A 72,089-nucleotide genomic window follows, 5' to 3' on the forward strand; every position below is an offset into this window, starting at 1 on the left:
ACTAGTTCTCTGGGGTCAAGTTGTGGCTTTTTTATGAGAGGCTTAATAACAGCCAGTTTGAAGGTTTTGGGGACATGTCCTAATAACAATGAGGAATTAATAATAGTCAGAAGAGGACCTATGACTTCTGGAAGCACCTCTTTTAAGAGCTTAGATGGTATAGGGTCTAACATACATGTTGTAAGTTTAGATGATTTAACAAGTTTATACAATTCTTCCTCTCCTATAGTAGAGAATGAGTGGAACTGTTCCTCAGGGGGTCTATAGTGCACTGTCTGATGCGAAACTGTAGCTGACGGCTGAATGGTTGCAATTTTATCTCTAATAGTATCGATTTTAGAAGTAAAGTAGTTCATAAAGTCATTACTGCTGTGGTGTTGGGAAATGTCAACACTTGTTGAGGCTTTATTTTTCGTTAATTTAGCCACTGTATTGAATACAGTTTTTAATGCTTTTCTATAGGATATGCTACTTTCCCGCCAAGCAATACGAAATACCTCTAGTTTTGTTTTCCTCCAGCTGCGCTCCATTTTTCGGGCTGCTCTCTTTAGGGTGCGAGTATGCTCATTATACCATGGTGTCAAACTGTTTTCCTTAACCTTTCTTAAGCGTAAAGGAACAACTGTATTTAAAGTGCTAGAAAAGAGAGAGTCCATAGTTTCTGTTACATCATCAAGTTGTTCTGAGGTTTTGGATATGCTAAGGAATTTGGATACATCAGGAAGATAACTTAAAAAGCTGTCTTTTGTGGTAGAAGTGATGGTTCTTCGATACTTGTAACAAGAAGTAGAATTTACAATTTTGGCTATATGAAGTTTACACAGAACTAAATAATGATCTGAGATATCATCACTTGGCTGAATAATTTCAACACTATCAACATCAATTCCATGTGACAGTATTAAATCTAGAGTATGATTTCGACAATGAGTAGGTCCTGAAACGTGTTGTCTAACACCAATAGAGTTCAGAATGTCTATAAATGCTGATCCCAATACATCTTTTTCATTATCGACATGGATATTAAAATCACCAACTATTAAGACTTTATCTGCAGCCAGAACTAACTCGGATGTAAAATCACCAAACTCTTTAATAAAGTCTGTATGGTGCCCTGGTGGCCTGTATACAGTAGCCAATACAAACATAACAGGGGATTTATCATTAACATTGGTTTCTCTGGATAATGTTATATGAAGCACCATTACTTCAAACGAGTTATACTTGAAGCCTGCCCTCTGAGAAATCCTGAAAACGTTATTATAAATTGAAGCAACACCTCCCCCTTTGCCTTTTAGACGCGGCTCGTGTTTATAACAATAATCTTGGGGGGTGGACTCATTTAAAATAATGTAATCATCAGGTTTTAGCCAGGTTTCTGTCAAGCAGAGCACATCTATATTATGATCAGTTATCATATTATTTACAAAAAGTGTTTTCGTAGAAATGGATCTGATATTCAATAAGCCAATCTTTATCATTTGTTTATCCATATTGCATTTGTTTTTTATTTGTTGAACCTCAATTAAATTGTTAACCTTAACTTGGTTTGGACGTTTTTTGTATTTTCTAGTTCGTGGAACAGACACAGTCTCTATAGTGTGATATCTAGGTGAAAGAGTCTCTATGTGCTGAGAATTAACTGACCTCTGTGACGGTGTTGTGGGTCTAATTGCTCTTTTTTTATAAGCTGCTCTTTATTAAAAGTTGTTCGAGCAGTGTGATTTATATGGATGGGCGTTTTTCCGCAAATATCACATTCAAATAATTTTGAGCTCACAAAAAACGAATATTCGAATATTCGTTTATTTAAATTAAGTTTAATGAGACAGACGCTATTTTTCAGTAACATTTATTGTTTCTGTCATTTTGGAACAAGCTTACACAATAAGCTTGAACATTACACATCGTGTTTTGTAGCTGAAAAACTGTAACAATGCAAACAAACAAAAGTAGCCTACAGATTAAAAGCAATAAATAAATAAAAAATAAACAAAGAAAAACGTAAAGCAGCCTGCAGCAATTATGCCATTGTACAGAATGTAGCTTACACTTAACTTTGAAACTGTCTGCAAATCTTTTTTGCTTTTTTTTTTCTATTGTTTTACATGTTCTTGTTAAGAAACACAGGCATGTAAACATGATCGGGGGAAACTCGGCTCCTTAGTCTGTTAAAAATAAGGCCGGCTGCGGAGAAAATGCGCTCTGACGGCGCAGACGTTGGTGGGACTCACAAATAACGGTGTGCTAAGCGAATAAGTTTTGTGAAGCGCTTCGTGTTTTCGTTTCACCACTGAATGGGATCCTCATCTGGTGGAATACATGGCTCCAGCAAGAACTGTTCCCACTCGTCTCGGCTGGACTCTCTGTAATCATCGCTGAAGAACTGGGGAAGAAGAAGATCTTTTCCGATGAGTGGGCATTGCATCCTCTTCATCGTTGGTCACGCACCACTCGCATCAAGGAAAATGTTCTGATAATGTTCAAAAAAGTTTTTTTTTTCTTACTTCTCTCATGTTTTCATCGAGAAACCTGAGATCTTTGGGCCGAGGGTCTAGGGCAGATGCGAGAAGAGGAGTTTTCACTGCATTTTCCAAGTGAGCGGTGTTTATTCGTTGCTTGAGAGACGCCGGAACAATGTTCTTGAATGCGGTCACTTTCTGTGATTCTCCACGGCATATTTGAAGTACTATAGAAGACCGCAGTTCTTATTCATTCATTAATTATTTTTTGCTTGCATACATCTTCAAATATGCGGTGGAGAATCAAAAAAAGTGACCGAATTAGGTTTTATTGTCGACTTTTCACCCTTTTTTCTTTTCTTTATGGCAAGCAAAAATATGTCGAAATTCGAATATAATTTTTATTTATCGAATAATTAGAGCCGAACGAATATTATAATAATAATATCTGTGCACACCCCTAGTGATTTTATTGATTTGTGTGCGCATCTCTGCGCAAAAACTGTTCTGTATGTTTATGTTAATTTAATTATGTTTGACTATTGCTATTTGTTGCTAATAAAAGTTGTTAATATTGTTGCGCATGTCATTTTGTTATTGTTTCGGTATTAGTGTTTGGTATTCAGTTTCTGAATGGTTTAGGCACAAGCCAACAGTTTGGTGATGCTGTCTCAGCCTTACGTCATATTTTTTTAATTATTCACGGTAATACCGTATACCGAGGTAAAATAGGGAGGAGGTTTGACGGTATCAAAATTTGGATACCGCCCAAGCCTAATCCAAACTATAGTGAAACACTATCAATTAGCACAGTAACAAGATCGGCAGTTTAAGACATTAACTTGTAAGCACAAAACACAAGATACTTCTCTTTTCAATATGAATAAGGCTTTATTAGATAAATCTAAGACATATAAACTAATCTAACACATAAACGCACGCACTCACACATTCACACAAGTTGCAGGAAGATCGAAAGTTAGGAAAAGATGAGTTTAAGAGAATGGAAATATGGAATCCCAGGTTTACAGCAATACGTTAAATTGCATAGACATGAACAACCATCAATCACGTAATTAGCCCTCGCATTGAATTCCTCAATGAGGTTAAAATTATATTAGATACACCAGTAAAGGTCACAGTTTGGAGGTAAAGTTACTTGCATCTCCTGTGAAGAAGGAGCCTCAGTGAAAGGGCTATCCCGAGGTCGTTGATTGGCTGGAAGTTCAGTCGTTGAAGTGACGTCTTGGGAAGCCCGTGGTTGTTGGGCGTTGGCTGAAAGTGCAGAGTCGTGTGGGCTGGTCGAAGTTGAACGGGCACCCGAGGTCAGGCGTCGGAGACTCGACGTTACAAAACTTAACTCAGAACACGAAACTCTCAAATGGAAAAGAAAAGAAATAAAGTTTGACGAGACTAGGTTGTGTTCCTTCTCATCGTGGCTAAGTAGCAGGCGTGCAGGCTGAAGCATGCAGAACCGCGCTCAAAGAACAATGATGATTAAACTGCATGGCTAGAAGCTAAAAGCTGAAGCTTTGTAGCAAAGCTACAAGCTAAAAGCTAAGAGCAGGCATGACTGATAACACGAGCAAGGCTGGAACTAAAAGCAAGGCATGACTGATAGCACAAGCAATGCTAGAACTAAAAGCCGACATGGCTAATAGCAGCAGCTAGGGACTAAAAGCAAAGATTTTACAGTGTCCTAGGTATTTAAACTGGCTTGTTGGCCACACCTCAAATGTTGTCTTGACCAATCAGATATTGTCTTGGCTCGGGGGGTAGCATAAATCATATGTTTATCTTACCAAGCATGTGGTCCGAATGTTCCTGCTCTGGCAGGGTCTAATTTTGGACATGATTCCTATAACACGATTATGATATATTTTACAAATAAATGATTGTCAGGACAATATCATGCAAGAAAATTCGATTATATCAATACTAGACATGACTATGTATCCTATAGTTATCAAAAGACATACACAATAAGTGATTATACATGATAGTCAAATGTGTGGGTTACACATAAATGAATATGGAGTTAAGCAATGGAATGATTCATTTATAAGTCTTTTTGAGTTCATTCTGGTCCATATATATGTACAAAAGAAGTTTCTTTGCCATTCTCTGGCCAAGGACTTTTCTGTGAAGACAGAGGTTTAAAGCCCTTCCCCCCCTTAGGAATTTCAGTCTGGTTCTGCTAGGTGGGGGGGGGGGGGGTCAATGGGACTTGTGCAGTACTCTCATGGTTTTTCATGTGTTTTCCAGCTTTGCATTTCGATTATGAACAACAAATTTGACAATCTCTTCTTCGAATTGAAATTGTAAATAATTGCTCTAGTGGTGTTCCTGTTGAAAGCTGTTGTGTGAACAAGTTGATTGGTCATCTTGCTTGGTTCTTGTGGCACTAGAACTGATTTATGACTTCCTGAGGAATTCGGCTCTCGTGTTTCAATGCATACAGCTTTGATAGACTCTTTAATTTGTCTGGTTCGACTCATTTCTGTTACATCATGCATATGTATATAAATGTTTCTAGTTTGCACTTTGCATATCTTCCCAAACATGGGTATTAACTTTAGGGAGTAAGTGGCAACATTATTCTTATAATCTTGTAAACTTAGTTTTAGATCACCAGCAACAAATAAAAGCTGGAAAACATTACATGTCTTTATTTTATCAGATTTTAAAATACTATAGGTATCATATTTCATAAAACTTGCTGAATTTTAAATAGTTATAGAGAAAAAAAAAATGGGGCATATTGCACACTAAACACTTCCAAGTAATTCCAAACACAACAAACTCATGCAAAAAATCACATGCCTTGTTTCCAGTAGATGCGAGACAAAAGAAAACAATATTTTCTGAAATCAGCCAAAATATAAAATTTGTTTAATATCCTCAGCTTTCGATACAATCTTAGTTTGAATAGAAGAAAATCTGTGGACTGCACACTTTTCTGTAAAATATGTAAACTTAAATCTGCAGACTGGCTCTAACTTACGGCAACTACAGTAGCTGGCTACAGACTGTAGGCTAAATTAGACCAAACGTTGAGTAGTGTATTCCAGCATTATGCTGAGTTGCTGCAACAACAACATCACGTAGGCAATAAAGACCCGGTGGTTAGATTTTTTATTATTATTATTAGTGCAATTAATGTAAATGAAACATTGATTTACAAAGGTAATGTTAATCTTTCTATTGTTATTTCCCCCTTGTTTTGCCTGTTCCCAACATTCAAACCTTCTATCTTAAAATGTAAAAAATGTATATGAATTTAAATTTTTACCATATGCATTTGGCAGACTTGACTTACATTGTGTACATTTTATCAGTTCATGTGCAATAACTGAGCATTGAACCAGGGGTGGTCTACTACTTGATCTACAGGATACAGGTGTGCCTACAGAGGAAAAAAAAAAAAAAATCCTGCAAAGCATGTGTATACATTGAATAAATGGAAAAAAAATAAAAATAAAATAAAAACAAAAACACTGACAGAATTTCATACTTTTCATGGTTATTTATATTATGCTTTGTCTGCTATAGTGAATGAAATAATTGATAGAATTTCTAAATTGAGATCCGTTATAAATATCCAGTGACCAATTTATATAGTCATTAACCACTTTGATCCTCCTCAGCTGAGATCTTCAGAGATTTAATGTCTTTGATTTGCAGTTGATTTTACCATATGCTCAATCATCAGTTATTTCATTATTTTATTAAGATTTTTTTTTCTTCTTGACTTTAGGACAAACGCAGTGTCTGCAAATTACATGGAAATAACATGACTCTAAATCTTTGCAATGTCAGCAAAGACATAAAAAAGACGTCCACTGGACATGCTTAATTTAGGCATATCCACAACTTTAGAAAGATATGTCAGCTTCTGTTGTTTATTAGTTCTTGAGCTTCCGTGAGACGTTCCAGACGCTTCTTTAGATCAGCTCTCCTGCGCCCTTGCTCTGAGTCTTCTTTCAGCAGCTTGGCCACATCTGCTCTGTTCCTCATTTCCAGCATTTGATGTTGCAATGTCTTAGCTGCATTCTTAAGCATGAAGAGGATTAGCAACATGGGCACATAGTCTGTCAGGCGTTGATAGATGATCTATAAGGAGACAGGACATTAATTAAAAAAAAAAAAACATTCACTTGAAAAATAAAGTTATTTGAGACACCCTTTGGCAGTGTTGGGGGTAACCAATTCCAAAGTAACGGATTACAGTAACGCGATAGAACATTTTTGGGTAACGAAGTAAAGTAACGCAGTACACTAATAATATTGGTAACTACACTACTTTACTAGACTATAGGAACGCGCTTTCCTGCGTTACACATTCCGTGTTTGCCTGTGTGTAAAGTTCTGGGCCAGGTTTCCTGATAACAAATGATTTTAGCGCTAAGAGGCGCCACACAGCTAAATCCCCAGTGTTAATATACTCTGAGTGTGGACACATAAAACACTGAAGCGGTGTTAAAAATAACACTGAAGCAGAGTTGAATTTAATGAGATAATTAAGAAATTATTTGAGTTATGATTGACCACTATTTAAGACACCTGATGTTAACAAGCATATTCACCAACTGAGAAAATCACAATTTGTGTGTAACCATCATAGTGGTCAGTGTTTGCTTTAGTTAGGATCTTGACCCTTGAATTATTAACTTCAGATTTCATGTGGTTGTGATAATTGAGTTATAACAGACAGACCACAGCAAAGGCGATCTTATGATATTGATTGTGGTTTGGACTAATTGTCATGGAGTCTCCAAAAAGCACCTCTAAGCGCCAAAGTGTTCGAGAAAATAGCAGAGCAAGTGAGCTCTCATGTCATTGATGCAGAAGCAATTCATTTCATATCATGAGTGTAAATGGTGAGATTTATTGAGAGAAAATTGCCAGATGGCTAATTCAAAGTTATACCGCGAGGATGTGTTGCAAATGTTGTTCACCGATTCTGACTCCGAAGGGGAATATTTGCCTTTTGGAAATGACGATCGGCTGTCTAATGATCGCGCATCTCGCGGGACATCTTTGCAGCGCAGTGGTGCCGCCGTGTAAGGTGAGTGTTCACGAAGATGAACACTCCATAGGAGAACTGTTGCTGATTGCCCACGCTCTAATGCGCGGCCGGCAGACAGTACAGGTGCAGTCTGCGTGGATAAGGTGCGCTCTGCGCTGTGTCATGCAATGAATGAGAGGAATCATACTCTCAAGAACTACGAACTGTCACATAGGTACCTGATTGGGCAGATAGCTGGTCAACTGATCAAAAAATAGGCACATGTATTTTACTATGGCACAGTAATATAGTAATAATGTATTAGTGTTCTAAAAAAAATTCTGATCATTTGGAATGAGAATAAAAAGACAAAAAAAAAAGCACAACAAATCAAATACAAAATAAAACCTTGTAAATAAGTTCAAACATCCATTCAATATCTATTATTTCCTCAATATTACTGTTGAACTGATCAAAAGTAGGCTACTGTTTACATGTGTTTTACTACTAGTGTTTTACTACTTTTGCTACTATATAGTGTATTAATATAGTAATAATTTAGTACTATCCCCTGTTTTATTGTTGGCTTCCTCTTTTCTGATAATTTGGAATGAGGATAAAACACACACACACAAAAACATGCAAATATGTTCAAACATCAATTCAATATCTAATATTTCCTGAATATTATGAAATTCGATATAGCCGCCCCTGGTGACGTCATAATATGCAAATTAGATTAGTATATTTACACCCCACATAAACTTTCGATCATGCCAAACATTTTTTTTTAATTGACAATAGATCTCTATCTTTAAGCCCTTTCAAGCCACAAGCTTTTGAAATCTTGATGTCAAAATACAACATTTTTTCCAAAAAACCTGGCGCCTTAAGGGTTAATCCACAAATGACTTAAGCTGTTAACTCTTTTAACGTGACTGACACCCCCTCTGAGTCAGAATAAACCAATATTTCGGAGTAATTCATTTACTCAAAGAGTACACTGACCGAACTGAAGAGCCAGATGACGAACATGCCCACTGCCGGAGCAGTTCTCGTTCTCGAGTCAAGAACCGGTTGCATTGGTTTTCGGATCACCAGTACACTGAACCGAGAATCGTTTCTGTTAGACATGTCCGATTTGAGAACCGATGAGCTGATTCTCGTTCTCGAGTCAAGAACTGGTTGCATCGGTTTTCGGATCACCAGTACACTGAACTGAAAACCGTTTCTTTCGGACGCGTCCGATTTGAGAACCGATGAACTGATGATACTGCACATGCGTGTAATTTTTTAAGTATTTAGTTAAACATCGGAAAGTGTGATAAAATAACTATATTTTATTTTGCTTTTGTATTTTTTTTTGTTTTGTTTTTTTAAGATTAATGTTTCTAATCTGTATATTGTAGATAATGTATAGGCCAAAGGGGTTTTACAGGAAGTTGGACCATAATTAAGACTCTAAAGACTTTATTTTTAATAGGAATAAGGGATGATTTATGAAATATCTGTACTATATTTATAGTTAATGATGACACATTTACAAATTGAGTTTGTAGTAAACAGAACATGAACACAAATAGAGCAGCAGATGATACTGAACTGCAGCACGTGCCGGTTAGAGCGATTCTCGTTCTCGAGTCAAGAACCGGTTGCATCTGTTTTTGGATCATCAGCACACTGATTCGAAAACCGTTTCTTTCGGACACTGTCCGATTTGAAAACCGAGGAGCTGATGATACTGTGCATGTGTGTTTCAGAGTGAAGCCAACTGACTCACAGCACGTCTGAACCGAACTGATTCTTTTGGTGATTGATTCTGATCTGATTCTGTGCTAATGTTATGAGCGCGGGTAGACCGAGGGTTTGGATAAAGGGCAATCTGGCAAAACGTAAGTTAATTTAATAACAAATACATCGCAATTGATTATGTATAGTAAGTGGATCATGGTTTCTGCGCTGATGACGCCTAATTTATTTACTTTATGTCTTCAAGACTTAAATCCTCGTATGCACATTATTGCTGTTACTGTATTCGGGTGTGTTGTTGCAAAACTCAAATGTAAACTTTTCATGATTATGAGGTTTTTAACTGACTAAATTTATGATTACTGGCTTTATATTTCTGAATGTTTGATAGACATGACGTCATTACATCAAGCGTAAAAGAACTGCTGAACCGTTTTTTTTCAACCGGTTTATTGAATCGAACCGTCCGAAAGAACTGGTTCGTGGAAAAGAATCAAACTTCCCATCACTAATAAAAACTCATCCATGGCTCCCATCATGCATTGCGGCATGAATAAATTATGATAAATTAAGTCTTTTTAACGTTTTAATCTAACTGTTACGTCCTGTGACGTAGGTTGTAATGTTCTGGGGTCAGTCAAGAGCTTTTGTTTGTTCTCAGTCATCTTTTCTCTCCTGTGCTGTGCTGATATAGGAGCTGATTACTGACACCTGCTACTCGTGATGACCAATAAACTCATTCACTGGCTCCTCCAGAGAGAGGAACCAGCTATAAAAGCACAGAGAAAGCACAGTTGGAGGAGAGAGGAAAGGATAAAGATTGAGCCATCTCCCTCTCCCTGCATGGACCCTCTCTGCAGCCCCAGACTACTGTTGTGGTTTTGGTACTGTTGTTAGTTGATGCCTAATGCCAATTTTGTGCTAGAATTTCAGTTTGTGTACTGTTGCTTTGCTGCTCCCACCTAGACTGTTGAACTCCACTCAATATTGCTAATACTTCTGTAGTCCTGTCTTCAATATTTAAGTTGTCTACTTTATAACTTGTAGGGAGGAGGGTGCCCATTTCTTTTAACTCATTTTCTCCTGTTTTTTTTTTTTTTGGAAAAGTTAGGTAGTTAAGGAAGTATATTGTCTTTTTGTTATTTATTTTTCCCTGTGCTAGGTAAGTTAGTTTCAAAATGGAGTAAGCTGCTGTTTTGTTTGTTATTTTGGCTATGCCCCCTCCTGAAGCCTGTTTGCTTTGTTCTTGCTACTCCTGCATGTATTAAAGAAGTATAATAAATCAAATTATAGTGGATCCTTTGGTGGTTGGCAGTGTTCTTCAGAGCTGGGACTGGGACGAGAGGCTCCATGTGGATTTTCCTTTTCTTTGTTACGTATTCCTCCATTCCGCTAGACTAGTTAAAGAGTGGGAACGATCTTTTTTTGTATCTGATTTTTGCTCTTGCTTGATACACTAATTAGAAAATTCAAAAGTCACAAGCCAAGATCCCAACTAAAGCAAACAATGACCACTATAATGGTGACATACAAATTGTGATTTTCTTGGTTGGTGATTCTGCTTGTTAACATCAGGTGTCTTCAATAATGTTCAATCATAACTTAATTATCTCATTAACTTCAACTCTGCTTCAGTGTTTATTAGTGCGGGTAATTATGATTCTTTCAAGAGATTCGTTCATTTTCAGTTCGTTCACCAAAAAATCACAAACAAGATAATCTCGTTCACGAACGACATGTGTACAAGTAGTTCAGTCATTTCATTCACGAACGAGAAGATCTCTCGAACTCGTTCAGTGAAGGGTGTATTAGTTCACTACATTCAACAAATCACATGCTCTGTCACATCTCATACTTGAAGGCTATTGGCTCGAGGTTGAGTAACTCTTTGACAGGATGAAACACTTCACAGAGCTACCCGGTAGGGGTGGGCGGATCGATATAAATATCGATAGTATCGATGCCAACACTGGTATTGGTATCGGATCGATACAATTGTAATTGAATCGATATTTTAATTTAAATATCTCTCATCAACGTTCATTATACTTTCCCTGTGTCTTCTACATCTACAATCCTGAACAAACGCTGCTTTCACATCCTGGCCCACTTTGCTACTCCTCCCCCTCCTGCTGCTCTGCTATGATTCGTTGTTGTGTCGTCACGTGACTCACTGACACAACTCGCTGAGGAGCAGCGAACAGAGTGAGAGCAAAGCTGATAGCACATTCAGAAGGGGGGCTCAGGGAATGTAATTGCACAGGTATATTTGTTCTTTGTTTGTTCTTCAGTAACAATTGTGTGCACTTTATATCATTTGCTTTTAAAACCAGAAAAAAAGGGAGAGATTTGTTTTATTCTTTATTTTTTAATTTTTAAAGGCTGTAAAGAATTAATTCTACAGTGCCTAATAACTAATAATTTTGTGGACTTCAATACATTAATAAAAAAATATTGCCTAAATAATTGATCATTCATCCACCTCAGAAATAATGACATAGACCTACTGCACTCCCCTACACAAAAGTTTTTTTGTATGTTTTTTTTTTTAAAGGGGGGGTGAAATGCTATTTCATTCATACTGAGTTTTTTACACTGTTAAAGAGTTGGATTCCCATGCTAAACATGGACAAAGTTTAAAAAATTAAATTGTATGTTTGAAGGAGTATTTCTGTTCCAAAAATACTACTTCCGGTTTGTCACAAGTTTCGGAAAGTTTTTTTTCGAGTATGGCTCTGTGTGACGTTAGATGGAGCGGAATTTCCTTATATGGGTCCTAAGGCACTTCTGCCGGAAGAGCGCACGCTCCCGTATAGCAGAGCACTGAGAGAACAACAGACTTCACTGATCAGAGCGAGAGTGTCGCGAAATGTCACAAAAGGAGTGTGTTTTTGGTTGCCAGGGAAAGACAACCCTGCACAGATTACCAAAAGAGAAACAGCATTAAGGGACCAGTGGATGGAGTTTATTTTTACAGAGGATCAACGGAGTTGTGCAAGTGTTTGTGTTTGTTCCCCTGCATTTCGAAGATGTTTGTTTTACAAACAAGGTCCAGTTTGACGCCGGATTTGCACATCGTATATTTCTTAAGGATAATGCAGTCCCAACGAAAAAGGGTCACGATCGTGTGTTGGAACCGCAGGCGGTGAGTAAAACTGCTTCAAATATCTCTGTGGTATTAACTTAGCTATCGCCGTGTAAGCACATCAAGTAAACAACATGCGATGTTGTCATCAAACTGCACTTTCCACATGTACAGCTTAAAAAAAAAAAAAAGACGACAAAGTGGAACTTAGTCATTTTCCAAAACCACTACGCAAATATATACAGTTTCAGTACATACCACATAGAGACTGATTGCTGATGCTGCTCTTGTTCAATTTCAGCCTCTGGATCTGATTCTGGATCATATATATACGCTGAATCTGACTGTTAGCCGTGGTTTGTTTTGGTTGGTTTTGTCCTCACGGTAATGTCACAGCTTCCAGACGCGCTCAACTCAAAAGCCTACTGGCGCTCGTGATTCTTTAGCTCTGCCCACACATCACGCCTGCAGCCGGTCATGTTTTTCCGGGAAAAATCGGTACAGACTATCTTTCTCTTATGAATATAATAAAACTAAAGACTTTTTGGAGTTATGAAGGATGCAGTACTACTCTATAGGTACTCAAGATTAACAGGATATTGAGTGAAAACGAGCATTTCACCCCCCTTTTAAGGAAAAAGTATCGTATTGGTATCGGTATCGGCCACCACTACTACCCGGTTCACCGAGCTGCGCATGCGCTGCTAATAGCGCTGCGCTGCTATGGAGGGAGGAACTTCAGTGAACGAGAAATATGAGTCAGTGGATTGCTTGAACGAGAATGATTCGTTCACCTAAAAGATCCGTTCAAAAAGAACGATTCGTTCACAAACTACACATCACTAGTGTTTATATGTGTCCACACTCAGAGTGTTAAATTAACACTGGGGATTTTGCTGTCACTGTAAAACCCGTCAAGTAACTTAACTCAAACTGTTTGAGTAAACAGATATCCTTAGAAAACCTTACAAATTAGGTTTACTCAAACCGTTTGAGAAAACTGATTGCCTTAAACCATTTAAGTACTTCGAACTTAATTCAGTTGAGTTCACTGAAAGAAGATTTACATTGCAATTAAATAATGAAGTGATTAATTGAGTGATAATTGAGCATTAGTGATGAACACCTGTTGTTAACAAAACAGAATTAATGAAGAAAAGAGAGAAAGGAACTACAACTGACTTCAGACACAGCCTCACTAAAACCTGACAAGTTATGTTAACTCAAACCATTTGAGGAAACTGATTGCCTTAAACCATTTAAGTTTTAAAACTAACAGTTATGAGTACTCTGAACTTAATTCAGTTGAGTTAAGAAAAAAAAGGTATACATTGCAATTAAGTAATTAAGTGATTAATTGAGTGATTATTGTGAATTAATGATGAACAGATGCTGTTAACAAACAGAATCACAGAAGAAAAGAGAAACACAAGAACTACAACTGACTTCAGACACAGCCTTAGATGAAATCAACTAAAATAAAATACATGAAATCTCTCAAGATCTGATTAAACAACCCCACAAACAGCATCACCAGCTCCACTTATGAATAACCAGACTTACTTTATTTCTGTCAGACATCTACAGAAGATCTTATTGAGAACAAACTTAGGTTTAGATGTTGATTTATTGTTTCATTTGAAGTCATGTTAGAGAACAGTGTTTGCTTTATTTGGGCTCTTGACCCTTGACTTCAGTCATTGTGTTTACTCTGGCTTTTATAACCACATGTTTTGAAATGTTTGTTGTAATTACTTAATTGCAAAGTTTTAAAACTTACATGGTTTAAATCAAGGCAATCTGTTTACTCAGATAGTTTGAGTTAAGTATACTTGTCGGGTTTTACAGTGACGTGATTACGTCATCGCGTATTGACAACATTGATTCGTCAGAAGAAACCAATGCTTTCATTCCTCTGAGCCAAACTGATTTGTGACGCTTAGTCCCACCCCCGTGCCCACATTGGTTCAAACTCTCCCATATTAAACCAATAAGTAAGTCTTTGAACTACTACTTAACATAGCCTACTGCTTTGGAAAATTAACGAAAACAAAGTGAAAGTAAAGTCTGTCGTGAGTGCATGAGTACAAACACACAATAACACATTTGGATGGGAAAACTCTCAGAAAAAGCACAAAAAACACTCGACAAAGCACTGGAATTTATGTCTTGGGTCGATGTCCCGGTAAAATAGATTCCGACAGATTACAGCCAACGGATCGATCATTTATATTATGTATACTATGTAAATGATTCTATAATTATACAGTTCATAAAGATAGTTGCACTATTTTTTTTCGGTTGCACTCTGAATATTTCTCACTCATTTTGTATTTAGTTTGTGAATCATTTGCACTGTTTTTGCACTGTATTGTTGAATACAATTTGTGCAATCCTTTTTACTAAATGCTGCATAGTTTGTGTTTGTTGTTCATACTGAGATTGAAAATATATTTCTCAGAAGAAAAAAGAAATGCAATTTATATTCACTGTAAAAAAAAAGTTGTGGAAACTTAAAAAAAAATAAGGCAACTTATTGGAAGCACTTTTTTTGAGTAAACTTAACAAACAAGACTAAAGTCCACCCAACTTATATAACTTTAATAACTTAATATCACAAGGTGTAACAACATAAATAGTCTCTGAACTAAAGGCCTAATATTTATAAGCATACACAATTTTAAAGTGAAAAAAAGTAACTTGACATTCAGCAAGTATGGTAATTTATATTCAGAATTCATGCTCTACATTTAGCCCATACAAAGTGCACACACACCACAAACACACACCCAGAGCAGTGTTCATCATTTATGCTGCGGTGCCCAGGGAGCAGTTGGGGGGTTCAGTGCCTTGCTCAAGGGCACCTCAGACATGGTATTGCCAGCCCGAGTTTCGAATCCACAACCCTAGGATTAGGAGTCAAACTCTCTAACTACTAGGCCACGACTTTACACTATTCAAGTCATCTAAATAAATAAAATAGCATAACACAAAATAGCATAACACAAAAAAAGTTGTGTCAACTTAAAAAAGCACTTGCAATAAGTTGCCTTATTTTTTTTTGAGTAAACTTAACAAACGGGGACTAAAGTCCACCCAATTTAAAATAATAACTTAATATCACAAGTTGGCACAACATAAATAGTCATGTTAACCTAAACAATATCAGATCAAAATATTTTTTGTTTACTGAACACAAAGCCTATTATCTATAAGCATACACAATTTTCAAGTGAAAAGTGATGTGACATTCAGCCAAGTATGGTGACCCATACTCAGAATTCATGCTCTACATTTAACCCATCCAAAGTGCACGCACACACACCCACATCCAGAGCAGTGTTCATCTCCTCAGTGGACGTCTTTTCAACGTCTGCAAAGTGGACGTAACTTTGCCCAGTGGATTAGGTTGATTGTAAAACATGCAATATAGTAATTTTCACTTAATAGTTCCTTTAAAAACAAACAAAAATGTAAAATACATGTGACCTCATGCCACCAGACTGCTAACATATTAAGGTATAATTAACACTGGATTTATTTAACATGCATTGTGTACCATGTGTTGAGTTCAGTCTAAAATCCATTGATTAAAGAAGTTGATATACAAGACTTGGTATGTCCTTGTGCTTTGGACAAAAAACTTTCAATAATAAAAAAAGTTATTTGACAGTGTTATGGTCTTTTATTTATTTAGCCTATTTGAATTATATAAAGTTGTGGCCTAGTGGTTAGAGAGTTTGACTTGGTGTTACAGTGTATACATAACATTGTTGTAAGATTAATATATTTTATGCACATTTAAATTTTTATGGTATGTAAGTTAATGATTATGACTGTCATTGTCAACAAATTAATAAATTTCATAGCATGAGCTGTCACCCACCTCATAATAAAGAGCCAGTTTTTCTGGTACTAGATTCCTCGTATCCAACAACCCACAGCCTTTGGAATTTAAAACCATTTCTTCTTCATGGAGGTTCTCATAACGTTCTAGCCCAGTCTTCTGATGGATCTCAGATTCATCAAGTTTCTTTTGCAATACCTTGTCCTGGGTGAAAACCAGATGCTCCATAGCAATAAACTCCTCGATTCTTTTCTCGACTTTAGCCTCTTGTTTTAACTGAATCTCATCAATCTTTTTCTGAGGAGTACAACATAATACATCAAAGATAATAATAATAATAAGAACAATAATAATAATAATGTAAAAGTTTTACTTACAAAGACATTGTGCTGCAGTAACGGGTACTGAACAAAACATAAATTGCATACTTCCCTGAATTTATTTTTAACAATCTCTGAAAATGGGAAGAGAGAAAAAGGACAAGATATATTTATCTGATCATTTACACTTAGAAGATGACAAATGGTTGTTTTTAGAATTAGGTAAAAAATGTCTGTTTTATGTGGGCTGTAGATTGTTTTGAAATGTAAAACAATATGCACCATACAAAAGAGTGGGCCTAGAGTACTTTTGAGTTACTCTGAAAAATACTCTGATAAAAATCTTTATCGCCAAAAAAGTTTAATTGTACATTAAGAAAAATACAGACTTTACCTCGTACATCTTTCAGTGTTTCCATAGCTGGCTTTTGAAGGGCTGCCACATGGTCTTTGATGACATGTTCAAAGTTTATGTACTCACTAAATGTAAGCAATTCTCTCCCACGATGCATCTCATTATACTTTTCTATAATTTCTGTAATTTTTGCATTGACTAAATTTGTGATAAAGATAACAGAAAATCAGGTTTAGGGATTTGGGTCCAGTCCTAAAAAGTAACCTGTGGTTCCCTTTCAAGGGAACTTCGAACTGCGTCCTCTAGGGGGCGCTATGGGGGAAACCTCGTCATGACCCGTGTCTGAAGCATACATTGAAAAAATACCAAATTGTTGGCTGGCTACAGCCTCTGACATCATTACCAGCACGACTATAAACAGGCACAGGGAGATCACGTTATTCACTTCTTTGTCCGTGATGACAATGCCGCCCAACAAGTTGCTGTTTTTTCAAGGTATGCTTCAGACAAGGTGTTCCCCATAGCGCACCCTAGAGAACGCAGAGTCTCGTTCCCCACTCAGGGAACCATGGTTACATTCCTAACCTGAAACATTTTAACATATCTTGACTTACATAATTTTTCAGTTTCTCTCAAGTGGATGTCCCATTTCTTGAACACAGGATGTAGAAGTGCATAAATATTTCTGTCTTTTAAATGTCCTGTTCTACTCAGTTCATCGATTTGATCGTTGAACTTTATTATTATCTATATAAGAAAACAATCTCAATGAATCAGTCAACCAATTAACCAATAAATAAAAAATTATAAATAAAATGCCATAACAGTAAGGATAGATAGTTGTAATTTGCTTTATTCTTAGGGCTCTTACCTCACTGAAAAAAGGTCCCATCTTTTCTTCTTCCGGAGGTGGACCCTGATCATACTTTTTAAGCTCTTCTCGCACACCAAGTATTCTAGTATTTATCTGCTCAGTTAAGTGTGGTAGTGATTTCTGTGTCAATAAGAAAATATATTTGGCTAAATCAGCTGTCTAATTGCACCATATTATATATCTATATCTATATTATTTTTTGTAGTATTTATAACTTTGTTAATTTACTTAAAAAAAATCTACATAAGGTTTAAAAGAATGCCTTGCGTCAGATCGAGGCTGCATCTCATTTCTAGTCATAATTTAGGGCTTGCCTTGATATGATCAACCAGTTCTTTGGTCAATTTATTTGTCAAGCACAGAGTAGATGCTTTATTATCATCCAGTAGAGAACTGTCAAGAAAGAAAAACTCTAAAAATATATTTTTTTTACTTATTTGAAACAAACCATTCATCAATATGAAAAGTAATTTAAGTCAATAATTGTTTACCTGAAATATCGGTGGTTTCTAAAGAATTCCATTTCTATGTCTATGGCTTCATCAAGAGGAATTTTGTTATTGATGTCACTCTGACCACGACATCGCACAATAATGTAACCCTTACTGAGAGGAACAACTCTGCCCTGGACAATGTTCAAAACATCAATCTCAGCTCCTTTGTCAATGAGATCTGGTTTCGTGAGAATTGCTAACCCACACATAAAGAAAATAATAAAAATAATAATAATTGGTTAGAATAGTGAGATTCATAAAGATAAAGTGAGAAAAAATGTTATAGAAATACAATAGGTTATCAAACCAAGTGTTCTGTATCCCTCAGGGTCTGCATGTTGTGCCATTCTTAGTGCTTCTGTTGTTGCTATGTCAACATTGCAGGGCACCACAACTAAAATGATGGTTTCACTTTTGGAAATGTATTTCTGTATCAGGATTTTGATCTAAAAAGAAAAAACAAAAAAAACATGGCATATTCACTGATTAGGGAGGAGAGAATCTTCAGGTCAGTATAAAATAACACTGAACCCATTATACTTCCATAATATCCATGATAAAATTGATAATCAGGAAAAATATTAGGGAAAAGTGGGTATTACATCAGTATGAGGCCAGATAACCCAGAATTAAGACACTGAATAAATATACCCAAGTCTGAGTTCATGTTGACTTTAAATTACACCAGTCAGCTATAAATAGATTACATAAAACATTAAAATCAAATGTTAATCTCAGATCTCCATTGATTTGAAAATTGAGTGTGATGTGTCAAAAAGGAAATAAGTCAAAAATATATGTTTTTTTGTTTGTTTTAAAGTTTAAGTTTAAAGGCACAATATGTATGTTTTCACCACAAGAGGGCGCGTATTCAAAACAAAAGCTTAGTTAGATGACACCATGTGTCTAGTGTGGAATCATGGGAGCTGTTGTTTTTATCCCCACAGCCGACGCAATCCGAAAGGACTAATGCAGAAATCATGTTCATGTATGAGCTAATGATTTATTGACATTGTAGAATGAAGCAGGGTGAGGCTGAAAGCTGCCAAAGCGAAATGAGGCCGCTGAACGATTGCGACACATGGTTTGAAAGCAGCAGACTTTTTACTATGCCACAGTCGACTGCTTCTGCTCCTTCCAGTCATGCGTATGTGAGAAAAACTTTGTTTGATCATACTAGATACATTTGAAAGTTCTGTTGCAATGCAACCATGTACAGTTGTCACCTCTCTAATAAAGTGCATTACATATTAAAGTGCCTTTGGTTTTTCCATGTTTTCTACAAAACAAAACGATTTTGACTGGTAGTGATCGAAATTGAGGGGTCATGACATCATTTGCAGGTCACACAATAAAACTATGAAACTGTTTTTATGCCTAGATGTTCTTGTGGACAGATATCTAAAGCATCTGCCTGAGGGCAGAAGTGCAAAGAGCTTCTGGCTGGGGAGAGAAGGGTCTGTGATATTACCTGCCTGTTTCTTCACTCTGGAGTTGTACAAATCCTGAGGTACACACCAATTATCCCTTCAGCTCTCCCTGACAGTCTGTCTCAGTCTTCTTATCTCTGATTTGCTGGCTGACCCAAACCAGAGACTTATAGAAGAGCACAGAATCGACTCAATAACAAATGAGTAAATCTGTATCATTTTGGCTTGTGGAAGATTCAACTTTTTCAGTTGGTGAAGGCAGTACAACCTCTGCTGGGCCTTTTTACAATGGAGTCAATGTGAGTGTCCCACTTCAAGTCCTGAGATATGGTCTTGCCCAGGAACCTAAATGACTCTACTGCAGCCACAGTGCTATTCGTGGTGGTGAGTTGAGGGATGCAGTGGGGTTTCTCCTGCAGCCCACTATCACCCCCACATTTTTGAGCATGTTCAGCTCCAGGTTCACTGTAAAGCCCGACAAGTTAACTTACACAAACCATTTGAGTAAACCGATTGCCTTGACTGTAAAACCCAACAAGTAAACTTAATTCAAACCATTTGAGTAAACAGATATCCTTAAAAACCTGACAAGTTATGTTAACTCAAATCATTTGAGGAAACTGATTGCCTTAAACTGTTTAAGTTGAAAAAAACTAACAGTTATGAGTACTCTGAACTTAATTCAGTTGAGTTAACTGAAAGAAGATGTACATTTCAATTAAGTAATTAAGTGATTAATTGAGTGATAATTGAGCTTTGGTGATGAACACCTGCTGTTAACAAACAGAATTACTGATGAAAAGAGAGAAAGGAACTACAACTGACTTCAGACACAGCCTCACTCAAACCTGATAAGTTATGTTAAATCAAACCGTTTGAGGAAACCAATTGCCTTAAACCATTTACGTTGAAAAAACTAATAGTTATGAGTACTCTGAACTTAATTCAGTTGAGTTCACTGAAAGAAGATATACATTGCATTAAGTAATTAGTTTTAGAAACACTTGGTTATGACAGCCAGAGAAAAAACTAAAACAGAAGTCAAGGGTCAAGAGCCCAACTAAAGCAAACACTGATCTCTAACATGGTTACTTCAAATGAAACTAAATCAACATCTAAACCTTAGTTCATTCTCAATAAGATCTTCTGTAGATGTCTGACAGAAATAAAGTCAGTCTGGTTATTAATAAGTGGAGCTGGTGATGCTGTGTGGGGTTGTTTAATCAGATCTTGAGAGATTTAATGCATTTTGTTTCAGTTGATTTCATCTAAGGCTGTGTCTAAAGTCAGTTGTAGTAGTTCTTGTGCTTCTCTTTTCTTCTGTGATTCTGTTTGTTAACAGCAGCTGTTCATCACTAATTCACAATTATCACTTAGTTAATAACTTAATTACTTGAATGCAAAGTTTTAAAACTTACATCACTGTAAAACCCGACAAGTTAACTCAACTCAAATCGTTTGAGTAAACTGATTGCCTTGACTGTAATACCCGACAAGTAAACTTTACTCAAACGGTTTGAGTAAACAGATATCCTTAAGTTATGTTAACTCAAACCGTTTGAGGAAACCAATTGCCTTAAACCGTTTAAGTTGAAAAAACTAACAGTTATGAGTACTCTGAACTTAATTCAGTTGAGTTCACTGAAAGAAGATATACATTGCAATTAAGTGATTAAGTGATTAATTGAGTGATAATTGAGCTTTAGTGATGAACACCTGCTGTTAACAAACAGAATCACTGAAGAAAAGAGAGAAAGGAACTACAGCTGACGTCAGACACAGCCTCACTCAAACCTGACAAGTTATGTTAACTCAAACCGTTTGAGGAAACTGATTGCCTTAAACCGTTTAAGTTGAAAAAACTAACAGTTATGAGTACTCTTTACTTAATTCAGTTGAGTTCACTGAAAGATGTACATTGCAATTAAGTAATTAAGTGATTAACTGAGTGCTGATTGAGAATTAGTGATGAACAGCTGCTGTTAACAAACAGAATCACTGAAGAAAAGAGAAACACAAGAACTACTACAACTGACTTCAGACACAGACTTCAACTGAAATCAACTGAAATAAAATACATGAAATCTCTCAAGATCTGATTAAACAACCCACAAACAGCATCAGCAGCTCCACTTATTAATAACCAGACTGACTTTATTTCTGTCAGACGTCTACAGAAGATCTTATTGAGAATGAACTAAGGTTTAGATGTTGATTTATTGTTTCATTTGAAGTAACCATGTTAGAGATCAGTGTCTGCTTTAGTTGGGCTCTTGACCCTTGACTTCTGTCTTAGTCTTTTCTCTGGCTGTTATAACCGTGTGTTTCTAAAACACATTTGTTGTAACTTGAAAGCCCAGAAGAAATGCCATCAGGTGTTAATCTGTACCTAGGTGTAGGTTGTTATACTTTATAAAGGTGATGGTAATTATTCATTATTATTCACAGTTATTGATCCATGCGGAGTCTAATCTCTCATGTGTAATTAGTAGAAGTGGACCTAGTAAAAATGACACTAAGAGCCAGTGATTCTGTAATATTCAATTTATATTAAAATGACTTCATAAACATTTTGTACACAGACTTTTGTCTTCTATGCCAGTAACTGGTCACAGACATCAATAATCAGAATATGAACCTCTACAATGGTGACAAAAAAAACATGCTGCAATGCATGCTGGGTACTATTGTAGAACAAAACTCATCCATGGCGCCCAGCATGCTCTGCAGCATTTTTTTTTTTTTTTATGGTCACCATTGCTGAGGTTCATATGCTGATTATTGATGTCTGTGTGTGACTAATTGACACCATAGAAGTCCACACTGTTTGGAAAGTCTTTGTATTAACGGATTATCACAGAACCCCTGGGTCTTAGGATCACTTTTACTGTAATCAATCAAATTACATAACACTTATTTCATCAGAGATTAGACTTCTTATGAATCAATAATTGATGATTATCACCAATATAAAGTATAACATCCTACACCTAGGTACAGGTTAACACCTGATGGCTTTTCTTCTGGGCTTTTGAGTTACAACAAATGCGTTTCAGAAACACACAGTTATAACAGCCAGAGAAAAGACTAAGACAGAAATTAAGGGTCAAGAGCCCAACTAAAGCAAACACTGATCTCTAACATGGTTACTTCAAATGAAACAATAAATCAACATCTAAACCTTAGTTCATTCTCAATAAGATCTTCTGTAGACGTCTGACAGAAATAAAGTCAGTCTGGTTATTAATAAGTGGAGCTGGTGATGCTGTTTGTGGGGTTGTTTAATCAGATCTTGAGAGATTTCATGTATTTTATTTCAGTTGATTTCATCTAAGTCTGTGTCTGAAGTCAGTTGTAGTAGTTCTTGTGTTTCTCTTTTCTTCAGTGATTCTGTTTGTTAGCAGCAGCTGTTCATCACTAATTCTCAATCAGCACTTAGTTAATCACTTAATTACTTGAATGCAAAGTTTTAAAACTTACATGGTTTAAATCAAGGCAATCTGTTTACTCAAATGGTTTGAGTTAAGTTTACTTGTCGGGTTTTACAGTGTTGTCATGACTGCACCAGACAGCCAGATGTTCAACTTCTTGTCTGTAAGCAGACTCGTCATCATCCTGAATAAGGCAGATTACTTTAGTGTTGTCCCCAAACTTCAGGGGCTTGACAACAGGGTCTTTAGAGGTGCAGTCATTTGTGTAGAGGGAGAAGAGTAGTGGGGAGAGCACACATCCCTGAGGAGCTCCAATGCTGAATGTGAGTTTTCCCAGCCTCACTAGCTGCCTGTCTGTCAGGAAGCTAATGATCTACTGACAGATGGAGGTGAGTACAGAGATGCTGTGTCAGTTTATTCAGAATTGTTTCCGGAATGATGTTGAACACAGAGCTGAAGTCCACAAACAGGATCCTTGCACAAGTCCCTGGTTTGTCCAGATGTTGCAGGATAGAATGCAGTACTCTGTTGACTGCATCGTCCACAGACCTTTTTTCTCAGTTAACAAAATGCAGGGGGTCCAGCAAGGGTCCAGTGATGTTCTTCAAGTAGTACAACACAAGTCTCTCAAAAATGACTTAGTGACCACAGGTGTTAAAGCAACATCTCTGTAGCCATTTAGCCCTATTATTTTTGCATTCTTGGATACATGGATGATGGTGGCATATTTGAAGCAATCTCCTGTATATAGCCTATGCATCTGCATCAATTTCTGAAACCAGACAACCCCATTATTTGTATGGCTATCACTTGAAAAAACTTCTAAATCCTTAGTCTGGGGCCGTGGAAAACAAGTGAAGGTTTGTTCTTGCACTCCACCTTCACTTTCATTTTCCCTAATACCCTAGATTTAATGAACCTATATTTCACACGAATATACACTATACAGAAAAAAATCCAGAGTGAAATTAACTCCGCTGGGAGTACATGTGAGACCACACTCAAGAGTGTGAAAGTGTTAAAATAGGAGTGTTAAATTAACACTGAAGCTGAGTTAAAGTTAATGAGATAATTACGTGATTAATTGAGGGATGATTGACCATTATTGACGAGACCTGATGTTAACATGCAGAATCAACTAAGATGAAAATCACTATTTGTATGTCACCATTATAGTGGTAAGTGTTTGGTTCAATTGGGCTTTTGAGCCTTAGATTTGAAGTCAGATTTGGTTTGGCTGTTACAACTGAATTGTAACAAACAGACAAGAAAAAAAGTCAAAACATGGTCATTTGACCTGAAGCACCAAACTCAATTACAGCCTAAACAGATTTGATTGACCTCATTGATTAGAAACTAGAGTTGTGACGTTCGCGAACGAACCGATTCTTTTGAACGGCTCATAAACATGAACGATGGGAGCCGAGTCGCGACTGGAGAGGAGCCGTTCTTTCTATCGTTCTTTTTTCCTATGCGTGTTCATACAAATGAGCTCCGCCAGGAGACAGAACAGTTATAGGGGGAGGGGCGCACCCAGCGCAGGCCAACCCTTTATAGCGTGATGATATTAGTTATTAGTTGTGCATGCATTTACATTGCATTTTGTGTTCATTTAAAACTTATTTTAAAATCATTAAAAATGTTCTTTTGTGATACTGTACTTGTATAGAAATGTTTCACTAAAAGCTGTTTTCCACAGACATTCATTGCAGCCCACTTTGTTATTGTTCATTGACTTGAAGGGGCTGATGTCCTATTTGTAAAGTTTACAGTAGTAATAGTATGTAGTATGTAGACATTTCCATTTTATTTATTCTAATTTTATCTACTTAAAAAAAAATTAGTTTTCTATCAAAATGTTCTTGTGTGATAACAATGTTCTTGTGTGGAAGTGTTTGTAGTAAAAAATGTTTTGCACAGAAATTCATTGCAGCCGGCTTTGTTTTTTATGTTTATTTGTGAGTAGGTATTGTATGAATAACATAAGTCAACATAGTTTTACACACACACACACACACACACACACACACACACACTTTGTACTAAAGGTAAATCAAAATAATGATGTCACTGTCTAAGCAGAGGGATTTGTGCAACCCTATGGAATATAGTCGACACATGAGAAATGAGGTAATAATCAATATTTCAGAATAATTCAAACTCAGATATTGGTGTGTGATATCTGAGCTTTAATTATTTGATTACAAATCTCACCTCATAATACCTCCCAGTGATTATTTCCAGGATAAACTGAGATGCTCCCAAGCTGGCTTCTTAAAACTGACTAAATATTTAAAAAGAGCCAAAAGAGCCATTCTTTTGAACGGCTCTTTGAAAGGAACGGATCGCGAAGATCCGGATCCCCTCAAAGAGCCATAAATCCCATCACTATTAGAAACAACCCTGTGATTGTGCAGTACCTGCTAATTAAAATTATTTCTTGAAAGTTGTTCTGATAATAAGAAAATGCTTGCTTTAGGCACACACATACATCAAAAATTTGTGTAGGAATCTCAACAATGGTGACTTATTCAGAAAAACAGAACAACTCTAAACATTAGAAAACAAACTACTAAAAGAAACATAAAAAACAAAAACAGAATAGTAAGAATAAAGGAAATTACTGAAACAATTCACCTAATAATTTATTCATGCCGCAATGCATCATGGGAGCCATGGATGAATTTTGATAGGTGGCACCCAGAATGCACTGCAACATGCTTTTTTTATTTTCACCATTGTTGAGATTCACAGGTTGATTATTGATGTAACTTTAACTCAGTATTTCAGGAATAACAATAAAAAAAAGCAAACACTGACCACTATAATGGTTGGATTTTCATCTTCGTTGATTCTGCATGTTAACATCAGGTCTCGTCAATAATGGTCAATCATCCCTCAATTAATCACGTAATTATCTCATTAACTTTAACTCTGCTTCAGTGTTAATTTAACACTCCTATTTTAACACTTTCACACTCTTGCGTGTGGTCTCACATGTACTCCCAGCAGAGTTAATTTCACTCAGTTTTTTTAAGAGTAAAATTAACTCTGCTGGGAGTACATGTGAGACCACACTCAAGAGTGTGAAAGTGTTAAAATACAAGTGTTAAATTAACACTGAAGCTGAGTTAAAGTTAATGAGATAATTACGTGATTCATTGAGGGATGATTGACCATTATTGACTAGAGCTGATGTTAACATTATAGTGGTCAGTGTTTGGTTTAGTTGGGCTCTTGAGCCTTCGATTTTTAAAGTCAGATTTGGTTTGGCTGTTACAACTGAATTGTAACAAACAGACAAGAAAAAAAATCAAAACACTGGCATTTGACCTGAATCAACAAACTCAATTAAAGCCTAAACAGATTTGATTGTCCACATTGATTATAACAACCCTGTGATTGTGCAGTACCTGCTAATTAAAAGGATTTCTTACTACTAAAAAAAACATAAAAAACAAAAACAGAATAGTAAGAATAAAGGAAATTACTGAAACAATTCACCTAATAATTTATTCATGCCACAATGCATCATGGGAGCCATGGATGAATTTTGATAGGTGGCACCCAGAATGCACTGCAACATGCTTTTTTTATTTTCACCATTGTTGAGATTCACAGGTTGATTATTGATGTTTGCATGTCTAACTGAAAGATTTTTGAACAAACATCTTTTAAGAAATTCCTAAGATAATATTTAAAATGCTGGAAATACTTTGTTGAAGAATCATAAGGCTGCAATAATCAACAATGTAACTTTAACTCAGTATTTCAGGAATAACAATAAAAAAAAGCAAACACTGACCACTATAATGGTTGGATTTTCATCTTCGTTGATTCTGCATGTTAACATCAGGTCTCGTCAATAATGGTCAATCATCCCTCAATTAATCAGTTAATTATCTCATTAACTTTAACTCTGCTTCAGTGTTAATTAAACACTCCTATTTTAACACTTTCACACTCTTGAGTGTGGTCTCACGTGTACTCCCAGCAGAGTTAATTTCACTCAGATTTTTTTTGCTGTGTATTTACGAAACTGACCTGCACTTGAAGCCCTGTACAGGTCAGTGATGTTGCTACATTTCCCTGCTTCTTTTCGCACTGGTTCTGTTTGGAATCATTTAACGGAAGTGTGGAACACACATGAGCTGATTCGTATAGTGCAGCACTGCCAGTCAAGATTTATGATTTATAATCGATTTATTGTTGAATTAACAACAACAACAAAAAAGATTACTTTGGTACATTAAAAAAGCATGAATATAAAATATTAATAATAATAATAACAAAATAAAAAGCAATAAATAACAGGGCAGTGTTATCATGGTGCTCCCGATGGCCGGTACGGGACTAATGCAGCCTCAAAAACATTCCAATCACTGGAGTCAAAGCAGGCTTGTAAATTAATTATTCCATCTTTTTAAAGATCTCACTGCAAGGACGGACCAAAAAGATGGACCAAACAGTGATCAGAGTTCCAGAGCTGCTCAGGAGACATAGTGGTATGCATCCTTTATACATTAATAGAAATGGCCCAGTATATTGCTGTCCCTGGTGGAGCATGTGATGTGCTGTCTGTATTTAGGCAGTTAACAGGAGAAATTAGCTTTACTAAAATGACTAAGAATGATTCCGGCTAATGCTGCTCTGTGTGTGTGATCTGATCAGCCAGCTGTTTTAGAGCCGCGCTCACACACGCGTCAGGAGGAATGTACGCACTCAGCAGAATAAATGGGGGAAAAAAACATTTTTTTTCAAATACTGTACATTAATGTAGGTCCTCTATGCCCCGGCTCTCTCAAATGGCCATTTTCTACAAAATCCCTCCTTCCAACAAGCAGAGTCTGCTCTGACTGGCCAACTGACCCATTGCATTGTGATTGGCTGAACATCACAAGAACTCATTGGAAATGTAACGTCTTTCCATAATAGGGAACTTCTCTGTCCTTGAGGTCAATATGACTTTTCATTAGTTAAAAAAAGGGTTCCCTTCATCTCAGAGGAATACAATTTTGTGACTTTTCCTACATCATCTATCTATACATACACAAAAAAACTGAGCTTTATTCGGTTGTTCTGAAGGTGTGTAAAAAAAAAAAAAAACATCAATCTTGTCCTTACAAACCTTGGCAAAAAAAACCTGAAACACAATAATCGTTCAATAATCGTAATCGAGGTAAAATGTTCAATTAATCGAGGTTTTGATTTTTGGCCATAATCGTCCAGCCCTACACTGTAAAAAATTGTGCCGTTAAATAACAGTAATTTACTGGCAGAAGGGGCGCCAGTAAAGTACTGTTCATTTACAGCTTTCAACCATTAATTTACCACTCTTATTTTTTTTTTTACAATATTTTACCGTAAATTATACCATGAAAATTAACTCCACTCCCACTGCTTCAAACAGTTCGAGTTTAAAAGCAAGCATTCCTATGATGTTAGTACTATGAACTTATTCCATTTGAGTCCACTGAGAAGGAATATTTCCTAATATAAAAATGCAAACACTTAATGTGTAGTAGTAAAGAAACTAAATGCATGACTTTAACTTAAATCACTGCAGTTAATTGTCAGCTATAGCACACATGTATGTGCTGAAGTACTTAACACAGAGATCACCACTGTATCAGCATTTTAATAATAATAATAATAATAATAATAATTCTTTACATTTATATAGCGCTTTTCTAGACACTCAAAGCGCTTTACATAGACAGGGGGTATCTCCTCATCCACCACCAGTGTGCAGCATCCACCTGGATGATGCGACGGCAGCCATATTGCGCCAGAACGCCCACCACACACCAGCTTACTGGTGGAGAGGAGACAGAGTGATGAAGCCAATCAGTAGATATGGGGATTGTTAGGAGGCCATGATGGTCAGAGACCAATGGGCGAATTTAGCCAGGATGCCGAGGTCACACCTCTACTCTTTCCGAAAGACATCCTGGGATTTTTAATGACCACAGAGAGTCAGGACCTCGGTTTAACGTCTCATCCGAAGGACGGTGCTTGTTGACAGTATAGTGTCCCCATCACTACACTGGGGCGCTAGGACCCACACAGACCACAGGGTGAGCACCCCCTGCTGGCCTCACTAGCACCTCTTCCAGCAGCAACCTACACTGTAAAAAGATTTGCCGTTAAATAACAGTAATTTTCTGGCAGCAGGGGTGCCAGCAAAGTACTGTTAATTTACAGCTCTTAACCATTAATTTACCGCTCTTATTTTTTAACAGTATTTTACCGTAAATTCTACCATGGAAATTAACTCCACTCCCACTGCTTCAAACAGTTCGAGTTTTTAAAACTAGCATTCCTACGATGTTAGTACTATGAACTTATTTCATTTGAGTCCACCGAGAAGGAATATTTCTTAATATAACGATGCAAACACTTAATGTGCAGTAATAAAGTAACTAAATACATGACTTTTACTCAAATCACTGCAGCTCATTGTCAGCTATAGCACACATGTATGTGTTGAAGTACTTAACACAGAGATCATCACTGTATCAGCGACTCCACATTTACTGTGTTCATATAAAGCAGCAGAAGATCAGAATTTGTGGCTCATCATTGACTGAAGCACAGGCTCTACTCTCCAGCACAATGGTGAACAACCAAACTACATTAAACTAAACGATCTCTCTTGTGCAAACACACATTAATACAGTCAAGTTCAGTATTTACTCTCATTATCAGTGTATGACTTTGCCTAATTTTTTTTCTATGGATGTTCACAAATATTTTAGTTAAATTAACTTTTTTTTTCATTTGGTAAATCTGACGTTTACATTTTACAGTATATTACTGTTTTTCCTTGACTTAACGGCAAAAAACTGTAGAAAAACACTTTTTTTGCTGGCAAACATTTATTTACGGCAAGAAACAGTAGAAAAACAGTCATTTACTGGCAGCAGGGGTGCCAGTAAATAACTGTTTTTCTACAGTTTGTTTCCTGTAAATTAATTACAGTTTATTACTGTTAAATTATGTTCAATGCTGTTTTTTCTTCATCTTAAATCTTTAACCCTTTAAACCCCACAAGAAAATCCTCAGTTTTAAATGAACACTTATAATGTGTGCACACTACAGAGTGTTAGAGTAACACCGAATCAGTGAAGTTAATGAGATAATTTGGTGATTAATTGATGATTGAGCATTAGTGATAAACACCTGCAGAATCACTGAAGCAAAGAGAAACACAAGAACTACAAATTACTTCAACCACAGCCTTAGATGAAATCAACTAAATAAAAGAATACATCAAATCTCTCAAGATCTGATTAAACAACTACTAAAACAGCTTCACCAGATTCACATTACTTACCAGACTGACTTTATTTCTGTCAGATGTCTACAGAAGAACTTATGGAGAGTTAAATAGGTTTAGGTGTTTTTTTTTTTCACTACCATGATGGAGATCAGTGTTTACTTTAGTTGGGCTCTTGAACGTGACTTTTCAACAATTAAGGTTTTTTTTTTTTTTTTACATGCTGTAACAATGCGCCTTTGGAACCTGTTATAGCAAAACAAAAGTACACAGAAGAAAAAAGATCTGATGTTGTTTATAGATTGACAAGAACAAATACTATTATTTCTGATCTAATCCCATGTCTCTTCTCTTATTGATACTACAGCGTAAGAAGGAACAGTGCTGGGCCATAAGTTATAAAAGACTGTTAAGAAAATTTCACTCATAATAAAAAAAAAAAAAACCTTTGCTGAAATTTAGACAGAAACATCAAGAATCAGCGTATGAATCACAGCAATGGTGACAATCCATAAAATAAATGAACAGATCAGTTCTGAACATCACAACACATGCTACTAAAACTTAAAACAAATGCAAAATGATAAGCACATAAGAATTCAAGAAAATAAGTGAACAATTCAGTGGCATAATTTATTCATGCCACAATGCATGCTGGGAGTCATGGATGAGTTTTATCCTGTGCTGGTACCCAGCATGCATTGCATCATAAACCTTTTGATTGTCACCATTGTTGAGATTAATATGCTGATTGTTGATGTCTCTCTTTCAGTGTTGTGAGGACTGCTGCCCAAAATATTTAAAGCTCAAAAATCCATATCCAGATAATCACATTACCGTTCAATCTTATAAATTTGAAGAAACAAACAAAAGAAAAGTGTTATTCACTCACATATTTCAACACCAAATTATTATTTGTCAGTCTAGTAGATCATGCCTGACAGAAACAGTCATAATCACTTGATCATCAAGATTAATATTGCTGTAATAGATGTATCATAAAGATACAAATATAGCAATGAAACAAAAGTTGAAGTACAAAAGTCAAGGGTCAGGAGCCCAACTAAAGCAAACACTGATCTCCACAATGGTGATGCTAAACGAAACTAAGATTATCATCTACACCTCTGTAATTCTCAATAAGATCTTTTGATCTCTGATCTCTGATCTGATAGAAATAAAGTCAGTCCGGTTAGTAATGAGTGAAGTTGATAAAGCTGTTTGTTGATTGTTTAAATCTTCAGTTGATTTCATCTAAAGCTGTGGCTGAAGTCAGTTGTATTTCTTGTGTTTGTCTTGTTTCTTTTTTCTTCAGTGATTCTACTCATTAACAGCAGCTGTTGATCATTGTCTGAATTCACTCATTAGTTTTCATTCTCTTTGTTAGGTGGACTATATTAGTAAACTCATGTAGGGAATAGTGAATGAGGGAGTAGGGTGTGATTTGAAACACAGCCGCTGAGTGTCGACTTTGAACGTTGTTAATTTACGATATATAGCAGCAGGCTACCTTCTCGAAAATAATGAATATTACCCAGAATGCACTGTTTTACTGAAAAACAGTATGTTACTGTCGAAATTTGGCCGTTTTTTTACAGCGATTTTTAACAGTGTAGTTTTCTCAGGAGGTCTCCCATCCAGGTACTGACCAGGCTCAGCCCTGCTTAGCTTCAGTGGGCAACCGGTCTTGGGCTCCAGGGTGATATGGCTGCCGGCATTTTATATAAAGCAGCAGAAAATCAGAAATTGTGGCTCATCATTGACTGAAGCACAGGCTCTACTCTCCAGAACAATGGTGAACAACAAAACTGCATTAAACTAACAGATCTCTCTTGTGAAGAGACATTAATACAGTTGAGTTCAGTATTTACTCTCATTATCAGTGTATGACTTTGCATAAATTTTTTCCTATGGATGTTCACAAATATTTTAGTTACATTATTATTTTTTTTTCATTTGGTAAATCTGACATTTACATTTAACAGTATATTACTGTTTTTCCTTGACTTAACGGCAACAAACTGTAGAAAAACACTTTTTTTGCTGGCAACCATTAATTTACGGCAACAAACTGTAGAAAAACAGTTATTTACTGGCAGCAGGGGCTTTTCTACAGTTTGTTTCCTGTAAATTAATTACAGTTTATTACTGTTAAATTATGTTTCATGCTGTTTTTTCTTCATATTAAATTTTTAACCCTTTAAACCCCACAACAAAATCCTCAGTTTTAAGTGAACACTTATAACAGAGTGTTTGAGTAACACTGAATCAGTGAAGTTAATGAGATAATTCTGTGATTAATTGATGATTGAGCATGAGTGATGAACACCTGCTATTAACAAACAAAATTACTAAAGGAAAGATAAACACAAGGAATACAACTGACTTAAGTAAAAAGCAAAATTATAAGTACATAAGAATTCAAGAAAATAAGTGAACAATTCAGCATCATAACTTATTCATGCCGCAATGCATGCTGGGAGTCATATGTTCAGATTATCACATTACAGTTCATTATCATAAAATTTAAGAAACAAAATAAAAAAAAATTGTGTAATTCACTCAAATATGGCAACACCAAACTAATATTTGACTACTATGGTAACACTTTAAGTCACAGAGAGAATGAAAACTAATGAGTGAATTCAGACAATGATCAACAGCTGCTGTTAACGAGTAGAATCACTGAAGAAAAGAGAAACAAGACAAACACAAGAAATACAACTGACTTCAGCCACAGCTTTAGATGAAATCAACTGAAGATTTAAACAATCAACAAACAGCTTTACCAACTTCACTCATTACTAACCAGACTGACTTTATTTATGTCAGATCAGAGATCAGAGATCAAAAGATCTTATTGAGAATTACAGAGATGTAGATGATAATGTTAGTTTCGTTTAACATCACCATTGTGGAGATCAGTGTTTGCTTTAGTTGGGCTCCTGACCCTTGAATTTTGTTTCATTGCTATATTTGTATCTTTGTGATACATCTGTTACTGCAATGTTAATTGTTATGGTCAAGTGATTATGACTGTTTCTGTCAGGCATGATCTACTAGACTGACTTGTTCCTATAATAGTCAAATAATAATTTGGTGATGAAGTATATGAATGAATAACACTTTTCTTTTGTTTGTTTCTTCAATTTTATAAGAGTGAACGTTAATGTGATTATCTGGAAATGGATTTAACGAAATTATGAGCTTTAAATATTTTGGGCAGCAGTCCTCACAACACTGAAAGAGAGACATCAACAATCAGCATATTAATCTCAACAATGGTGACAATCAAAAGGTTTATGATGCAATGCATGCTGGGTACCAGCACAGGATAAAACTCATCCATGACTCCCAGCATGCATTGCGGCATGAATAAATTATGCCACTGAATTGTTCACTTATTTTCTTGAATTTGTATGTGCTTATAATTTTGCATTTGTTTTAAGTTTTAGTAGCATGTGTTGTGATGTTCAGAACTGATCTGTTAATTTATTTAGTGGATTGTCACCATTGTTGTGATTCATACGCTGATTCTTGATGTTTCTGTCTAAATTTCAGCAAAGTATTTTTTTTTATGAGTGACATTTTCTTAACAGTCTTTCATAACTTATGGCTCAGCAGTGTTTCTTCTTATGCTGTAGTATCAATATTCAATAAGAGAAGAGACACGGGATTAGATCAGAAATAATAGTATTTGTTCTTGTCAATCTCTAAACAACAATATCAGATTTTTTTTCTTCTGTGTACTTTTGTTTTGCTATAACAGTTTCCAAAGGCGCATTGTTACAGCATGTAAAAAAAAAAAAACTTAGTTGTTGAAAAGTCACGTTCAAGAGCCCAACTAAAGTAAACACTGATCTTCATCATGGTAGTTAAAAAAACACCTAAACCTATTTAACTCTCCATAAGTTCTTCTGTAGAAACCTGACAGAAATAAAGTCAGTCTGGTTAGTAATGTGAATGTGGTGAAGCTGTTTTAGGAGTTGTTTAATCAGATCTTGAGAGATTTGATGTATTATTTTATTCAGTTGATTTCATCTAAGGCTGTGGCTGAAGTCATTTGTAGATCTTGTGTTTCCCTTTCCTTCAGTGATTCTGCAGGTGTTTATCACTAATGCTCAATCATCAATTAATCACCGAATTATCTCATTAACTTCACTGATTCAGTGTTACTCTAACACTCTGTAGTGTGCACACATTATAAGTGTTCATTTAAAACTGAGGATTTTCTTGTGGGGTTTAAAGGGTTAAAGATTTAAGATGAAGAAAAAACAGCATGAAACATAATTGAACAGTAATAAACTGTAATTAATTTACAGGAAACAAACTGTAGAAAAGCCCCTGCTGCCAGTAAATAACTGTTTTTCTACAGTTTGTTGCCGTAAATTAATGGTTGCCAGCAAAAAAAGTTTTTTTTACAGTTTGTTGCCGTTAAGTCAAGGAAAAACAGTAATATACTGTAAAATGTAAACGTCAGATTTACCAAATGAAAAAAAAAGTTAATTTAACTAAAATATTTGTGAACATCCATAGAAAAAAAATTAGGCAAAGTCATACACTGATAATGAGAGTAAATACTGAACTTGACTGTATTAATGTGTGTTTGCACAAGAGAGATCGTTTAGTTTAATGTAGTTTTGTTGTTCACCATTGTGCTGGAGAGTAGAGCCTGTGCTTCAGTCAATGATGAGCCACAAATTCTGATCTTCTGCTGCTTTATATAAAGACAGTAAATGTGGAGTCGCTGATACAGTGATGATCTCTGCGTTAAGTACTTCAGCACATACATGTATGCTACAGCTGAAAATGAGCTGCAGTGATTTGAGTAAAAGTCATGTATTTAGTTACTTTATTACAGCACATTAAGTGTTTGCATCGTTATATTAAGAAATATTCCTTCTCAATGGACTCAAATGAAATAAGTTCATAGTACTAACATCGTAGGAATGCTAGTTTTAAAAACTCAAACTGTTTGAAGCAGTGGGAGTGGAGTTAATTTCCATAGTAGAATTTACGGTAAAATACTGTTAAAAAATAAGAGTGGTAAATTAATGGTTAAGAGCTGTAAATTAAAGGGGAGGTGAAATGCTATTTCATGCATACTGAGTTTTTTACACTGTTAAAGAGTTGGATTCCCATGATAAACATGGGCAAAGTTTCAAAAATTAAGTTGTACGTTTGAAGGAGTATTTCTGTTCCAAAAAATACTCCTTCCGGTTTGTCACAAGTTTCGGAAAGTTTTTTTCGAGTATGGCTCTGTGTGACGTTAGATGGAGCGGAATTTCCTTATATGGGTGCTAAGGGCGCGTCTGCCGGAAGAGCGCGCGCTCCCGTATAGCAGAGCAGAGAGAGGCTGTGCACAGACAATCACTGATCAGAAAAGTCACAAAAGGAGTGTGTTTTTGGTTGCCAGGGCAAGACAACCCTGCACAGATTACCAAAAGAGAAACAGCATTAAGGGACCAGTGGATGGAGTTTATTTTTACAGAGCATCAACGGAGTTGTGCAAGTGTTTGTGTTTGTTCCCCTGCATTTCGAAGATGCTTGTTTTACAAACAAGGCCCAGGTTGACGCTGGATTTGCGTATCGTTTATTTCTTAAGGATAATGCAATCCCAACGAAAAAGGGTCACGATCGTGTGTTGGAACCGCAGGCGGTGAGTAAAACTGCTTCAAATATCTCTGTGTTGTTAACTTAGCTATCAGCGCGTAAGCACATCAAGTAAACAACATGCGATGTTGTTATCAAACTGCACTTTCCACATGTACAGCTTAAAAAAAAAAAAAAACAAAGACGACAAAGTGGAACTTAGTCATTTTCCAAAACCGCTAAGCAAATATATACAGTTTCAGTACATACCACCTAGAGAAGCCTTTGCTGATGCTGCTCTTGTTAAATTTCAGCCTCTGGATCTGTGTCACAGCTTCCAGACTCGCTCAACACAAAATCCTACTGGCGCTTGTGATTCTTTAGCTCCGCCCACACGTCACGCCTCTAGGCGCTCGTGTTTTTCCGGGAAAAATCGGTACAGACTATCTTTCTCTTATGAATATAATAAAACTAAAGACTTTTTGGAGTTATGAAGGATGCAGTACTACTCTATAGGTACTCAAGATTAACAGGATATTGAGTGAAAACGAGCATTTCACCCCCCCTTTAACAGTACTTTACTGGCACCTCTGCTGCCAGAAAATTACTGTTATTTAACGGCAAAATTTTTTACAGTGTAGGTGAGACCTAATGTGCACACAGACACACACACACACATACACACCTACACAACCACACACACACACACACACAAACACTTACACACACACACACTCGGACAGAGACACACGCACACATGTTCTCTCTCCCTCTCTCACACTCTCTCACTCACTCACACACACACACACAAAAGACACTTACACTCACACAGACACTTACAATCACACAGACACACACACACACACACACACACATATACAAGCACAAAGACACTTACACTCACACAGACACACACACATACATACAAGCACAAAGACACTTACATTCACACAGAGACACAGGCAAACTTGCCCTCTCTCCCTCTTAGCCAGCACAAAGACGTTCTCATCCTCAACGCCTTTCAACTTGCATGTGTCAGTGTTTATGAATAGATTAAATGAAATGGGACAATCTATGTATCATTATAAAGATCTAAGCCTCAAGCATCGACGACAGATTGCTGTTTTTCAATGGAAAGCTTATAAAGACTGTATTTGCTACATTTGTGTAAGCAGTACACATACAAACATGAACAATGGATACGTTGTACATACCAGATCCGTCATAATAATGAGTCATAAACACATCCACAGCTGTAAATCCCGGTTTAGTTAGAAAGGTAAAGGTCCACTGAACGACATCTCATGAAGCACGTTTAGTCCAACGAAGCAATAAAGTTGTAATATGGATCATAATTCCTTTATTTACGTTTCAGTTCTTCAGCGACAGAACTGTTTGTGTCCGTTATGGAATAACTCACGGTCAGAAACTGCGTCTTGTTAGTAAAAAAACGCAATGGTATTGCAGCGTACATTGTCACAAACAGAATGAGGTGATCCACTGAAAAAAAATAATGAATGAAAGATAGGCGAAAGATAATATATTTGAATTTTGGCGCTCCCTCGTGACGCGCTCTAACGCACCTGTCAGCTGATGGAGGCAGAATTTATAGTGATCGCCTTTTTATTTGTTTGTTTTATTTTTCAAGCTTTTATATATGTGAGAGTGTGTTTTATGTTGAATGTGGATGTATCTGCATAATTACCATCTGTTTGAGTGCAAATCACCCCAAATCAGCTCGCTATTACTGTATGATCACAGCTATCAAAGTGAATGCGTCTATGTGAATAGAGAGAGTGAATTATTTACTATATGGGACATTTGTGTTATTACCATCTGTATAAGTGGCCATCAGCACATCAGCACTTATTTGCATCATAATTAATTGTTAATGCTGCATTTCTAGCAATCTCATGATTTTCTGTAATTGGCAAACAAAGTTAAATCTTTTTTTTTATTATTATTATTATTATTATTTTTCTTACTCCAATTATTCTTATTGTATTTTTCTAGTGCTAAAATAAATCACTTATATGATGTCTAAGTTTCTGTCTAATGTTTTATAATTGAAAAAAACTATGCAGTGGTATTTTTACTGACTAAATAGTTTGTAGAAGCCTTCAATACTATTGGGAAATATATTTTTGTATATTTGGGCGGTGGGGAGTGTAGACATAGTCTCATAAAAATATTTGCAGGAGTCTCATTTTTTATTATATCTTGTTTAGATTTGACATAGTAACCCATGAGACATGTGGCTTTCAACCCAATACTTTTCTAGATTGCTCCATGACTCATTTCATGTATTTGTATATCAAATAAAAAATATATATATTAAAGTGTGGTAAAAAATAAAATAATTCAAGGCACTTCAGTGTCTATAACCTTTAATATTTTTGAGCATTATCAAATCTGGTTGATGAAAAGAAAAGCCCAAAGGGTCTTCTTTCCAAAGACACCAAAATTATGTTCGTAACACACTGAAGTAGGAAACTATTACAATTATAAGATAGGTAGAGCACTTTCATCTGTGAGTCCCATAATGGGGGGTGCTGGGTAACAGGTTAATAATGTCCTTAGTTTTACCATCAGTTCAAGCCAGAGAAGGTGAAAAAAGTCACATGACAAACACAGTGATGAAGCTCGTATGTGTTTGCAGTACACAAGCCACGGATGGTTAGGACAGTTGACTCCACAGTGTGACCCTGTCTCTTTCTCTCTCTCACACACACACAAACACACACACACACACACACGCACACACACACAAACATGCGACACGCAAAACTCTGCATTGGAACATTCAATAGTAAATATTTAAAGTAATAACAAAACATATTTACATTAGCTGTTCTAAAGCACCAGATTACCGTAGCAAAGTCAGAATGACCTCCTTTCCTAGGTTCATGAAACAGTCATCCATAAAATACGTTGCTGTTCTGTTATAAGTAATCTTAAACAGGACCATCTTTCATCAGATAAAACATTTATTTGTGCATTTTACTCATCGCCAGCCTAAAGGAATTTACTTGAATGTCATCCCAGACAGCAAGCAGTTTCGGCCCAGGTCTGTCCCACATTTGGCCCACATGGATTTCATGCAGGCCAGATGTGGGCCAGATCTGGGCCAAAACTATGTTGCTGTCTGGGATTAGTTCTATTCCTCCTCGCCCTTCAGTGTCGAGTATAAATAAAACAAATTACATGTAAGAAATTAGTGCTCGATAATGGCACTGGTTCTGCATTATTATTCATCTTATTGTCTTATGTTTACAACTAAATTATTATTTATTTATTTTTTACTCTTTTTACTCTTTTTTATTATTTTTTATTAATCTTGCACATTTCACAGTTTACATTGGAGGCATATTTTCTGCAAAAGACACACTTGCATAATTACTCAAAAAAAAAAAAAAAGAATTATGCTTATTAATTATGCACTTTTCCAATTGCGACATTTGATCTGGAAACAAGATTAAAATTGCCTCACACACACATATTGAACTTTTTGTGATTGCATGTAAACTAGGGGTGTAACGATTCACTCGTTTTCTTGATGCATCGATTACAAACCCTGTCGATTCATAGGCATTGATCTTGAAACATGATTTTTGAATCGTGAATCGCCGATCTTGGACAGTAAATCGATTCAAAAAGCTAAGAATCGAATGAATCGCGATTTCTATAGCGATTCAATGCTTTCAAAATGTATAAACATTAAATTACAACATGCACGAATTAATGGAGACCTTGTAGTATATTGTAGAGTGTTCGTGAATCGTGCACAGCAAAATCCCCAGTGTTAATTTAACACTCTTGAGTGTGGACTCATATAAACACTAAAGCAGTGTTGAAGTTAATGAGATAATTAAGAAGTTAATTGAGTTATGATTGACCATTATTGAAGACACCTGATGTTAACAAGCAGAATCACCAAACGAGAAAATCACAATTTGTGTATCACCATTATAGTGTTCAGTGTTTGCTTTAGTTGGGATCTTGACCCTTCAGTTATTATCTTTAGATTTGATGTGGCTGTGGTGACTGAATTATATCATACAGACAGACCACAGCAAAGGCAATCATGTGTGCCATTGATTGTGATTTGAGCTATTTGTTATAGAGTGACCTGAATGCCTGAGTTTAAGTTTCTTTACTGCGTACATAAATTAAGTGAAAAAGAAAAATAACCCAGCATTTCTGACATAGTATGACATGTTTTTAATAGTTAGTTCTACGTAAAAAAGTAATCTTTTGTTTGGACACACAGACATCAGGAATCAGCGTGAGCATCACAACAACGGTGACCATCAAAAAAGCTTGTTGTTGCCAATAAAAACTCATCCATGGCTCCCATCATGCATTGCGGCATGAATAAATTATGAGCTGAACTGTCTTTTTAACTTTTTATTCTAACTATATTTTATTTTTGCTGTTTTTATGTTCATTATTTGTATCTAGTTTTGTGATGTTCAGAGTTGGTCTGTTTATCTGAATATGTTTGTCACCGTTGTTGAGATTCATACGTTGATTATTGTTATCTGTGTGTGCCTAAAAGTAGAATTCTTTAATAAAAAAAAAAATCAGAATCACTTGCAAGTGATACCTACAAAATGTATAGAAAATTCAGATTTTTTCATTGCGGAATCAAAGCTGTGACAATCAATAATGGAAGTTTTACTTTGAGAAAAGACTGTAAATGAGTTCAGTGATTCATGTCAAACAACTATTACATTAAAACATAATCATCAACACGCAATGATTTTTGCTCTTGGTTTGACAAACAAACTTTATAAGTAAAAAGTTACAAGCCAAGATCCCAGCTAAAGAAAACACTGAACACTATAATGGTGATACACAAATTGTGATTTTCTCGTTTGGTGATTCTGCTTGTTAACATCAGGTGTCTTCAATAATGCTTAATCATAACTCAATTAACTTCTTAATTATCTCATTAACTTCAACTCTGCTTCAGTGTTATTTTTAACACTGCTTTAGTGTTTATATGAGTCCACACTCAAGAGTGTTAAATTAACACTGGGGATTTTGCTGTGTACTGTTATAAGCATGAGCCCCGTCAGACTGGTCGTGGCGGAGGGGTTGCAACAATATATAGTGATATTCTCAATGTGACCCAGAAAACAGGATACAGGTTTAACTCTTTTGACATACTTCTGCTAAATGTTACACTGTCAGACATGCAAAAGAAAATTTAAATAATTGCAAATTAAATGTAGCCTAGTATATAAAACAATCATAAAATTGCCATTAGAAAAAAAAATATCGATTACAAATGATTGATTATTGTCCAGCAGTGTATTTGATTTATTACAGCTAATTAAAAGTAATTAAAAAAGAAGATAATTCCTTGTAAAAAAATAAAATAAAATTAAATAAAATAATAATAATAATAATAATTATTATTATTATATAGGCTACATACACAGCAAAATCCCCAGTGTTAATTTAACACTCCCCAGTGTTAATTTAACACTCTGAGTGTATACTCATATAAACACTGAAGCAGTGTTAAAAGTAACACTGAAGCAGAGTTGAAGTTAATGAGATAATTAAGAAGTTAATTGAGTTATGATTAAGCATTATTGAAGACACCTGATGTTAACAAGCAGAATCACAAACGAGAAAAATCACAATTTGTGTATCACCATTATAGTGTTCAGTGTTTACTTTAGCTGGGATCTTGGCTTGTAACTTTTTACTTTTAAAGTTTGTTTGTCAAACCAAGAGCAAAAATCATTGCCTGGTGATGATTATGTTTTAATGTAATCGTTGTTTGACATGAATCACTGAACTCATTTACAGTCTTTTCTCAAAGTAAAACTTCCATTATTGATTGTCACAGCTTTGATTCCACAATGAACAAATCTGTATTTTCTATACATTTTGTAGGTATCTCTTGCAAGTGATTCTGATGTTTTTATTTTTATTAAAGAATTCTAATTTTAGGCACACACAGATAACAATAATCAACGTATGAATCTCAACAACGGTGACAAACAACATATTCAGATAAACAGACCAACTCTGAACATCACAAAACTAGATACAAAAAATGAACATAAAAACAGCAAAAATAAAATATAGTTAGAATAAAAAGTTAAAAAGACAGTTCAGCTCATAATTTATTCATGCCGCAATGCATGATGGGAGCCATGGATGAGTTTTTATTGGCTACAACATGCTTTTTTGATGGTCACCGTTGTTGTGATGCTCATGCTGATTCCTGATGTCTGTGTGTCCAAACAAAAGATTACTTTTTTTTACGTAGAACTAACTATTAAAAACATGTCATACTATGTCAGAAATGCTGGGTTGCTTACTTTTCTTTTTCACTTAATTTATGTATGCAGTAAAGAAACTTAAACTCAGGCATTCAGGTCACTCTATAACAAAAAGCTCAAATCACGATCAATGGCACACATGACTGCCTTTGCTGTGGTCTGTCTGTATGATATAATTCAGTCACCACAGCCACATAAAATCTAAAGATAACAACTGAAGGGTCAAGATCCTAACTAAAGCAAACACTGAACACTATAATGGTGACACACAAATTGTGATTTTCTCGTTTGGTGATTCTGCTTGTTAACATCAGGTGTCTTCAATAATAGTCAATCATAACTCAATTAACTTCTTAATTATCTCATTGACTTCAACTCTGCTTCAGTGTTACTTTTAACACTGCTTTAGTGTTTATATGAGTCCACACTCAAGAGTGTAAAATTAACACTGGGGATTTTGCTGTGTACATAAAATGATTGTATTTGACATTTCTGTCACTTCTGAAATTATGGCTACGCCCCTGGTGTGACAAAATGTTATCTTATACATAATACTCTTTAAGCTCTTTTTTAAAAACTTGGCTTACATACATTTTTACGTATGCCATGTCGCATCATTAAACTAGCATTTAACAATGGACAAAAGTTTTTTTTTTTTTTTTTTTTCTAACATATGGTTCTCTAACCATAAATGCTACTGTAATTTGCCCCCTGACTAAGCATTTAAAGAATTTAGTAGAAGCATTTAAATAATCCCGTGAATGCATTTAAAGAATGCAGAATCGAATCGTTATAATCGAATCGAATCAAATTTAATTGTGAATCGAATCGAATTGAATCATTCTAAATTTGCAGAAATCGTTCTTGAATCGAATCGAAAACCTATGAATCATAATCGAATCGAATCGCTGCCTTGCCAAAGATTCACAGCCCTACATAAAAGTTTACTTATTTTTAAATATCACCAATACTGGTATATTGTGGCACCCTTAATAAACATAAGAATTTTTCATTATTTAGTTATATATCAAATTTCGCATATCACTAGGTGGGACATAAGGAGATAGCTACTGATCATTCAGAGAAGACACTGTGTACACTATCTTTGCTTTGAGGAAACACCACATACACTCACCTGTTCTCCAATATCTTCAGGCTGATCTTGCACAGGTACACGGGTTATACCAGGTAGATCAATCAGAGTGAGGTCACAAACATCAGGAGATGAAATTTCCAAAGAAACAAGTTCATCACTGATTCCAACCGTATTTCCAGCAAGATCATTTTGAGCTGTTGAATACATATGCAAGTTTTTCAACAAACATACATGGGAGTATAGTTTTGGGATTGGTGAGTTCGAACCTTAAAAAATCCACCTCTGGGCTCAAGGGCTGTGTGCATTCACAGCTGAATAGAGAATATAATTTTAAAATTAAATTGTTGAAATTCTTTTCATTTAAATTCCATATATCCAATCCATTTCATATTCAGTAATAAAAAGGGAATCAAGTCTTCAAATTTGTAATTTTGCTAAATCCTGTTGGACACAAGTGGAATATTTGCTTCCTCATTGACATTTTATGATGTTGGTTAATTTGCCACCTTATAATATAATCACCATTTCTTCTTTTCTTATAAGGGTTTTAGTTTTTACTGACCTTTTCTAACTAGGTTATCCACCATTAATGGGTCATGAAAGGTCTCTTTGTGACCACAGTAAGAAATAGTCCCGGACCATGGTCCTTTTTTGACCTTCCGCAATTTCAGCTCAAGGGGACAGCGAGTGATGATACCTAGAAAAACATGAAAGCATGTGGTTTTTGCTCTGTTCAAATGTGCCGTATAACACACAACTTACACATTTAAAACTTACAAATTTAATAATTTAGCAGACGATTTTATTCAAAGCGACTTACAAATGAGAACAATAGAAGCAATCACACCAACGAGAGAACAACAACAGTATTCAAGTCCCATGACAAGGCTCAGTTAGACTAGTGCAGTACACATAGCTTTTTTTTTTTTTTTTTTTTTTTAAGAATAGAAAAGAAAAGGTAACTTCTAGTATGAGTTGGTCAAGTGCTGGTGAAAAATATGTCTTTTTTTTTTTTAATTACTAAACACTCCGCAGTTTGAATTGAGATTGGAAGGTCATTCCACCAGCTGGGCACAGTCGAGGAAAAGGTCTGTGAGAGTGATTTTGAACCTCTTTGGGATGGCACCACAAGATGACATTCACTTGCAGAACACAAGCTTCTGGAGGGCGCATAAGTTTGAACTAGTGAGTTTAGTTATATTGTTACAGTGCCAGTGGTCGTCTTGTAGGCAAGCATCAATACCTTGAATCTGATGCGAGCGGCTAGTGGTAGCCAATGTAACCTGATGAGGAGAGGAGTAATGTGAGCTCACTGAAGACAACTTTCGCTGCTTCATTCTGGTTCAGTTGCAGTGGCTTGATAGAACATTCAGGGAGACCCGCCAAGAGAGCATTACAATACTGCATGGAGTCAAATAGGGGAGGGGAAAAGATGAATAAATGGATGACTGAGGATGGAACCTTTGAGACATAACCTGGCCAAGGGTATAGAATCACCTCTACATGTCTGGGACCTGAAAGGAGGACCTAATTGCAGTATGAGTAATAAGAGTTTATTGACAGAACTGACAGATACAAGAGGGTTGTGAAGTGCATAAGTAATACTTCAACAGAACACAGTAAACAGTAAAAGACAGTTAGGGAAGGCCATTGGAACAGCTTTAGACATCAACTGGCAGAATACTATAACAGCAGAGGGGGCAGCGAGACCAGTAATAAATAATTATCAACTTAACCAACTCACTAACTTAAAAGAATATCAAACAAAATACAAAACCAAAGATCAGGATAGAGCAAATTAATATTACATGTAAAAGCAAAAAAAAAAAAAAAAAGAACAAACAGATTGCTTTAACAAGGAACTAGACAAAAACATGGAACTACAAAAGGACAAGATAAAACAAGGGCATAAAACACATCCACAGACAGAGACAAAGACTTTGACAGAAGGGGGGTGAGAATGAACACAAACCAGCAAAGATAAAAGGGTAAGGGGCACTAAAAATAGGGAGGAAAACACATGAGGGATGGGTGAGCACAATTAGACAAACAAGGCTAACAAGAGGGTGTGTTAAAGAGAAAATAATGTGGAGGGGCTAAGGAAGCACATGTCCAAGAAAACAAACAAGGCCATGTGCTGACACACACACACACACAAAAGAAATCATATGATGTTGCTAATAATAATTTTTTTGTGTGTGTATTTGGTATATGAAATATGTTTATGTGGCTTAATATTTGCTGCATCCAATGGGGAAATCATTACTGATTATAATGACTATACTTTGTTTTTGCTTATACTGTGCAGTTTTCCATGTTGCTTTGAATGGATGTTTGTCTTTTTATTTTTTTTGCATATCTGTATTGTATAAATAATAAAAAAATTGTGACTGAATGTAATGTGTTTAATAATGTTTTACTTATACAGGCTAATTTATTTAGTAGTAAGTATGTGATATTTTTAAAACAAGCAGAAAATGTTAATAGTAAAGTAGTTTTACCCAAATTAAATCAACGTCGTTTCAACGTTAGGTAAGCAAACCAATTAGATCGATTTTAGGTTGAAGACGTATTGATTCTCTGACGTCGTTTCAACTAATTGAAAATCAACGTCGATTCAACGTTAGGTAACGCAACCAATTGCGTCGATTTTCTGTTAGTTTTGAATGGTGCGCCTGACGTCGGATCAACGTTAACCCGATGAGCAAAACGATGTTGGATCGACGTCGAAGATCAACGTGGTTTCGACGCCACGAGAAACATCGATTCTACGTGGATTCTATGTCAGTTTGCTATCTGGGCGGATATCACAAACTGCTTTGATTTGAACTCTCTCTCACAACAGACACGGAAGAGAAGACAATGCTGAATAAAATCGTCGTTTTTGCTATTTTTGGACCAAAATGTATTTTCGATGCTTCAAAATATTCTAACTGACCCTCAGATGTCACATGGACTACGTTGATGATGTTTTTCTTACCTTTCTGGACATGGACAGTAGACCGTACACACAGCTTCAATGGAGGGACTGAGAGCTCTCAGACTAAATCTAAAATATCTTAAACTGTGTTCCGAAGATAAAAGGAGGTCTTACATGTTTAGAACAGCATAAGGGTGAGTTATGAATGACATAATTTTCATTTTTGGGTGAACTAACCCTTTAACGTTAGATAAAATTGCATAATTTTGAGCAAAAATAAACATGAGAAAACAAAAAAAGTTTTTTATCAAAAATTAGATCTGGATAATATTTAGTACAATTGTAAAGGCATAAATCCAGTAAATCGATACCTCCAAAGCTTGCACAGATATATACCATTTCCTGGATCAACATTTTACTCTGTAACATTATGCAGTTTTCATTTATATGCTTTTGCATACATGCATTTATATGCTTTTGCTGATGATCACATTATTTTTCATATGCATCTGTTTACATAAGAGATCACTCGTTTCTCCATACTGTTCACGTGTGTTTTTGTTCGGGAGGTTTTGTACTTGTTCAGTAGATGTGTAATAGTGAACCCAATTATATAACAGTGAAAACACAAAAAGCTATGAAAAGTCCTCTTTGGCAGAGAAGTGTTATCTTTTAAAATATGAGATAACTCGTCAATGGTGGGGAAAGAGTTAATAGATGATCAAATAACAGTGGTGGGCTCACTGTATATAAGTTATTTCACACTTGTTCCCATGTGAAATCAAATTTAATTCAGCATGGAGACAGCCATAGGGTTAGGGTAATGCAGAAGGTAATCGGAGCCATGGTGATGTAAAGTGATATCACACGTGTATGAGTTACTTTCTGTAAATCAAATTTGCAGTATTATACTGTGGTATATGCAGTAAGTAACTGTAGACATTAGAAATGTCTAACAGTGTACTGTGACACAAAACAGCATTATTTATAAAATTAAGAGAGGATTTGGGCATCCGCCATTACACTCATTGTAATGTTATGGATTGGCGGATACAAAAATATTAGGTGAATATCTCATGGGTAAGAAGACCTCTCAACCAATCATATTCAAGGAAAAGAAATAAATGTTGTGCATATATAATTATCTCGATCTCTTTAGAACTGGGGGACCAAAAATGGTGCCCCACTGCAATAAATAGCTTTTGTAATTCTCATTTTTTCACAAGATGCTAAAATAAGATAACATTTTCAAAGGCTTACCACTTCATCGAGGTAAAGCCACCCCAGAGAGTGCCTCCAAAACAGAGCTCTTTCCAGAACTCTGATCTCCTACCACTGCAATTGATGGTAGATCCATATCCTTTTCAATGCCAATCAACCTCAGAGAGTCAATCAACTCAATCAAAGGCTGAACAGACTCAGTCAAATAATTGTGGAATGCTCCATGAGTCTGTGACTCTGAAATTGATCTTATAATTGAATAATCAAAAGAGAGAAACAAACAGGCATTATTAGATTTAGACGATTGATTACTGTAGATTTAGATACAGGTGCAACAGTGAATGTACAATAAACACAAGATAACTGTCATTTATTCTGAGCTATCATGTTACGAAACAATATATTTGACCACCACAGTACTGAGTGGAAGAAATAACATGCAAAAAAATGTATCTTGCTAATTTCAAGGCAGATATTTTATTTATCCCAGATACAGACACTTGATATTTTAATGCTCAAATTGCCAAAACACACACACATGCACAAAACATAACTAAATACTATACCTCTCTTCATCCTGACTATTCATTGTTTGCCTGAAAATGATTTAAGAAATGCTTAACTGAGTTTACTTGGAATTTACTTTGTTAATTAGTTAATTAGGAGGAAATTTTGCAATAAGCTGTGTTAAAGCAAAATGTTCGATGCAGCACTTTCACTTACCTTAATTGGTAATATTTAATGAAAAGAAAGAAACTGCTGTGTCCTTACTTTATGCCTGTGTTTTGTGAAGAACATTTTGAAGTGTGTATATATAGTGTGGGGTGTGTTTCATAATATGTTAATGGTTGTGCTCCAATAAAACCTAAGTACATTTTTTGTAAGGAACATAAGATGACTCATCGTGATATACTCGACATGGAGACTAGGACAAATTAGGCGGAGACATAGTCGATAAGGCAGGCAGGGTAAACAGAGATAAGTAATCAGCCCAACCAGGCCACCAGAGCAAAACCAGTAATCCAAAAGGCAGAAATCCAATAAGGAAAACACAATGATCATAACAATAAAACAATAAACAGGCGATGAAAAAAAAAGTTCTTTGCAAAGTAGCAATAGAAATTTATGGCTATAAATATTGATGCAATGCAGAAAGTAACACACAAAGCAACAGTCCATGTCAGCATTCGGCAAGGGCTTTGTCTGGCGGCTCAATAGCCTCATTCGTCACACTCATATAAATTGACGGAATTATAATTTATCTGGAGATATAATCAGAACTGATTCATAGATAAATTCTTTCACCTGACATGACTCTTATCAAGGCAGTTATGACTGTCAGTAAACCAATAAAGATAATTTTTATTTTGTTTTGCTTTCATTTTAATTCCTTGCAATTAATAATAATAATAATAATTTTGTACATACAATTATGACATTTTAGCCTTATTTTTCCCCTTTTGTCTAACATCTCTGTAATATTACATAATCATATAATAATGAGCCATGATGTAACCCTTAGAAATATTTTAGCTGGGGTTATAGCTCAAAAAGGAAATAAATTAAAATAGCAGTGATGTAGCATCAATTCAATGTAAGTAGCTTTGGATAAAAGCGTCTGCTATAAATGCATATTTTTTATTTTTTTATTTTTTTTTATTCACTGTTAGCTTATAATTGTTCAGTGTGCAAAGTTTTCTCAATAATATATATATATATATATATATATATATATATATATATATATATATATATATATATATATATATATATATATACATTTCCTAAATTCTGATTTAGATCATCAAAAGCTGTTCAAACAAGCATTAATGATTACAAAATAAGTGAAAACTTAGTACAACATTCCACAGTTTCTTAAAGGCTCCCTCTTACATACTCAGTTAATTACATTTGTTTGTAAACACCCCAAAAATAGATACAGTGGAGATAATTGGCAGTTTATATTTTATATAATGAATGTCTCATCTACCCCCAAATGCCTTTGTAGTCTTTGTTTTGTTGTTTTTTTACTCTTATTGTAGCTCAAACAGTAGACCAGATGAACTGTTGAAAATTTTTAAAGCAGTGTTGTTTTGGATAAGAGCATCTGTCAAATGCATAGATGTTCCTATACCAAGTATATCACAAAATCAGTGTTAAAAATTGCAGTGGTATTAACTGAAACAAGGCTATTGTGGGGTTGGATGCATCATTTGTAAGTGCATTTTAACAAATTGTATTGTTCTAAATGTAATGAAATGTGCTGAAAAACACTTTTCCAGACCATCCAGTTTGATCAAAGAATGGTTTGGTACTGTGTAGTCATATATTTTTACTGTGCTGTAAAAGTACTTTTGAAGTATCCATAATTTTTGTGTTTTCCTTAGAAAACTTTAATTCATAGCATAATATTGTGCTTTTTTACTGCACTATTAGTTATTAATTGTACACAAATTGTGTTAACCCTACAGAATACAAACATGGTTTATTGGTATTTAAAGTTTATTTCAACTGTAGTAAAGTAGAGGGACACCACTTGCCGCCACAATTGAAGAATGACCCGATTGTTAACAGCAGATGTTCATCACTAATATGTAATTATCATTTAATTAGTCACTTAATTGTCTCATTAACTTTAACTCTTTGAGGACTTGGGATTTAACTTGAGACTTGGTTCTCTGTTGAATAAAAAGCTGTCTGAATCCATGGGTGGAATAAACATATGGCAGGACTTTTACTTTCTGATCCCTGGACTTTATACCTCTGCCAACTGCTGGGTCAAAACAACCCAACCGTTGTGCTTGTCCCTTTACAAGAAAGAGTACAAGAAAGTACTAAAAAAAATTATGTTAAGTATTAAAGGTTAAAAAAAAAACACTTAAGTTTCTTAAGAGTAGTGTATTAAAAAGTATGACATTATGCTTTGGAGTAAAGTTTTCCAAAGAAAAAATACTGATAAACTACAGATACTTTTTACATTCACTTGAGTAAAGTAAAAATACTTCACTAACGTCTACCTCTGCTGAGGACTCTAACGAAATAAAGCAGAAAATGTAGACTGACAGTACTATATGTACATGGGAAGACTTTTAAAATGGTAAAACTCATCATGTATACAACATATTTGACCATGTTTAATTTCCCTTGTAAAAGCAATACATTTAGGAGCTAGTCTTCCCAAGTTAACCTGAAGTGTTTAAATCTATGTAACTTTGAATAGAAAAATAATTATTGTATTTTCAATTTTCTGATTTGCTTTAATTTTAAATAAATTAACAATATTGTTTTTCAATAATTTAATTATGGAATAAAGCACAAGGAACAACCAAACAAGGAATTAACAAAAGGGTAATGGGAAACAAAGAAGCAGGAAAATGGAGCACAATATAAGCTTATTGTTTCTTAAAGATAAAGACCTGTGTCATCTTATCAACCTTATCTGGCCTGTATGTCAGCTGAACTGACGAAACCCATGTTAAGAAATTCAATGAAATTCCCCTTTCTAATCTAATCAGTCTAGACATTATTATATGTCCTTTATTATTAACAGACATCTGCTTATGGTGCACACAAAGTTTGGATTAGTTAATTAAATCTGTGCTGTAAGTTCATTGTGCATTGAAAAGCACTTTATTTTCAAGTTCACATAATATAAATTACAGAAAATAACAGCATTTCAATAGGTTTGTAGTGAGACAAGTTTGTAAAAGTGTGTGCAAAAAAAAAAAAAAACTTTTCGTCAAAATACATAAAAGCGTTTATATTGTGTAAATGAAGAATGTGCTTTGACGGATTATTTGTTACAGAACTACAAACACAAATAAAACATATAAAATACAAACATGATGGATGTCCTTGACCAACGGTTAAGTAGAGAGGTTTAAATAAAGTGAAAGTGACGTGACATACAGCCAAGTATGGTGACCCATATTCAGAATTTGTGCTCTGCATTTAACCCATCCAGTGCACACACACACAGCAGTGAACACACACCCACACACACACACTGTGAACACAGTAATACCAAGACTAATAATCAACATTTAACCTTGTAAGAATGTTTATTTAATGTTATCTATCTTACAATATTTATATCTAATATTTAACAACAATGTGAACTTTTATAAACATCCATTGGCCATTAACTTTTAAATCCATCATTATGCAAAAAATAATAATAAATACATAAATAAAATTAGCAGAGTTCTCTGCATAAAGATCCACGCTGACAGATCAATTTGCTACTTCATTTCTTAGTTAAATGTAATGAAATGTGGAGGATGTTAACTGTGACAAGATGATTCATAGGCCAGTTTAAAGTGACAGGATCAGTGTTTGGAATAACGCTGTTTAAAATAATTATTTTTTCAGTAATGGGGTAATCTAATGAATTACTTTTCCCGTTGTTACAACGCCGTTAACATTACTGGATGTTAAATACGATGCGTTACTATGCATTGATTTAATAAACCGTCTTGTCGCGGGATTTCACTATACAATTGCCAGTAGCCACTGAGTTTACCACTGGTAGCCCGGCGGTGCATGCAGAAAGTGAGTCTCCGGCTGCGGAAAGTGAGTCATCGGCTGCGTGAGAAAACTGATACACTGGCGAAGGAGTAGAGTCAGTGGTCCGCTGCATAAGGAAAGTGAGTCGTTCGCTGCGTGAGGTTAGTGTGTATACTGATGCACCTCCGGCCTATCAGTGGTAAACTGAGTGGCTACTGGCAATTGTATTATGAATTACTGAAACAAGTCGGTAGCCTTATTTTTTAACCGGAAGGCATGCCATACATCTGTCAGAGGCAGAAAACTCAGAAGGTATTGTGCTACTAAATGGCAGAGTTGGTACTTAGTGCTCGCTATGATTCTGACCTGCACTCCCCTCAGCATGGTGGCGTGGGTATACTGTTCCCCATAGCGACCCCTAGAAGACGCAGTTCGAAGTTCCCTTGAAAGGGAACGTCCCAGGTTACCAATGTAACCATGGTTCCCTAAGTAGGTAATGAGACACTGTGTCCTCTAGCTCCCTGCCATGCTTCGGACGCAAGCTTCAGATGAAGAAGTGAATGACGTGTTCTCCTGGTGCCTGTTTATAGTCACGCTGGTATTGACGTCAGCGGCTGTAGCCGGCCAAAAAGTTGGTGTTTTTTCAATGTATGCTTCATACACGGGTCACAACGAGGACACAGTGTCTCGTTCCCTACTCAGGGAACCATGAGACATTTTTGTTTGGCTGCCATAGCTGACAGTCATTTACTGTGCTTGTTGTTGTTGATGTTGTTTTTGGCACTTTTTTTCTAGGGGAGTTGGAAAATTAGCCTATTATCAAAAATAGTGGATTGTTCCTATAGCGAGTGAGTCATTTAGTCAGTAATTCATCTGTCTTTATGATTGGATCATTGAATCATTCACTCGATTTGTTTAAAAACACTGAATAGATGCACAACTGTTCTTGTCACGGTGCAGGGTGCCGTCTCAGCTTCCAGGGACGCAGATGGGATTTTTTAACTGGGGGGGACCAAGCTGTCCAGCAGTCAAATTTTTTCAGTCCAGAAAAATCTTCAGCTCAGTCATAGACGAGGTCTTTATTTTTTGTAATAATTCAAAAAGTATAAATACAGTGTACCTCCTGGGCTAGTTTAGAACATGCAACCACGATTATGGGAAAGACTACTGACTTGACAGTTCTCCAGAAGACGTTCATCAACACCCTCCACAAGGAGGGTCAGCCTCAGAAGGTAATTGCTGAAAGGGCTGCTGTTCACAGAGTGCTGTATCAAAATATATTCATAGAAAGTTGACTGGAAGTAAAAGGTGTGGTAGGAAAAGGTGCACAAGCAACAGGCATGACCACAGCCTTGGGAAGATTATCATGAAAAGCTGAACTTGGGAGTGTCACAAGGGGTGCACTGAAGCTGGAGTCAGTGGATCAAGAGTCACCACACTCAGACATCTTCAGGAAAAGAGCTACGGTTGTCACATTCCTAGAACCAAGCCACTCCTGAACCAGATAATAACTTCTGAAGCATCTCACCTGAGGTAAGGAGAAAAAGAACTGGACTGTTGCTCAGTGGTCCATGGTCCTCTTTTCAGATGAAAGTAAATTTAGCATTTCATTTGTAAATCAAGGTCTAGAATCTGGAGGAAGACTGGAGAGGCACATAATCCAAAGTCCAGTGTGAGGTTTCTGAAGTCAGAGATGATTTGGGTGTTGTGATGTCTGCTGGTGTTGCTCCATTGTGTTTTATCAAGTCCAGAGTCAATGCAGCCATCTACCAGGAGATTGTGGGAGCACTTCCAACTTCCATCTGCTGACAAGCTTTATGGAGATGCTGATTTCCTCTTCTAATAGGACGTTAGCACCCGCCCATAGTGAAAAAACACTTCCAAGTGGTTTGCTGACCATGATATTACTGTGCTTGATTGGCAGCCAACTCACCTGACCTGAACCTCACAGAGAATCTATGGGGTATTGTGAAGAGGAAGAGAAGTAACAACTGACAAACAGTACAGAGGAGCTGAAGGCCTCTATCAAAGCAACCTGGTCTTCAGTTACGCCTCAGCAGTGCCACAGACTGATCACCTTCATGCCACGCCACACTGAAGCCCCAACCAAGTACTGAGTGCATAATTAAACATACTTTGGATTTTAATTTTTCTTTTTCTTTAAAAAGTTTCCTACTTTTCATTTTCTAAGCTGTAAGTCATCATCAGAATTAAAACAAAAAAACTATAGAAATATTTCAGTAAGAATTCTGTGAATCTAGAATATAAGAAAGTTTGCTTATTTGAATTAAATGTAAAAAAATAAAGAACTTTTCCATGACATTCAAATTCTTTGAGATGCACCTGTATATGATCACTATGGTTACCACTACAGGCACAATTGAGGCAGCTACCAGCTCCTCGTAGGACCCCGGGGTCAGGAGTCATAGCAATACACACACAGAACGTAAACGTCAGTGGAAGCACCATCATCATGTGTGTTCATTGACAACAGAACAGTGTGTAGTGAGAATGTGGGTAAAGTAATGGTTAGACTATTATTGTGCTTCAGCCTGCATCTGCTCTGACCCGATTCTTTAGCACCAAAACAAACACACCCATACCCCAACAGGACCTGCTACGGTGGCTGAGAGTAATAAACATGCTGCAAATGACAGAAATACCTGTAAATTATGAAAACATCAAAAACAGTTTGACAACACGTGGTTTTATTGGTAGGTACTAAATCAACTTTGGCTAAATCACTGGTTGTCAACTAAGGACATTAACTTCAGACTGCCCTCACGTAAACCGGGACCCAAATTTGTTGGACCGTTTAACATCGTCAAAGTGCTTAGTCCGGTGTCTGTACGGCTCAAATTGCCCCCTCATGTTTGGATGGAGCCACCCGGTTTTCCACACTGTAAAAAGATTTGCCGTTAAATAACAGTAATTTTCTGGCAGCAGGGGTGCCAGTAAAGTACTGTTAATTTACAGCTCTTAACCATTAATTTACCGCTCTTATTTTTTAACAGTATTTTACCGTAAATTCTACCATGGAAATTAACTCCACTCCCACTGCTTCAAACAGTTCGAGTTTTTAAAACTAGCATTCCTACGATGTTAGTACTATGAACTTATTTCATTTGAGTCCACTGAGAAGGAATATTTCTTAATATAACGATGCAAACACTTAATGTGCAGTAATAAAGTAACTAAATACATGACTTTTACTCAAATCACTGCAGCTCATTGTCAGCTATAGCACACATGTATGTGTTGAAGTACTTAACACAGAGATCATCACTGTATCAGCGACTCCACATTTACTGTGTTCATATAAAGCAGCAGAAGATCAGAATTTGTGGCTCATCATTGACTGAAGCACAGGCTCTACTCTCCAGCACAATGGTGAACAACCAAACTACATTAAACTAAACGATCTCTCTTGTGCAAACACACATTAATACAGTCAAGTTCAGTATTTACTCTCATTATCAGTGTATGACTTTGCCTAATTTTTTTTCTATGGATGTTCACAAATATTTTAGTTAAATTAACTTTTTTTTTCATTTGGTAAATCTGACGTTTACATTTTACAGTATATTACTGTTTTTCCTTGACTTAACGGCAACAAACTGTAGAAAAACACTTTTTTTGCTGGCAAACATTTATTTACGGCAAGAAACAGTAGAAAAACAGTCATTTACTGGCAGCAGGGGTGCCAGTAAATAACTGTTTTTCTACAGTTTGTTTCCTGTAAATTAATTACAGTTTATTACTGTTAAATTATGTTCAATGCTGTTTTTTCTTCATCTTAAATCTTTAACCCTTTAAACCCCACAAGAAAATCCTCAGTTTTAAATGAACACTTATAATGTGTGCACACTACAGAGTGTTAGAGTAACACCGAATCAGTGAAGTTAATGAGATAATTTGGTGATTAATTGATGATTGAGCATTAGTGATAAACACCTGCAGAATCACTGAAGCAAAGAGAAACACAAGAACTACAAATTACTTCAACCACAGCCTTAGATGAAATCAACTGAATAAAAGAATACATCAAATCTCTCAAGATCTGATTAAACAACTACTAAAACAGCTTCACCAGATTCACATTACTTACCAGACTGACTTTATTTCTGTCAGATGTCTACAGAAGAACTTATGGAGAGTTAAATAGGTTTAGGTGTTTTTTTTTCACTACCATGATGGAGATCAGTGTTTACTTTAGTTGGGCTCTTGAACGTGACTTTTCAACAATTAAGGTTTTTTTTTTTTTTTTTTTTTTTTTTACATGCTGTAACAATGCGCCTTTGGAACCTGTTATAGCAAAACAAAAGTACACAGAAGAAAAAAGATCTGATGTTGTTTATAGATTGACAAGAACAAATACTATTATTTCTGATCTAATCCCATGTCTCTTCTCTTATTGATACTACAGCGTAAGAAGGAACAGTGCTGGGCCATAAGTTATAAAAGATTGTTAAGAAAATTTCACTCATAATAAAAAAAAAAAACCTTTGCTGAAATTTAGACAGAAACATCAAGAATCAGCGTATGAATCACAGCAATGGTGACAATCCATAAAATAAATGAACAGATCAGTTCTGAACATCACAACACATGCTACTAAAACTTAAAACAAATGCAAAATGATAAGCACATAAGAATTCAAGAAAATAAGTGAACAATTCAGTGGCATAATTTATTCATGCCACAATGCATGCTGGGAGTCATGGATGAGTTTTATCCTGTGCTGGTACCCAGCATGCATTGCATCATAAACCTTTTGATTGTCACCATTGTTGAGATTAATATGCTGATTGTTGATGTCTCTCTTTCAGTGTTGTGAGGACTGCTGCCCAAAATATTTAAAGCTCAAAAATCCATATCCAGATAATCACATTACCGTTCAATCTTATAAATTTGAAGAAACAAACAAAAGAAAAGTGTTATTCACTCACATATTTCAACACCAAATTATTATTTGTCAGTCTAGTAGATCATGCCTGACAGAAACAGTCATAATCACTTGATCATCAAGATTAATATTGCTGTAATAGATGTATCATAAAGATACAAATATAGCAATGAAACAAAAGTTGAAGTACAAAAGTCAAGGGTCAGGAGCCCAACTAAAGCAAACACTGATCTCCACAATGGTGATGCTAAACGAAACTAAGATTATCATCTACACCTCTGTAATTCTCAATAAGATCTTTTGATCTCTGATCTCTGATCTGATAGAAATAAAGTCAGTCCGGTTAGTAATGAGTGAAGTTGATAAAGCTGTTTGTTGATTGTTTAAATCTTCAGTTGATTTCATCTAAAGCTGTGGCTGAAGTCAGTTGTATTTCTTGTGTTTGTCTTGTTTCTTTTTTCTTCAGTGATTCTACTCATTAACAGCAGCTGTTGATCATTGTCTGAATTCACTCATTAGTTTTCATTCTCTTTGTTAGGTGGACTATATTAGTAAACTCATGTAGGGAATAGTGAATGAGGGAGTAGGGTGTGATTTGAAACACAGCCGCTGAGTGTCGACTTTGAACGTTGTTAATTTACGATATATAGCAGCAGGCTACCTTCTCGAAAACAATGAATATTACCCAGAATGCACTGTTTTACTGAAAAACAGTATGTTACTGTCGAAATTTGGCCGTTTTTTTACAGCGATTTTTAACAGTGCACGTTTTCGAAGATAAAACCCACCTTTTGCTCCCCCCTTCAGCCCCTGACCTCTGCCCCTCTGCCTCCTAGGCTCATCGAGGGGCCGCCTGCCTATACTGTACGGCGGCTCATTGATGTGAGGCATAGGGGTAAAGGTCATCAATATCTGGTAGACTGGGAGGGTTATGGTCCGGAGGAGAGATGTTGGATTCCGGCCTGCGATATTCTGGAACTCGCTCTCATTGATCAATTTCATCAGTGTCATGGTGAGTCCTCCATGGACGCGAGGAGGTGTCCATGAGGTGGGGGGTACTGTCACAGTGCAGGGTGCCGTCTCAGCTTCCCCTGCGGTCTGTGTTGTCCTGTCTGTTCGGTAGCTCGTGGTCTGGGAAATCAGTGCTGATCGTGGCGGGGCTATGCAGATCACAAGCTGATTCTTCCCCACCTGTCACTCGCTCCCCCACTCCCTTATATGTCTCTGCTTTTCTGTTTGTCATCGTGAGTAGATTGTTTTGTCTTTTCCCATGTTTTGTATGGTTTCAAGTCTCAGTCTCACATCTCCAGGACACTTCGCTCCATGTGACTAGTAAGTCAATTCTCAAATAACCATTATGATGAGTTTTGTTCCACCCGCTTAAATGATAAAAGTACTTGCACTGTAAAAACTATTAAGACTGTGTCTGTTCCCCGAATAGTGAGGTCAAAATATAAATATAATGTAGGATCTAGAAAATTTTTTATCGTAATTAAACCAGAAAAATGTAAAGTAAATGAACAAAAACTATTTTTAAAGTTTAGATCAAAAGCAGTTATTGTAAATGAAATTATCACAGATAATAGTTTTGATGTACTCTGCTTGACTGAAACCTGGCTAAAACCAAATTATTATTTTGGTCTAAATGAGTCGACTCCACCAAACTACACAGCAAAATCCCCAGTGTTAATTGAACACTCCCCAGTGTTAATTTAACACTCTGAGTGTGGACTCATATAAACACTGAAGCAGTGTTAAAAGTAACACTGAAGCAGAGTTGAAGTTAATGAGATAATTAAGAAGTTAATTGAGTTATGATTAAGCATTATTGAAGACACCTGATGTTAACAAGCAGAATCACAAACGAGAAAAATCACAATTTGTGTATCACCATTATAGTGTTCAGTGTTTGCTTTAGCTGGGATCTTGGCTTGTAACTTTTTACTTTTAAAGTTTGTTTGTCAAACCAAGAGCAAAAAGCATTGCCTGGTGATGATTATGTTTTAATGTAATCGTTGTTTGACATGAATCACTGAACTCATTTACAGTCTTTTCTCAAAGTAAAACTTCCATTATTGATTGTCACAGCTTTGATTCCACAATGAACAAATCTGTATTTTCTATACATTTTGTAGGTATCTCTTGCAAGTGATTCTGATTTTTTTAATTTATTAAAGTATTCTAATTTTAGGCACACACAGATAACAATAATCAACGTATGAATCTCAACAACGGTGACAAACAACATATTCAGATAAACAGACCAACTCTGAACATCACAAAACTAGATACAAAAAATGAACATAAAAACAGCAAAAATAAAATATAGTTAGAATAAAAAGTTAAAAAGACAGTTCAGCTCATAATTTATTCATGCCGCAATGCATGATGGGAGCCATGGATGAGTTTTTATTGGCTACAACATGCTTTTTTGATGGTCACCGTTGTTGTGATGCTCACACTGATTCCTGATGTCTGTGTGTCCAAACAAAAGATTACTTTTTTTTACGTAGAACTAACTATTAAAAACATGTCATACTATGTCAGAAATGCTGGGTTGCTTACTTTTCTTTTTCACTTAATTTATGTATGCAGTAAAGAAACTTAAACTTAGGCATTCAGGTCACTCTATAACAAATAGCTCAAATCACAATCAATGGCACACATGATTGCCTTTGCTGTGGTCTGTCTGTATGATATAATTCAGTCACCACAGCCACATAAAATCTAAAGATAATAACTGAAGGGTCAAGATCCTAACTAAAGCAAACACTGAACACTATAATGGTGATACACAAATTGTGATTTTCTCGTTTGGTGATTCTGCTTGTTAACATCAGGAGTCTTCAATAATGGTCAATCATATCTCAATTAACTTCTTAATTATCTCATTAACTTCAACTCTGCTTCAATGTTATTTTTAACACTGCTTTAGTGTTTATATGAGTCCACACTCAAGAGTGTTAAATTAACACTGGGGATTTTGCTGTGTACTGTTATAAGCATGAGCCCCGTCAGACTGGTCGTGGCGGAGGTGTTGCAACAATATATAGTGATATTCTCAATGTGACCCAGAAAACAGGATACAGGTTTAACTCTTTTGACATACTTCTGCTAAATGTTACACTGTCAGACATGCAAAAGAAATCTAATGTATCTCTTGCTCTGGCTACTGTGTATAGACCACCAGGGCCGTATACAGAATTCCTAAAAGAATTTGCAGATTTCCTCTCAGACCTTCTAATTACAGTTGATAAGGCGCTAATCATGGGAGATTTTAAAATTCACGTTGATAATGAAAATGATGCATTAGGACTTGCGTTTACTGACCTAATAAACTCCTTTGGAGTCGAGCAAAATGTCACCGGGCCCACTCATCGTTTTAATCATACACTTGATTTAATTATATCGCATGGAATCGATCTTACTGCTATAGATATTGTACCTCAAAGTGATGATATTACAGACCATTTCCTTGTATCGTGCATGCTGCGTATAACTGATATTAACTATATGTCTGAGCGATACCGTCTGGGCAGAACTATTGTTCCAGCCACCAAAGAAAGATTCGCAAATAACCTGCCTGATCTATCTCAACTGCTATTTGTACCCAAAAATAAATATGAATTAGACGAAATTACTCACAACATGGGCACTAGTTTCTCTAATACATTAGAAGCTGTTCCCCACATCAAATTGAAAAAGGTTAGAGAAAAACATACTGTTCTATGGTATAACAGTAATACTCACTCTCTCAAGAAAGTAACTCGTAGTCTTGAACGCAAATTTAGAAAAACTAACTTAGAAGTTTTTAGAATTGCATGGAAAAACAGTATGTCCAGCTATAGACAGGCTCTAAAAACTGCTAGGGCAAAGCATATACACAAACTCATTGAAAATAACCAAAACAATCCAAGGTTTTTATTTAGCACAGTGGCTAAGTTAACAAATTACCAGACACCACCTGATTCAAATATTCCACCAACATTAAATAGTAATTATTTTATGAATTTCTTCACTGATAAAATAGATAACATTAGAAATACGATAGCGAATGTAGATTCTACAGTGTCTAACACTTCAGTTTCATCCATCAAAGATAAACTGCAGTGTTTTACAAATATAGGAAGAGCTAAATAAACGTATCTATCACTGTATCTAATCCAACAACATGTTTATTAGATCCTGTACCCACTAAATTACTGAAAGAGCTTTTACCTGTAGCCGAAGAACCGCTTCTCAATATCATTAACTCGTCGTTATCTTTAGGTCACGTCCCAAAACCATTCAAGCTGGCGGTTATCAAGCCTCTTATTAAGAAACCAAAACTAGATCCTTGTGTACTGGCAAATTATAGGCCTATTTCAAATCTTTCATTTATGTCTAAAATTTTAGAAAAAGTTGTGTCTGCTCAATTAAGCACCTTCCTGCATAAAAATGATCTGTATGAAGAATTTCAGTCAGGTTTTAGGCCCCACCATAGCACAGAAACTGCACTTGTTAAAATTACAAATGACCTGCTCCTTGCGTCAGATCAAGGCTGCATTTCATTTCTAGCCTTACTTGATCTTAGTGCTGCGTTCGACACCATAGATCATGACATACTCATAGATCGAATACAAAACTATACAGGTATTCAAGGGCAGGCTCTAAGATGGTTTAGATCCTACCTGTCCGATCGCTACCATTTTGTTTACTTAAATGGGGTGTCATCTCATTTACCATCAGTAAAATATGGAGTACCACAAGGATCCGTCCAGAAAAGCTAGTTCATGCATGCATTGACCTCTAGACTGGACTATTGTAATGCACTTCTAGGTGGTTGTCCTGCTTCGTCAATAAACAAGCTACAGGTAGTCCAAAATGCAGCAGCTAGAGTCCTTACGAGGTCAAGAAAATATGATCATATTACCCCAATTGTACAGTCTCTGCACTGGCTACCTATTAAGTTCTGTATCAGTTACAAATTATCATTACTTACCTATAAGGCCCTAAATGGTTTAGCTCCTGCGTACCTAACTAGCCTTCTACCACGCTACAACCCATCACGCACCCTAAGGTCACAAAACGCTGGACTTTTGGTAGTTCCTAGGATAGCAAAGTCCACTAAAGGAGGTAGAGCTTTCTCACATTTGGCTCCCAAACTCTGGAATAGCCTTCCTGATAATGTTATGGGTTCAGACACACTCTCTCTGTTTAAATCTAGATTAAAAACACATCTCTTTCGCCAAGCATACGAATAATGTATCTTTTAAATTGTGAGTGTAGTTTCATCTGATCAAAGTTGCATTTTTATTCATTAGCTTGGGTTAAACTAATTTTACTTTGTTGGATCAGCAGCTATGCTAATGATGTCTCTATTTTGTTTCTATGTTTTGCCACGGGATTTACATCCCGTGGTAACTAGGATTTACACAAGCTCTAGTCTGGATCCAGAACACCTGAGAAGAGATGATGCTGACCCTCAGAGGACCCCAGATGATGCTAACCTTGAATCAACAAACAGAACTAACAATTATTGCTAAATGTGTGACTGCATCATATACTAATATTAATTACTAGCTGACTACGTCTTGTATTATTATTATTTTTTTTCATTTTTTCAAAAATCCTGTCAAACGTGCACAAACTACTAGCTACTACTAAATATTGTAGAAACATAATTTTCTGTAAAGTTGCTTTGTAACGATTTGTATTGTAAAAACCGCTATACAAATAAACTTGAATTTAATTGAAATTCTGTTTTCCCATCTAAGGATCCATAGTTTGGAGATTCGGCAGCGCGAGTGTTACACAGTGTGCCGGCCAGCTCGTAGATCTCTGTGTGCGCCAGAGCATTTTATTATTGTTTATGCTATTTCGTGTTTTGTGGCGAGAATAAATTTTCTCCTTTTCTCTACTCTGCTTCTGAATCCTCTCTAGCACGCACCCTGACAGTTCTGTTGTGATCTTCTGGCACTATTTTTGTTAACAAGTAGAAACAGTCAACATTGTTGACACAGCATTCTATTTAAGAAACTTAATATTAACTACTCGTTTATTGAAATCTTGTTAAAATCTGTTAAATTTAAAATCATGATTATTCAGATAATGCTATGTTGCCAATATAATGTTTACAAAATATATAAAAACACATTTTTTACAGCTGTGTGTTTCTTTTTTGAGTTTGTGTGTGCTGTTGTTCTCATTAGTTTCAAGCTCTTCACAAGAGTTTCTCTCTCACACATTGACAGGCTGCATAAGCTTTAACCCTCTTTGCGCCACTGTCGAGTTTACCCGACAAGATGCGGCACTGAATAAAATGGCCGATTTCATGTGACCTCCCCTGCACCAGATAGCACACATGTAATACTTCATCTCTGACTCAAAAAAACGTCATGCTTCTATAAAAAAATGTCGAGCTAGAGCGCATTGAATCAGTACGAACAAAAGCGGAGCTAGTATGTGAGTGAGCCATTTTATAACAGCAATATTGGCAACGTCAGCAAGTATTGGCATTAGATTATTATTATTATTATTACTATTATTATTATTAATAATATTATTATCTAATGGCATCAATAAAGCTTCAGTAAACCCGCAATGAAGTGTTGGGACTTCTATTCGCGGACCTTGATTCTGAAGGTGAATATCTGCCTTCAGAAGATGACGGTGATACTGAAAGTGAAAGTATAGCCCTACACCAAGCACAAACGGTGAATGCCCATATGACACTTTATAAACATTAAAAACACTGTGTACATACTTTTGAATTGTTGTTTATTGTTTATTTTTGTGCCAGAAAAGCATTGTAACAAAGAGGACAACTATTCCAAAATAAATTAAAATAATAAAAATGTAAATAATTAAAAATGAAATTAAAATTAAAAGATAATAAAGCCACAGGGTCTAATAACCTTAACAAATGAACTTTAAAAGTACAATATAAAAAAAGAAAGAAAAAACAAGAAAAACGAAATATCAAATAACAAGCTTTACTTTTTTTACATAATAATTTTAAATGAATGCGTTTTAAAATACATACCACTTTTGTGCCAAAATAAAAACTTTATATCAAAGAGGATAATTATTCCCAAAATAATTTTAACCCATTTGAATAAAAAATAAATGAAAATTAAGAGATACTACAGCTACGGAGCCTTATAACAATAACAAATTACCTTTAAGATCACAACAACAAAAATATTGCACAACAAGCTAGTTTTTCTAAATAAATAAAAATAAATAAGCTTTAAAATAAATAACACACTGTGGCTATATTTTTAGGACTTGCTTTTTGATTAAAAAAAAAAAAAAACAAGCTCCCTGACCTTGGATGGGCTGAGTCTGTGAGTTCTTCTATCTGAGATAATCTGCCCAGTTTTTTCGAAAAAAAAAATTCAGATGGCACGGATGTGGCCACAATGCAAAGTCTTCTCTTTGTGACTTCAGAAAGGCTTTTGTATACTGGTGAACATCTCCTCCACCAGGCCAGAGGGTCTGATTTGCGGGGTAAGAGTGGCTCTGCAAGGTTGGCCCGCATCTCCATCATAGCATCTGAGGTCTTAGAAGAGGTAGCAGAAGGCCTCAAACTTGCTAACCTCTCGTCAAAGTCTTCCCAAAACATGGTCCCTGCACTGGCAGGCACACCAGGATCTGAAACTCCTCACTCTGAGCTGGGTTAAAACTGTTAAAGCTGAAGTTATCATAACCTTAATGTCTTAAACTAACATTAATAATTCAAATTCAAAATTTTATTTGTTTTTAATGTATGTCATTTTGCCTTTATTGAGCAATCTTCTTATACGTATATTACACCAATCTGTCAAGTCTGCCGAGGAAAAGCAATTATTATACCAGCAAACTCAAAATTTGAGTAAAAATGAACAAACTAGTCTATAAATACTTTTTATTGTAAGCTTGGATTATTATATTATTATATAGGCTAGTGATTATTTATCGATAGAGAGTCAAGAAGACAAATTAATCAAAATTTTATTTATAACAGGGTTTTATTTATTTATAAAATAATAACAAACCACAGATCCTCAACAAACAGTAAGAAAAACACAGTGACAGAAATGTCAGAAATAGCGCATGGGTCTGTCACGTGATTAAGGAACGAGTCAAACTCGACCCGAGACCCAAAAGACTCATGAGATGAACTAATCAATTCTCTTTCCGGCTCAAGACCGTGCTGGTTTTGCGTATGGGTCTGTCACCTGATTAAGGAATGACTTAAACCCGAAGACTTGTCAGATAAGAGGTGAGATGAGCTAATCACAGATTGAAGACCCAAGTAAAGAATAAATACTTTTTTCTGTATCTTATAGCATTTTAGTTTTGTATTGTGATCAATGTTTGCGTAAGTACTAAATGTGTTGGGAAGGTAGAACTTAATATTTTAATAACATTTTGCTAAAATGAACCATTTTGCTGAACAAGACTCAAAAGTCCAAGTCGGTAAGACAATCCAAACTTCCCATCACTAGTTGTAACTAGAGTAAACACTAATCTCCATCATGGTAGTAAAAAAAAAAAAAAAAACTAAACCTATTTAACTCTCAATAAGAACTTCTGTAGACATCTGACAGAAATAAAGTCAGTCTGGTTAGTAATGTGAATCTGGTGAAGCTGTTTTAGGAGTTGTTTAATCAGATCTTGAGAGATTTGATGTATTCTTTTATTTAGGTTGATTTCATCGAAGGCTGTGGCTGAAGTCAGTTGTATTCCTTGTGTTTGTCTTTCCTTTAGTGATTCTGTTTGTTAATAGCAGGTGTCCATCACTCATGCTCAATCATCAAGTAATCAAATAATTATTTCATTAACTTCACTGATTCAGTGTCACCAAACACTCTGTAGTGTGCACACATTATAAGTGTTCATTTAAAACTGAGGATTTGGCTGTGGGGTTTAAAGGGTTAAAGATTTAGGATGAATAAAAAACATAATTTAACAGTAATAAAGTGTAATTAATTTACAGGAAACAAACTTTAGAAAAACAGCTATTTACTGGCACCCCTTCTGCCAGTAAATAACTGTTTTTCTACAGTTTGTTGCCGTAAATTAATGGTTGTCAGCAAAAAAAAAAGGGGGTTTTCTACAGTTTGTTGCCGTTAAGTCAAGGAAAAACAGTAATATACTGTAAAATGTAAATGTCAGATTTACCAAATAAAAAAGTTAATTTAACTAAAATATTTGTGAACATCCATAGAAAAAAATGTATGCAAAGTCATACACTGATAATGAGAGTAAATACTGAATTCATCTGTATTAATGTGTGTTTGCACAAGAGAGATCTGTTAGTTTAATGTAGTTTTGCTGTTCACCATTGTGCTGGAGAGTAGAGCCTGTGCTTCAGTCAATGATGAGCCACAGATTCTGATTTTCTAACCCTTTAAACCCCACAACAAAATCCTCAGTTTTAAATGAAGACTTATATTGTGTGCACACTACAGAGTGTTTGAGTGACACTGAATTAGTGAAGTTAATTAGATAATTATGTGATTAATTGATGATTGAGCATGAGTGATGAACACTTTCTATTAACAAACAGAATTACTAAAGGAAAGAGAAACACAAGGAATACAACTGACTTGAGCCACTGCGTTAGATGAAATCAACTGAAATAAAATAATTAATAAAATCTCTCAATATCTGATTAAACAACTCATAAAACAGCTTCACCAGATTCACATTACTAACCAGACTGACTTTATTTCTGTCAGATGTCTAAAGAAGATCTTATTGAGAGTTAAATAGGTTTAGGTGTTTTTTTTTTTTTCACTACCATGATGTAGATCAGTGTTTACTTAAGTTGGGCTCTTGAACGTGACTTTAAAACAACTATGTTTTGTTTTTTTTTACATGCTGTAACAATGCATTTTTGGAACCTGTTATAGCGAAAAAAAGTAAACAGAATAAACAAAAATCTGGTATTGCTGTTCAACAAACACTCTTATTTCTGATCCAATCCCGTGTCCCTTCTCTTATTGAATATTGATACTACAGCCAAATAAGAAACACTGCTGAGCCTTAAGTTATGAAAGACTGTTAAGAAAATTTCACTCATAAAAAAAAAAAAAACCTTTGCTGAAATTTAGACAGAAACATCAATAATCAGTGTATGAATCACAACAATGGTGACAATCCACAAAATAAATAAAACAGATAGGTTCTGAACTTCACAAAACATGCTACTAAAACTTAAGACAAAAGCAAAATTATAAGCACATTCAAGAAAATAAGTGAACAATTCAGCATCATAATTTATTCAAGCCGCAATGCATGCTGGGCGTCATGGATGAGTTTTATCCTGTGCTGGTACCCAGCATGCTTTGCATCATAAACCTTTTGATTATCACCATTGTTGAGATTCATATGCTGATTGTTGATGTCTCTCTTTGAGTGTTGCGGACACTGCTGCCCAAAATATTTAAAACTCAAACTGTTGTTAAAAAATATGTTCAGATTATCACATTGCTGTTCATTCTCATAAAATGCAAGAAACAACAAAAAAAAAAAAAAAAATTGTGTAACTCCAAACTAATATTAACTTTAAGTCATTCTAGTAGATCATGCCTAACAGAAACCACCATAATGACTTGATTATCAAAATTAATATTGCAGTAACAGATGTACCATAAAGATACAAACACAGCAATGAAACAAAATTTTAAGTACAAAATCAAGGGTCAGGAGCCCAACTAAAGCAGACCCTGATCTCCACAATGGTGATGCTAAAATAAACTAACATTATCATCTACATCTCTGTAATTCTCAATAAGATCTTATGATCTCTGATCTGAAATAAATAAAGTCAGTCTGGTTAGTAATGAGTGAAATTGGTAAAGTTGTTTGTTGATTGTATACATCTTCGGTTGATTTCGTTTTAAGCTGTGGCTGAAGTCAGTTGTAGTTCTTGTGTTTGTCTTGTTTCTTTTTTCTTCAGTGATTCTAATGGTTAACAGCAGCTGTTGATCATTGTCTGAATTCACTCATTAGTGTTCATTCTCTCTGTCAGGTGGACTATATTAGTAAACTCATGTAGGGAATAGTGAATGAGGGTGTAGGGTGTGATTTGAAACACAGCCGCTGAGTGTCGACTTTGAACGTTGCTAATTTACGATATATAGCAGCAGGCTACCTTCTCGAAAACGATAAATATTACCCAGAATGCACTGTTTTAATGTAAAACAGTATGTTACTGTCGAAATTTGGCCGTTTTTTTACAGCAATTTTTAACAGTGTGTTACTGTCGAAATTTGTCCGTTTTTTACAGCGATTTTTAACCGTGACAACTTCGGTGCAAGCTAAATTGAGATTTTACTGTTAAACATTACCTATTTTAAAAATAACTGACCTGATGCCAGCTAGCTGTTACTTTTTTTTTTTTTTTTTTTTTTACTATCTTTCTTTAGATATTGAGCAGTAGTTTATGGTTTATTTTGACGTGACGGTGGTTAATACTTTCTCAGTAACGTTAACATTCAGCAGTCAGTGCAGTGCACATGGTAGGCTAACAATTCCTGTTAAAAAAAAAAAATATATATATATATATATATATATATAAAATATTAAATGTCATTATTAATGATATAAAGCAAACAATACTGTTGATTTGTGTTCATTATTGCACCTCATTTTATTATGCTTTATATTAGATTAGATTTTGATTTACATTTTTTAATTTATTCATTTAGCAGATGCTTTTATCTAAAGTGACTTACAAATGATAACAATAGAAGCAGTTAAACTAACAGTAGGACAACAATATGCAAGTGCTATGCTTATGACCCTTCTCAGTTTAATCTAACGCAGAATATTTTTTATTTTTAATAATAGATAAATAAGGAATAAAGGGGGAGAACTCCTTGGCTGCCATGCTTTCAGTTATAAATGTTTATAATATTTTTCTGGTATAAGATTCTTTGTTTGAATATTTTGTCTCTTTCTATACTGATCCTTTTTCTTCGTATTTCTAAATTATTGCAGGGGCAATGCTGAGATACGTACGAGGAGGAGCACAAGGCCAAGAGGAAGATACAGATGATGAGCAGGAGGAGCAGCCATGTACAAGCAGTTCAGGCACACATCAACCCCAACCGGACAGCAGGTCTGTAGACTCCACAATAGGACCAAGCCCTGATCAACCACCCTCATCCAGCAGTTTAGGGACAGATACACAACAAATAACCACCACCCCTGAAAGCACAAGTCCTGCCTCAAAATGTATGTCTTTGGTTTATTTTGCACTTTACTTGAATGTGTGTTTTTAGCTGTTCTACATAGCCTACTGTGTTTACAAAGTAAGTAAAGTTGTGACTTTTAGTCCTCTAAATCTTTGTTTTATTTAAGAAGACTGACTATTCTTGTTTGTACTTATTGATGATTATTTAATTTAATTTATTCAAAGTGACATTGAATTTGCAAAAACAAAAAAGTCTGGATTATTTTGATAATTTTTTATTTTGCTATTCTGTTGACTGTTTACAAAGTCAGCAAAGCTGTGAAGATTTTACTTTCTCTTTTTAGTGTTCTTAAGTTTTATACTGTGATGCTGCTGTTTTGTGTTATTGGTATTGAGTTATGTTTGGTAATAAAAAGTTAAACTGGCAAAAACAAAAGGTTTTTTTTTTTTTTTTTTTTTCGGGGTCGGGGTGGGGGGCATCATAAAGGAATTATGCTTAGGGCACCAAAATGGCTAGCAGCGGCACTGCTGGAGAACCCCAACACTGCATGGTTTTGGTGTCTCTCTTATCTGACAAACACACTTTTGAGGTCTTGGAGTCTTCACTGATGAGCTGATGAGTTGAATCAGGTGTGTTTGATCAGGGAGACATCTCAAATGTGCAGTGTTGGGGTTCTCCAGGACCAGGATTGGGATCCACTGCCTTATGGGACACTTATGTGTTTACAGAGATTTTTCAGTCAGCTGCCTAAGATCGGATGCAGCCAGTACTTCTCACTAGTGATTCCCGATGGTTTCAGATGATGTTTAGTCTTTGTCGCCCTCTGTTGTTCAGAGAAAGGTACACCAGGGTTCTTACGCCCTCGAGTAAATCCAAGCACGTCCAAAGACATTTAATTTTCCAGCACTTTAGACTGGGTAAATTATCCCCTTTCTTTTGCATGAATCCTCTTACCTTAGTTAAGCACATGCACAGATACCCCACGGACACCCTTACTTGTAAAACGTTTCGATTTCAAGGCGCATTAGCAATTTCATAGTTCTAGACAAATCATCAAATTGCCAAAAGGCGGCGAATTTGGAGCGGTACAGCGGTTTGTATTAATGTCCTTACAATAATGATGTCCTATGATTTTGTCACAATAACGATTATTTTTTGTGTGAGAATGACACATCATGTTCATACATCCTTCGATGTGTGATTTTTGTAGCATAACAGATGGTTAATCCATACAGGATTTAATTTACAGAATATTATGCTGAGACTGCTGAGGCTCGCCCAGAGAGAAGAGGTGGTGCACGGCACAGTGAGGAGCACAACAGGAGAAGGCAACTCCTTGTTGAGCACATCCAGTCTTTTACCTGCAGGGCCAGCCATTATGGTCGGAGAGGAGCACCAGGCCGCAAGTATGTCCCCAGTGACTTGAATGTGCACAAGATTCATGAGCTCTTTGAGGCTCAGAACCATGCTCAGACCAGCTACTCCCTCTATTACTCTGTGTTCTCCAAGGATTTCAATCTTGGCTTCGGTCACCCAGCTACAGATGCATGCTCTGATTGTGTCATGTACAAGATCAGGATTACAGATCCAAACCTAACTGAGACAGAGAAGAAGATGGAATCTGCATCATTCATCTTGCATCGTCGCAGAGCTTGCATGTTTTATGACCTGTTAGGCAGGGTTGCTGAAGGTCATGTGACCCTCAGTTTTGATATGATGCAAAACATGGTCCTTCCAAAAACCCCAATAGGACAGGCCTATTACTCACGGCAGATGTATCTGTACCTGTTTGGTGTTGTTATACATCATGGTGAGAACAGCCAACAGGAAAAAGATGATGTCCATCTCTATGTGTGGCAGGAAAATGAGAATAGCAAAGACAGCAATATGATTGCTTCTGCACTGAGTGACTGCCTCAAGGGTCGACTTCAGGACAAAGTCAGCAGATCCAGGGGACTTCGTCTGTTCAGTGACTCTTTTTTTAGGCAAAACAAAAACATGAACATGGTGTCCATGCTCATGGAATTTCGTCAGCTTTTTCCCAACCTTAGCATAGAGCATACCTTTCCAGTAAGGGGCCACAGTTTTCTCCCAGCAGACCGAGTCTTTGGCAGAATTGAGCAGAAGATCAGGAAAATCGACACAATTCTGCTACCACAGGAATACCATGCCATCCTGCAGCAATTCGGCCATGTTCACGTTTATGGCACAGACTGGGAGGCATTTGATTATAGGTCAGCCTCAAAAGAGTGCGTTAAGGCTCAGAAGAGCTTTAAAATCAGTGAAGCACGCATGCTTGGTCCGTGTACGTTTTGATAGTTTATTTTTTCGTTTGAAACACAAAACAAAATAACGAGAAACCACCTGTTTTTCGTTTTTCGTTTCAAACCAAAAACAAAAAAACGGTAAAAAAAGAGCCGTTCTCCCGTTTTTGATTCTGAATCCAAAAACGAAAAATGACAAAACCAAAATCAAATAACGGTACGATTTTGGTTTTTTGAAATTCCTTTTTCCATTTTTTCGTTTGAAGATCTACATTGAAATACAGACAGGTTGGTCACGTGACCCGGACGTAATAGTAAATATGGCCTATCAAAATAAAAGCCAAGCTTTTAGAACGGTCATAATATGCAGCACTAACGTTATACCAGAGTAACGTTAGAAGAAGAAAAATCATTTAATAAATAGCCTTATATAAACCTGGACCGGAATAAATATGTTAGCAACAGTAGTTTATTACAGCTATTTAATATCGTGCCTATCCAAACATCACCAGTCACGTTTAATGAGCGCATTGTTTGGCTCAATACAGTTGGTAATATAGGTTAACCTAAGAACTTATTGTGTGTGCAGAGTTGTTACTGTTAGCGCTATATTATATAATTAAATTTATATTTAATGTGGTTTCCACCGTAATGGATAACTGTTCCCCCTTTCTACCAGCAGGTGGCAGTATTTAAATGACTGACTGTATGGTGTCTTTGGTAACTGTTTTAAATCAAGATTACTGATACAGATGTATTTATTGTTGTTCATTGTATT

The 72,089-nt window shown here is 35.8% G+C and overlaps 1 protein-coding gene across 1 annotated transcript; it reads right to left on the bottom strand.

Annotated features, from left to right (window-relative positions):
* Positions 1-5,368: 5,368 nt before the first annotated feature.
* On the bottom strand, positions 5,369-46,187 carry LOC113096472 (interferon-induced GTP-binding protein Mx-like). The gene is made up of 11 exons (XM_026261875.1): positions 43,887-46,187; positions 43,364-43,518; positions 18,502-18,640; positions 18,192-18,390; positions 18,015-18,093; positions 17,698-17,820; positions 17,441-17,573; positions 16,866-17,024; positions 16,529-16,605; positions 16,191-16,448; positions 5,369-6,575 (listed from the first exon to the last, which is right to left on the bottom strand). The coding sequence occupies exons 1-11, from the start codon at positions 43,909-43,911 to the stop codon at positions 6,351-6,353; spliced, it is 1,572 nt and encodes a 523-aa protein (XP_026117660.1). The 5' UTR covers positions 43,912-46,187; the 3' UTR covers positions 5,369-6,350.
* Positions 46,188-72,089: the final 25,902 nt, after the last annotated feature.

This window comes from Carassius auratus, unplaced genomic scaffold, assembly GCF_003368295.1.
Source record: "Carassius auratus strain Wakin unplaced genomic scaffold, ASM336829v1 scaf_tig00215941, whole genome shotgun sequence".
Classification (NCBI taxonomy): domain Eukaryota; kingdom Metazoa; phylum Chordata; class Actinopteri; order Cypriniformes; family Cyprinidae; genus Carassius; species Carassius auratus.

Bases quoted from the DNA above. Each gene is read 5' to 3' on its own strand.
- LOC113096472 (XM_026261875.1), bottom strand. From the start codon at position 43,911: ATGGTGGATAACCTAGTTAGAAAAG. The intron at 18,391-18,501 runs GTTTGATAACCT...TGTGTGGGTTAG, and splicing joins TGAGGGATACAGAACACTTG to CAATTCTCACGAAACCAGAT. The intron at 16,606-16,865 runs GTAAAGTCTGTA...TCCCATTTTCAG, and splicing joins AACACTGAAAGATGTACGAG to AGATTGTTAAAAATAAATTC.